Genomic DNA, 70761 nt, shown 5'->3' with positions numbered 1-70761 from the left:
ACCATCAGATATACAACATTCATATATTGTTAGTTTCGACAGTTACAAAAAGCAACCGTACTACAAAAAAAAGATTGAACACTATAGAATCGTGTGGTTATTTACACAAACACACAAATTAAGCATTTGTGGGCGGACTAGAAGACTTCTGTTAAGATAATGTATTAAATCAAGCTTGACGTACGCAATTAATAAGATAAAGTGTATAAAGAGATAAATTTCAAAAAAGCTGACCTAATAAGTTTCATAACGTTTAGGGTTCGTTAATTTTCAAAGGAAAGAAGCAACGATCCATGACCTAATTGCCAAGGTAATGCATTCATAAATAACTACGTATCGTAAATTATACTCTTGCAACTATGTCCTTCCGCAACCAACTCGCTGCCCCTGTGGGCAAACATATCATGAATAGTTATCATAAATATGTACTTTACATTTGTATAATGAATTGAATCTATGGAGTTGGTTATAATTCTCTTTGATATGTAAAAAAAGTAGTACTAATACTAAAACTAATTTCATTATTGCCAATTCCTATATACCAATCTAATTAAAAAAACTAGTTATAACAAGATAAGAACTGCATAAAGGAACAAATACAAAAATCATTTATAAAGAAAACTATAGTTTGGCATATATTTATTCAAGTATGGAGCAAAAGTCAGAAACTGCCTTTACATTCCTGTTCCTTGTAAATCTTCACCATGTCATCATTTCCATACCAAATTGAGCCGTAAAGAACGTGAAACCCAACCATCCCACATCTATATAAATAGACAACAATCTACACATTATTTTATCACAACATCCATACCTCTCTCATAACTGAAAAATCTAATCTACAAACCGATATTTGCTCTTCTCTAAAGCTACAAGAAAATGGGAGTTCAAAAGTATATCTATCTATGCATATTGATAGCTTTTTCTTTGAACTTGACCTCCACCTCCGGCCTCAGCAATGGCGGCCATTTGCCTAGTAATGCCTACCTCCAGCAAGAATCCGGTTATGATTTGCGCGCCTTTCCTTCGTATTCTGGCCTCCACTCTGAGAACGATTCGTACAAGACTTTCATGAAGATTAGGAGATCACTTTCTGCAGCATCGGTTCAAACTGTTGTTAATGTGCTTGATTTTGGGGCTAAAGGTGATGGAGCTACTGATGATACCAAGGTAAATTAAATGTGTTATTTAATTATAGTAATTGAATAATAGTAGATATTATTACATGATTGAGATTTGTTGATTTACTTGAAAATTTAAAATGAATTCTCAGGCATTTGAGACAGCATGGGCTAAAGCATGTTCATCTTCAGCAGAAGTCAATTTTGTTGTGCCAAAAAACAGAAATTTTCTTGTGAAACAAATTAAGTTTTCAGGGCCTTGCAAATCTGGCATAGCAATGCAGGTAAAAAGGCCATGAATCAATAATCAAGTTTCATAATTTTATTATTTATTGGAAAAGAAATTGAACTTAATTACTTGATGTTGTGCAGATTGGTGGAGCTATAATAGCATCCGATGATCGTTCAGACTACAGCAAAGATAGGAGGCATTGGATTGTTTTCCATGGTGTAGAAAATCTAGTGGTTTCAGGTGGTGGAGTAGTAAATGGAAATGGCAAAATCTGGTGGCAAAATTCTTGCAAAACAAATAAAGCTAATGTAATTAAACAAAATTAGTAGTAACTTGTTTCTTGATTTCTTGTATCACTCACCACTAACAAGATTTTTTTTTTTTTTTGCAGCCATGCACCGTTGCTCCAACGGTATGTTGATTTCTATAATTCATTTACATGGTATGTATATATAAATGAAATACTAGTTCTTAATTAATTAAATAATTCCATGCATGCAGGCCTTGACCTTCTACCAGTGCACAAATTTGGGAGTGAATAACCTAAAAATAGAAAATCCCCAACAAATTCATTTGTCATTTGAGAAGTGTAAGAATGTTCAAGTTTCCAATCTTGTGGTGACGGCTCCCGGAAACAGCCCCAACACCGATGGAATCCATGTCACCGACACCCAAAACATCAAAATCTCTTCCACCACCATCGCCACAGGTATCTAATTAAATAATTTAACCTATGAAATTATGAGTGATTGTGAATTATTACTAAAGTTGTTGCATGATGAATTAGGTGATGACTGCATCTCGATTGTGAGTGGATCACAGAAGGTTTTAGCGACCGGTATAACTTGTGGACCTGGCCATGGAATCAGGTTAATTTAACGTACATTCAGAATATATAATTCTAAATTTGATTAATTGATGTGTTTTGTGTGGAAATTAATTAGTCATGTTTGGTTCACTACTCAGTATTGGAAGCTTAGGTGCTGGAAATTCAGAAGCTGACGTATCCGACATTGTGATCAATGGAGCTAAGCTTTCTGGAACAACTAATGGGGTCAGGATCAAGACATGGCAGGTACATATACATATATATATATATATATATATATATATATATATATATATATCAATATAGTATATGTTTGCAACCTCTGTCCCTCCCATTGATGCAAATTGTATGTAATGTTGATTGAAAAATATGCACAGGGTGGATCTGGTAGAGCAAGCAACATCAAATTTCAGAACATAGAGATGGAAAATGTGGAGAATCCAATAATTATAGACCAACACTATTGTGATCAAGACAAACCTTGTAAAGAAGAGGTGAGTTAATAATTAATACCATAATTCACGAAATTTATTAAAAAAAAAAAAAGTCCTCATGCTCATCATGGAATCTTATTTCAGAGCTCAGCAGTGCAAGTGGAGAACATTCTGTATCAGAACATCAAAGGGACAAGTGCCTCCAAGGTGGCGATCGCGTTTGACTGCAGCAAGAGCCATCCGTGCGAGGGAATCGTTATGCAGAATGTCAAGTTGGAAGGTGGGAGCACCACAAATTCCAAGGCTGTTTGCAACAATGTCAAGTTCTTGAATCCACCAACAATTTCACCCAATTGCGCTAATTAACTCTTCACTTAATTGCTTCATTTTAGTAGTATTTCACTACATTTTATACATGCTAGCTGTGACTAAATGTGTGTTTTAGATGACAAAGAATTCATGTACTTTGTATAAAGAATTTGTGTGCTTTGTATAGAGATATATACTTCATCAATAAAGTCATAAAGATCAATGTTAAAATCTTTATATAATTGCTTTAAAAAAAATTATTTGCACCAGTATTAATGTTTCTAATTGACCTGATCGAAGGTAGGACAATATATTACATGGGTACTTAATTATACTATTTGCAAGAGAAATTGAATATACTTCTCCAAATAAAGTGAAGGTGAAATTAAAACACATTCTTTCTAAATCGTGCCAAAGCAAAATGGTTACTACTATTATTATGAATATATCCGTAATGGTTAGTTGTTAGTACTTGTTAATGACGTACTAGTATGAATTTATTCCTGTATCAGTATCACGTCATAATATGAAATGTAGTACATGATATACGGAGAATATCCGTTTAATCATTCGAGGTTTCAAAAAGAAGTTGTTCGAACATTTCATATATAATATATTAATGTTACCTTCATCACATTAACTCGAGGCATCTAAATTCGAATGTACATTATGCAACACTGATAGCATCCAAATCATGACATCGTAGTGATCCAATAAATTTAATAATAGTAGTGGTATAAGTGGCTTCCTTTTTATTTGAAGTCCAAAATAAGCTTTGCCGAATAAGGTTTAATGTCTCCCATAATCCGCTCCAGACAAATATACATTGGCCGGTAAACATACGTGAATATACACACAAATTATTCTGTATAATACATTTAAGAGACGTGTCTGTTATTTTTCTTAATAGACAATGGTGGGATGCAAGAATTGAATTGAAGTTCATAATTTGGCATATTTTTTGAGACCATCAGCAGCATCTTTAGCTGATTCTGGGACAGGCATGTTACACAGAAGAGTAACTCTTGAAGATGAAATCAATGTCTTCATCTCTGCGTTTGAAGCATCACGTTTCCAAAGACGCACCTCCCACACCTATCAGAGAATCACTACACCATCATTCAACTTCTACACATTGTAGTTTGAAAACTGAGATTTGTCATAACAAATACTCCTAATATTGAAGGTGATATTTACAACACACTTAAACACAACGAGCTCAGTTATTGCTATCACCTTAAGACATAGTAATTGTGAAAATGTTGAAAGGTCATGTATCGGTTCGTAATTTATCAAACATTGCGACATCACTATAGAAAAACGACCAAAGATCGAGATAGGAACTGATATTTTCCATCGTGTAGCGTAATGTGTTCACCTATAACATGACCAGTTCTGTTTCACAAGGTGAAGAGTGGGGTTATTTTGTTCAACATTTGCTCATATTGCATATTCACCATCATTAAACACAAGTTTCTCAGCTAAGGTGTGCACATTCTCCAACAGTTTATTTTCTGAAAAATGGTGCTATAGAATGCACCTGAATAGTTCTTCCAACGCTGAATGGTGTAGCTTCGGCAACTACAAAGTCGCCCAACTTAGCACTCTTGAGGTGATTGATGCTCAGGTGTATCCCAGCCACCCTCTGCAGTCCCGATGCCAGATGAGCGCCCATGCTTGCTAACGACTCTGCAATCAGCGCTGAAACTCCTCCATGTAGCACTTTGAAGGGCTGCCATTCCATGCTCAATTAAACCTCTCAAATTCCCGATAAATGACAAACAGAGATGGGAGAAGGAAAGTTACCTGGCAGCATTTTGTCGTAACAACAATGTGGCCAGAAATTTTGGTAGGTGAGACATCATCAATCTCAAATCCCAGAGCGTGGAGTGGAAAATCCAACTCCTTCGTCTTTGATGCTGCTGTCAAGGGAGACGGCCCTTTCGCAGATGGTGGTTGGTTCATTATCCAAGCCCTCTAGACCGATCCAATGATATCTTAAGGGATATATCGTTTAGTGACCAATCTTCCTAAACAACTGAACCACAAAGCAGACAACCTAACACCTACTGCAATCAAGAAAAGAAAAGGGCATTGATTAGAAGATAATTTTTGTATTAAGTAAAAACTAAGAAAATACAGAAACAAATTGCTAGTGAAAGAGAAGGACAAGTAGCCAAAGCACATCTATCAAACTACTAGCACGTGCACGCACACAGCAAAGGAGACTTGTATGGTTTCTTATGATCAAGATAGACTCTCAAAACCACATATGAATTCTAACAACAACTCTCCACATATGAGATGCTGATGCAGAGATGTTGAACCATCAAAAGCACCCCATTTTCCCCCTGCAGACAGATCTTGCAAGCATTGTTTAAGGTTGCTTTTTGTTAGAATACGAAATTGCCCTCATAATGAAAATTCTGCAATCTGCTTCCTACCAAACTTACTTCGACTTTGGGTAACAATATTCTATCTATAAAGTTGAATTAAGGTAACACTTAACAGGGACCCTTTTGTCTTGAATATAAAGAATTTTAGTTGAGTAGGATGCACGGTTTCACCTAATTGATATCTTTTAGTTGTAGCAGGAACAATCGGAGCAAGAGAAAACAGAGGAAGACATGAATTTTTTCTGTTCTTTAAGTTAAGCATACCAAACGACATCAAGATGAGCTAGAATAAATTTCAAGCATTCAAGCATCATCACTAATTAGCCTGAACAAAGTCCGAATCCCTAGAATCAGTAGAAATCCTTGAAATCTATCATGCAAAAGCAAACAGTGCAAATGGGAAAGAAGATAAATTAGGAACATAAAATCTTGAAATAAAAGCAGGAGAAAACAAAAACACAGTACTAATATGCAATTGATACCGTAATTTCAAAAGGCGTATTGAGATCTTGAAAATTACAGGATATGCAAAAAGAAAAGAGGCATAAAAAGCGAAAGGAAGGCAAAGATTCCGCCTTTTGTGTTTCCCAGAAGTGGATGATGAATTTCAACAAACAGAAAGAGCTGACTTGGCAACTATCTCTAACAAAATCATGGCATGCAATTGATCAAATACATAGAGAGCAAAAGGTTTGAGGCCAAAATCATAAAGACCGATTACCAATTTTGACATGGTAGAGAGAGTAACCAGCTTATCTAGGTGTAAAGTGTGGAGAGCAGAAGTCATGATGGCATTTGTAGAAAGGATATATGCATATTATAGAGACAAAAAAGAGGAGCCACATATAGTAGGAGTAATTGCTTTCTGGACCTCCACATCCGAGATTGGAAGAGAACAAAGGGAAATTAGTGAATACAGTAGAAAACAAGAAATTGAGGGGCAGGGGCCAGCCAACCTTTTTTGTTTTGTAGCAGCGGTCATTGTAAACCTCACCGGAAAGATAAGTCGTGCGCACCACCGTTAATAACATATTAAAAAATGTGGTTTTATAATTTATATGCATTTGTATTAATTTATGTTGATATTATAATGCATATTTTTTATTTTTGATAAAAAATAATTAATAAATTAGTTTTATTTTTCAGAATTATTTTTTCTATTTCTCTTATTTTATTAATTGTATACTAATTTTTGTGCCGTCTAAAATGTCTATGTTTTTAAGAAATACTAGAAGAAGTACTAGTTTGTTTAATTTTTTAAGCCTTTTTATGTTTATATTTTCAAAACTATTTCCATAACCCTTGTCGTAATTTATAAATTTAATACTCATGTAATGGAAGATAAAATAACTAACGATATTTTAAATGTGTGGTTGCAATTTCACATTATTAATTACTAGTAGTAGTAGATAGACGACCAATTAAAATGATCTTTAAACTTGGCATTTGTATATATACGATCCCTGAATTTTAAAAATATTATGTGATCCATCGACTTTGATATTTGTACGTTTTTTTCTTCCTTTAACACTTTTTTATAACTAAAATGCTTCCAAATCATAAAGCATATTTTTATGGAGTACTTTCTTTTCTATGTTCCAGTTAAATTGAGTGAAATTATATTGAAAGTAGGAGAGAAGAATAAAATAAAAATAAAAATAAAAAAGAATAAAGTAGAGGATGGAATAAAATATGAATAATTGAATATTTTATTTTTTATAAAAAATATCTTAACATAGTTGAAACATCTAAAAAATAGTATTATCTCAGTTTAGTTTGAACAGAAAGAGTACCTTTTTATTAACTAATTTATGACACTTTAATTTATCTCTCTTCTTCTTGATTACAGAATTAGGAAATTGAGATAACCCCCTTTCAAAATTATTTAAACATAAAAATAATAAAGTTTGAATGCGTTTGGTGAGTTCGTATGTATCTTCAAAATAATACTCCCTCCGTTTCAGAATAAATGACATACTTGGTGAATAACATGGGATTTTAAGAGATGCTATTTTATTTGTTAGGTAGAGAAAATAGTACTACTATATTTATATTAATATGAGATAGGACTTTTTCTATAAAAGAAAATGTGACATCTTTTGTTAGACAAAATAAAAATAAAAATATGACATCTATTATGAGACGGACGGAGTACTATTTATTCTTGATTTATTTATTTATTATGAGAAAAAGTTAATGTTAATTATTAGAACGTCTGCATAGTTTCTAGTTTTTGGTTTCACTACTAAAATTATTTTTCGTTATTCAATGTATATAAAACGGTTTTCTATAAGAAATTAAAAATATGTTAATGTCAGAACATTTAGTGTGACGTGAATGGTGATCAAAGTTTTTGATGATTAAAAAAATAATTACGTGGCATTAATCACAACGATCAAGGTCAAGGTGGATGCCGGTAGGTGAAATTATAGCGGGATTAATTTTTCACCAAATAATGTATTAGTACTACTAACTCACGAGTTCGGTAGGTCACATTATGTCGTCATTTCGTTCAATAATACTAATCCCTCCGTCCCGCACTACTCGCACTTATTTCCTTTTTGGGCGTCCCAAGTTACTTGCACTCTTTCCATTTTTAGTAAAAAATTTCACCTACAGCCGTCATTTTTTACTTTCCTATACACTCATTCCTTAATCTCCGAGCCGAAAAGGAAATGAGCGAGTAGCCCGGAACAGAGGGAGTATATCGGTATTGTCGTATTAAAAAGAGAACTATAAATTTTTGTCTTTGGACATTGTATTAGTATTATTCGTTATCTTTATTTTTTTTAAATATCATTCTTCTATTAGAAGAATGTATTCGAATTCATAAGTTAAATAGTGTTCAAAATTAAAATATTTGTAGTCTATTGGATCTTGTAATCTAATGGTCAGATTAATGACATGTGTCATCTAATAATGTAATTTAGCTAATAATATACTATTTTAGTATAATAATGTAGCTTGACTTATAATATAACATCCTAGTCTAATAATGTTACTTATCATAACCATCCAATCTAATGATTCAAGAGCTGAGTTTTGCTTTGATTTTTTATTTACAAATTTCACTTATTGACAATAATGCGCCCCTATCATTAGATGTCTATAGATATAATTAAAATATCATTGAAAGAATTTTTATATTTTTTTAAACCTAAAAAATACCCTCTAGACTGTAATTTATTATGATTATTGTTTTTTGTCTTTTTTGACGACCTCTCTTGGGGGAATACAACGGATATAAATGAACCAAGTGTAGTCGAAGTGGCGCATCTATCTCTTTTTAACTAAATAGCTATTATAGCATGCGACAACGATATTGTAGTCCAAAAAAAAGTCTTCAAGAGTGTAAAAGTTTTTTTAATAATATTATATCAATATTCAAAACTATTAGATAAAATATTTAAAAATAAAACCATATCCATCACTTTATTTAGAATATCTATAAACTAAAAATGAATTCTACTATCTTTTTAAGCTGAGCTTTATAAATAACTAAATTTAGGGCGAAAACCACAACTACCGCTCTATATTTTTAAAGAGCAAATAATGTGACGTCGCGTTCCGTTTATAGTGATGAGTCCAATTTTGTATCTTGACACGTCAAATAAATTTGGTAAAGGAAAATATTTGTATAAACAAATCAATGAAACTGGCCTTTTCTCCATTAGCATGGATATTGTACCATGTATTTTATACGCATGGGACCACATTTACTCTGTTAGACTTGTCCGTATTGGTTCTAAATTTTAATGAATAAATTAAGTTATCTGTGATTATTAAATCATTCAAATTAATACTGTACCGTGTATTTTGTAGTATATGTATGATTCATCGTTTGTTATGCCTTAACAAATAATATAGGAGTATGTAATATTTTAATTTCTAAAATAACGTACTTACAAAACTATTGACGCAGATATAATTAATTCTTTATATGATAATTAATTAATACTTCATAAATAGACAAATATGTTATACTCCCTATATATCAAGGTGTTAACTTTATAAAGAGCAACGTATTAAAAGATAGACTACATGCATGAAAAATAACTTTAGCAATAGACAGAATGACATTTAATACAAATTTAATTAAAAAAGAGAGACTACATGCATGAAAAATAACTTTAGCAATAGACAGAATGACATTTAATACAAATTTAATTAAAAAAGAGCAGTAGAAAGGAAAAATAGCTAAAGTTGTTGTCAATAAAAAATAGATAAAAACTAATTATATTATTTTCCATTAATAGATGCTCCTAAGATAGTTAAAATACATTTCTATTAATAAACTTTTGAAGATTCTCAATATCATTTCACATGGCCTTTTTTTAATAGAGCCAACTACATTAATAGTACATGATCTTTCACTTTTGTATAAAAATGGTATTTTTGTAATATCGTTTTTATTTGGTGGCTCGTGACAAAAGTAACTATATATATTAAACATGTGATTTTTGTGTCACAGAGGATATCTTTGTAAATTTCAATATATATCAAAGAGTGATGCTAAACAACCACATTATGGACAATCACACGAGGGTATAAAAATAAATTTGAGAGTTAATTATATATTAAAATATTAATTGCAGTTAGTGGATAAATTAAAAAGACATTTTACCCTTCAGTCTATTTTCGTTTTTTTTGAATTTCAAATTTGAATTAAAGTTACATGCATTTATATATTACATTTTATAGTTCCAACGAAAAAGTAAAAATCAATACACAAATCTTTGCAGCAAAAAATCAATACACAAATCTTTGCAGCAAAAAATCAATACACAAATCTTGAATATAAGTATTGTAGAAACAACCGTACGACAAATCTTTAATTTACAATATTCTGAAATAATTTTGCTATTACACTCCCATAGCAACCACCATATAACAATTTGGAAAAGTTGTCATAACAGCGGCAGAAAATATTAATATATACGTACTACTACTAGAAGTTAAAAATATTCATATACTAGAGAATTTCCATAAAGTTTAGCAGATATTTTTGGAGAAAATATTCATATACTAATCATAATTTTTATAACTCATTTCATCACAAAAATATGAAATAAGATGCCGATAATTTCCATAACTCATTTCATCACAGAAATTAATCATAATTTTTATAACTCATTTCATCACAAAAATATGAAATAAGATGCCGATAATTTTTATAACTCATTTCATCACAAAAATAATTTCCACAACTCAAACCAGTAATTTCTTGATTCTTGACTTTTACAATGTTACAATCAAACCTTAATGTAAAAAATAATCACATGATTTTAACTTATTTATATAATATTTTAAAAATATATTAAATAATATTTTCTTGGTAAATATTAGAGTTTTTAATCGATTCACTTTAACATGCAACAATATATTATCAAATCGTTATTAAAGTTATAAATTGCTAAATTAACCATATATACGTAATTAATATTAGTATCTTCCACTTAATTTAAGTGGATTGATCCGTAGTCTCTGACTCTTAGATAGCGGACCGCTGCACTTATTTAAGCAATCGCTGGCAATCATCCCGTAGCTTCTGGATCACTTGTAGTGGTCGCTGCGCACACCCCAGCGGTTGTTGGGTTCTTCCTTTCATGTACAACTTTCCCGGAGCGGGCCGCTACTGGCTTAGCGGTCTGTGGGTGCCAGCGTTCGCTGGCTGTGTTGCAGCGGACCGCTAGATGTCTTGAACAGTTCCAAATTTCCAACTTTGCGTTTTGACTCTCTTTTTGGGCTCAAATATGCACATTTCTCACAAAACACGTAAAAATACCATAATAGACAAAACATACGAAATATAGACATGAATTGTGATTTTGACATTAAAAACAGACCAAATATATGCCTTAAAACCATGCAAAATCCGAGTGTATCAGTCACGAACTGGCCTCTATAAGCGGTCGGACAGTTCTTCCATTGCCAATACATGCAGTCTATGCTGCCCAACATTCCAGGAAAGCCGTGAACCCTCACGAGCAAATCAAGCAGGTACTGGCAGTCGACATGGGTCGGTGACCGCAGATATGTGGTGCCAAAAGTCTCGATTACAACATACAAAAATACTTCAGACAGTCACACCCAGTCGTGTTAGCGACGTGAAGATACTCGTCGAACATGTTGGACGCTCCTCCGTAAGCCAGCTACCTTTCGTGCACTTTTGTAGCAACGATAGTCCAGGCCTGCCACTGGCATCGGCACGCTGCTGGAAGTACCTGTAATGCACCAACAATGTGTTAACAATGTGCAACAAAAGTTCTCGATGCATTCTAAAACACCGACCGTAAACCGCCATCCCCCATCGTGGCACCGACAACGTGTAAATTGTTGTTCGGCAACTCTGCTTGCGCGCGTCATTGCAGTTTGCGCATTGTCTCGTCCCATAAGGCTTGCGAAATGACCTCGTCAAATGGGCCCTCATCACTGGATGCCATTTTTTTACAAAAATTGGGTGTGGAAAAGAGAAGAGCGAAAATTGAGTATGAAAAATGAAATATGAGAAGGGTATTTTATGGGAGAAAAAAATGGGATAGGCGGTTGATTGGCGTGCAATAGGTGTCGATCTTGCGGCGATCATGGTTCAGCAACGCTCGGGGCGGCAGCACCTGTCGTTCGCTACCGCTCGGCTCCCCCTAATAGCCGCTGATCGCGCGGCAGCTAATCGGCGCCTCTATTGTAATTGCTCTAAAGACATTAGAATAGAGATATCCAATATGTAATATGTTTTTTTTGTTAAATTTCAATCCATATCTTATTTCCAACAAAATATAAGTAGTACAATGATCTTGAATATTTAAGACGATCAAATGTGATCCATTCTCCTATTTAGATGCGGAGTAGGGCAATGTATTTAAGACGATCAAATGTGATCCATTCTCCTATTTAGATGCGGAGTAGGGCAGTGTATTCGCCTAATACATTTTTATGCTAAATCCAAGGAGAATTTCAAGCTTGACAAATACGTCTTTCACGGCTGTTAGAAAAGCCAATCTTCCTTAGAGCACCCACAATGGGGCGCCCGATGGCACGCATCAGGCTTGCCATCGTCCTCGGGCGCGCCCGATGGCTTCATTGTGGGTGCCCGCCGATGGCACGCTCTAAGCTTCGGGAGCGGAAGAAGCGCGGACGATGGGCCATCGTCCGCGCCATCGGACACCATTGTGGGCTCCGCGGACGATGACACGCGTTTTTTTATTTTTTTTTAAATGCTAAATTCAAAAAATTTGTATAAATACCCCCTACCTCCAGGGGTTGATCGATGAGCTGCGCCGGGAGTTGAGAATTGCGTAGATTAACCAACTTGAATCGTGTAACTTTTGTTAATCAATGCAGTCTTCACCGGTTTTTAGCTACTCGTTGTGTTTTTAAATTAGTTTGCATTATATATTTGAAAACATTTAAATTAATTAACTAAATAATAGTAAAACATATAGGGCGCGCCTTAGGGCGTCCCTAGGGCGCCCCACCCAGGTGTGAGGGTAGGAGGATAAAAATGATGACGTGACGGTGCACAGGGGCGCCCAACTACTCTTTCTCCAACTACTCTTTCTCTCGGAGTAGGATCCTCTGCGGTGGGGGAAATGCACAGCATGGTGCTGTGGCATAAAACGACGCCGCATTGCCTTTTGTTTACTTGGCTGATTACTAAAACTTACTTTAGTTAATAGATGTTGCTTCATTATCATACGAAGGAATTAATTATTAATTTACAATTTTGGTTTCTTTAGCTAATTATTAACACTGTATTTTTTTATTCCCTTGTTTTATTTTCCCACTCTTAATAAATTATGAGAATCACACAGTAACTATTTTTGTTAAATATTTAATTTATTTTTTCATTATACTTTAGCCAACAATCAAGTTTGTCAAATGTTTAATAGGTTTCTAAGAGTAAATTAAAAACACACTAATATTGTTCTTTTAATTTATTAATTTTTAATTCAATATCTACTTTGTGAAATCTTTCAAATAAAAAACTCTTTTGAGATTTTATGACATACTCCCTTCGTTCCAACTAAATTTAGTCAAATTTTTTTGGTACAAAGATTAAAAAATTGTATTCAAAAGTAGGAGATAAATAAAGTAGGAAAGATAAAGAGAGAGTAAAGTAGGTGACGGAATAAAGTAAGAGTGACTGAATGTTTGTTTTTGACAAAAAAGAAAATGACTCAACTTAGTTGAAACATTTTAAAAAGGAATACGACTCAAATTAGTTGAGACGGGTGTATATATGTAATTATTAAATTTCATTTCAATTTTCAGTTTATTATTTTATTTTGCATACATTATTAAGCTTCCACTTTTCTATTACAAAAAAATATTGTAAAATGAATAATTGATTACCAAGTACTAGGACTACCTAAAGTACTCCTTCCGTCCGCGAATAGGAGTACCGTTTTTCTATTTTAGTCCGTCTGCGAATAGGAGTCTAGGTTCATCTTTACCATAAATGGTAATAGGGTCTCACATTCCACTAACTCATTCAACTCACATTTCATTTAAAACCCATATATATAAGTGGGACTCATGTTCCACTAACTTTTTTCCATCCACTTTTCTCATCATTTCTTAAAATCTGTGCCGTCAAGAAATGAGACTCTTAATGGCGGATGGAGGGAGTAAGTGTTAGTAATCACCAATCAGACAAGGAAACAAAACGCAATGCGGCGTCGTTTTTATGCTGTGTATTTGACCAACTTGATTGTTGGTTAAAGTATAATGGAAAAAATAAATTAAATGTTTAACAAAAATAGTTACTGTATGATTCTCATAATTTATTAAGAGTGGGAAAATAAAACAAGGAAATAAAAAAAAGATTCTCATAATTTATTAAGAGTGGGAAAATAAAACAAGGAAATAAAAAAAAATCCAGTGTTAATAATTAGCCAAAGAAACCAAAGTTGTAAAATTTATAATTAATTTCTCTGTATGATAATGAAGCAGCATCTATTAGAGCATCCACAATTGCGCCTAGCGCACCGCCTAGCCGAGCGCCGGCGCTAGGCGGTCGCTAGGCGAACCATTGCAGGAGCCGAAAACCGCCGAGCGGTTTTTCGGAAATGAATTTCGCCTAGCGCTAGGCGGTCAAAAACCGCTGGGCTATGCGCTGGGCGATCCGCTCGGCGCCATTGCAGCGCCTGGATCGCCCAGCGCATAGCCCAGCGGTTTTTTTTTTATTTTCGAAACACTATATATACGCGATTTGCACTTCATTTTCATTCGCACCACTTGTATTAACGAGTACTCTCTCTATCTTAATTTCTGTACAAGATCAACACCGAGAAATGAGTAACGCGGGTGGTAGTAGTGGAGGTAGTGGGGGGGACGCTGAGGAGTACGAACGTCGAATGGCCGAAGCGCTTGAGGCATATACCAACCGCGGGATAGACCAATGGATGCAAAGCGCCTTGCAGCCGGCGGTACCTCAACCTCGGCCAGTTGTCCATCGCCGACAAGCGATTGATCGTGATCACGTAGTTGCACATCAGCGCCTATACGAAGACTACTTCGCAGAGGAGCCGCGGTTCAACGCCAACCTTTTCAGGCGACGTTTTAGGATGAGCATAGCCCTTTATGCGTATTGTTAACGCCTTGGAGCAGCGATATATGTATTTCCGCTTCAGGCACGATGCGGCTGGCAGATCCGGCCACACACCTATTCAAAAGTGCACTGCGGCAATCCGGCAGTTGGCCTACGGAGGCGCGGCAGACATGTGGGACGAGTACCTCCACATCGGTGAGACGACTTCCCTAGAATGTATGAAGTATTTCTGTGAGGGCGTGATTGAAATATTTAGTGATCAGTACCTTCGAAGCCCTACCCCCCAAGACTGTCAGGATCTGATGCAGATGCACGGGGAGAAGCATGGGTTCCCGGGAATGTTAGGCAGCATAGATTGTATGCATTGGGAGTGGAAGAACTGTCCCACTTCCTGGAAGGGGTTCTACACGACCGGCTATAAGGGAAAGAATCCCACGATGATCCTCGAGGCCGTAGTTGATTACCGGCTGTGGATTTGGCATGCGTATTTTGGGATAGCCGGGTCGAACAACGACCTCAACGTCCTCAACTCATCGCCCCTTTTCAACGAGCAGTGCCAGGGCGTCGGGCCGGCCATCAGTTTTGTCGCCAACGGCAACCGGCATGATATGGGCTACTACTTGGCCGATGGGATATACCCTAGGTGGCCGTGTTTGTGAAGACGATCCGATGCGCATCAGATGAGAGGAAGGCCTACTTTGCGGCACGGCAGGAGTCGGCGCGCAAGGACGCGGAGCGCGCATTTGGTGTGCTCCAGTCTCGATGGGCGGCGGTTAGGGGTCCAACGCGTTTGTGGCATGTCGACTGCATTGTTGATATAATGTACGCTTGTATTATCATGCACAACATGATTGTCGAAGATGAAGGTGTACAACTGACTGATTGAGCCAACGACGATAATGAAGCCGGTCCAAGCCACGGCGTCGCCACCGCCAACGTACGAGGTGGAGTACCTCACGATGAAGAAGCCCTCCTTCAAGCACATGTCGACATGCGTCAGACGGATGCTCATATTCGACTCCAAAAGGATTTAATTGAAGAGTTGTGGGCGCGGAGGATTGCAAGACGTTAGTTTTTATTTAAATTTATGTAATTTTTTAAAATGTAATTTATTTAAAATTTAAATAAAATTGTTGCATTTTCCCGTATCTGTGACGTAAATTTAATTCCGTATTTTGTGTGATTGTTCATTATTTGTTTTATATAATTTTGAATGATGTGGCTGGGCTATTTGCTTGTTTTGATGATGTGACAGGAGGATTTTTAGTGCTGATGATGTGGCAGGAGGAATTTGTGGCTAGGCTATGGCTGGGCGAAAACCATTGTGGATGCTCTTAACTAAAGTAAGTTTTAGTAATCAGCCAAGTAAACAAAAGGCAATGCGGCGTCGTTTTATGCCACAACACCATGCTGTGCATTTCCTCCACTGCAGAGGATGGCACGCTCGATGGCTTCATTGTGGGTGCCCGCCGATGGCACGCTCTAAGCTTTGGGCGCGGAAGAAGCGCAGACGATGGCCCATCGTCCGCGCCATCGGACACCATTGTGGGCTCCGCGGACGATGACACGCGTTTTTTTTATTTTTTTTTTAAATGCTAAATTCAAAAAATTTGTATAAATACCCCCTACCTCCAGGGGTTGATCGATGAGCTGCGCCGGGAGTTGAGAATTGCGTAGATTAACCAACTTGAATCGGGTAACTTTTGTTAATCAATGCAGTCTTCACCGGTTTTTAGCTACTCGTTGTGTTTTTTAATTAGTTTGCATTATATATTTGAAAACATTTAAATTAATTAACTAAATAATAGTAAAACATATAGGGCGCGCCTTAGGGCATCCCTAGGGCGCCCCACCCAGGTGGGAGGATAAAAATGATGACGTGACGGTGCATAGGGGCGGCCAAGTACTCTTTCTCCAACTATTCTTTCTCTCTTCACCTTCTCTTTCTTTAAAGGAGAAATAGTAAGTCTTTTTTGTGAGGCTTGTTATTCTCCTTCGATGGCCCGAAATGGTAAGAGGCGTCTGAGTTTGAGAATGGAACAGATCTGTGACTCGCGGCCGACTCACTGAGTTTGTCGTGTAGAGATTCTTTCCCAATTTTTGCATCTTTTTTCTCTTTCTTAGCTACTTGTAAAGGAGAATATTTTCCTAAGCCCTTTGCCGAAATATTTATAATCTCTCATTTTATGCTTTAACAAGTTATAAAAACATGGAATATTTTGTTTATGTTCTTCACCTTACTTTTGTAGTTTTGTGTTTGCCACACGATGTTAGAACATGATTTTTTAGTTTACTAGATAACTCTTCAAAAATCTTCTCTAAGATTGTTGCAATTTTGTTCTAGTATGCTCATATTCCATTTTTCTAATTCTAGGGTTTTTGAAATCCGATTTTTCCCCGAAATCCTTCCTTTCTTTATTTCGTGCTTTGTTCTGATTTGTTTTGTGAGATTAAAAAATTTGTCTTGTCCTATCAACCTTATTTTGGGTTGCTACCTACATGTTAGAATTACTTTCTTTATTTAGTACAAGGGTAATTACGATGTGTTGATATTAGTGCAATTTAGTTCTTAGTTTTATTGAGTGCTAAAGTTCTTGAAATTTTTGTTTCAAGGGTATGAATAAGGCGTCTATAGTTGTTTCTGATTTTCACTTGTTGAATTCTTACTGCAAGTTTGCTCTATGTTTTTGTCTTACATACATTGGATATCTATGTTTTCGCCTGTTTCTTAAAATTGATTTAGATTATTTTGGGTGCAGGTCTGTTGATAGTTGATAAGTTAATGAGAGTTCACCCTTGTGTAGTTAAATGTAGTTGATTGCTCTTCGTATTGAATTTGAGGTTGGTGAACAGAGTCTTCAATCATGATTTCTAGACAATAAGTTATAGAGTGAACATCTTTTTTGGTCCTTCTACTATGGATTGGTATCGATAAGTTCTAGAGTGAACATTTTTTTGATAAATTCTTACTTTTTTCTTCTCACATTAATGATAGGGCAAGGACATTACAGGTTTACTGGTACCTTGTTAGAGAGATGTTCTTGATATGAGTTCATTTTATATGTCTTGACACAAAGCAAGTTCTCGTAGTTATAAGTGTACTACTTTTGTCTTGTGCCCCTCATGTAAAAAAAGTTTCTTTAACAATTAGCTAGCATAGGTGATAAGTGTGTGAGGCTTGGGGAGTAGCAACGCAGACATCCTTTTGCAGGCTGAAGAAATAAGCTACTTCCACGGTAATTGTTTCTTTGATCTTAATATGCTGGCTGGAGTGTGGACAATCTCAAGTGTTAGATTGTGTTGGAATCTTCTTATGGGAATTAGCTCTCATAGTGGCACTGTCTAGTTTCTACACTTGCTCTTGTTTAATGCTAGTGTTAGTAACTGACTGTAGATGTGATCTGAGGACTGTAATGCAACAGAATTCTCAAATTATCCCACTATCTCAGTTTTTGAGTGAGTTAGATTCTGGTTGCATGCAGCTATTCAGGATATCATAAGATATTCTCTGAATTAGCTGCAATGACCTCTAATCTGGGATACAAATATGTGCTCCACATGGCAGAAGCCACATCTCATTAAACTTGGTTTTATACCTCTATGTATGTTATGTGGAGCTTCATTTGTACACACAATAGTTGTAGTTTATAAATTTGAGTTCAATTGCAATTTGAAAGGGGCCATGTGATTTTTGCCTGTCCAAGTATTGTTGTGTCAAGTGCTAAGTGCTTTTTGATAGGTTATTTGAATTATAAGGGGAGTCGTGGCCCCCGATTGAGCGGTGAGTCGAGTGCCTGCGTTCCTCCACTTCCATCGCCGGAGGCCGTCCCACTAATGGTCGCAGTGGTTTATTTTTCCATCTTTGGGCCGGAAAACTCCCCTACTTACATTCCATAAGTTCACAAAATTTACAGATATTTTGTCAGGGCAGGAGCGAGTTTCTTAAAACAATGAGCGAAAAGCACATATAGTCAATATGTACAGTTACTTATAAACGTTGTTTTCTTTTTCAAGTGTTGGGATATTTTGTGAATCAATCTACTCCATAAAATTACCAAATTGAATCCATTGAATATGGAAAAATGATCCTCGCCCTCTATTTTTATTCCTAAGCCCCCTACACTTAAGATGTACTCCATCCGTCCCCGAATAAGAGTCGCTAATTTCCATTTTGGACCGTCTCCCATTAAGAGTCACTCTTCATTTTTACCATAAATGGTAGTAGGTTCCACATTCCACTAACTCACTCTACTCACATTTTATTATAAAATCAATATAAAAATGTGGGTCCCACATTCCACTTACTTTTTCAACCAACTTTTCTCTACATTTCTTAAAACTCGTGCCCGGTCAAAGAGCGACTCCTATTAGGGGACAGAGGGAGTATACACTATTCAAAAATAGCATCATACAGTCTCTATACTTCAGACTTTGATCAGTTTATGCAATACTATTGTTGAAAGGACTTTTTCACTATTTCATGACTTTTTATCCATTTTTACTTTTTTTCCCCCTCAAATGCATTTGTGTACATTTACTACTATATGTTAATTGGCTATTCAAGGGATACATGAAACAATATTAAATCTAATGTATTAAAGCTCTAAATCTCAATCTTCATTTTATGATGCAAATTGCATATAATTTTTAAGTAATAAAAGAACAAAAAAATGCAAATAGAAAGAAAAAGAAAGAGAAAGAAAAAAAAATCTAAATTAAAATTATAGTATAAAAAATACTAAATGATTATCGTTTCATATATCCTTTGTATGGAGCAAATTACAAAATAATGTACAAAAGCTCCTCTTTGAGGTATAAAGGTGAAAAGGCAAAAAACATGAAATGGTGAATAATCCTAATTACTAATACATCAAAATTAAGAAGTACTGGAATTGTGTTTAAAAGATGAGGGCCGCAATACGCAATTAGGAAACTATAGGGACTACAAATGTAATTCTATAAAAGATTAATACGAATAGAAAATGGGTAATTACACCATACATATAAAATGTTTCACAATTGTTTCAATTTAATACAAGAATTATTAAGTTCACATATTTCATACAAAATATTTAATTGATGTTCCAAATTAATACATTCCATCCAAATTCAAGTAACACCGTTACTTTTCTTATTTTTTCCATCCTATTCTTTCCAAAAGTATCATTTTCTTTTATTAGAGCTAATTGAGAAGATTATGCAAGTAGCCAAACACTCGACAGAAGATATCTTTCATGCAAAGCCATTCCTTAATCTCCACAAACATCAAAATGTTGGTTTCTGGTGATTACAAGAGATAACAAAACCGGGCGTAATACAACCCAAAAGAAAGAAAAGGAGAAACTGAACTAAATGAAATTACAACGTAAGAATTCGAAACAAAGAACCGTGAACTAAGTTTAGCCGAGTCGAGGAGGCCTCTTCCCGCAAGACGAGATACGCCCCGGTAGTGCTCTTCGGTTTGGCGTGTCGTCCCCAAAGGTAAAACGGCTACGTCTCTATTGATGCAGCACCGCAATCACTAGAGCTCCGGCGAACTGGATGGAGGAGAGAGCAAAGCTTCGACAGAAAGACAATGCAGAGAGAGGGAGAGAGCTTATGCAGAGAATGCTTGTATGTGTTGTGTCCTAATGCAGTGGTATGGCTAGCCTATTTATAGGCCAAGCCACCATGCAGGGTCAACCAGCCATTGAAGGCTCATCATGGCCAATTCGTAACCGACGTCGGTTACAGGCGTGTGGCAGGAGTGTGCCATCCGTGTGTGGAGCGTGTGGATTTCTCACGTGGCACCCGTGGCTGTGCCTCGCTTGACGACGTGTCAAGCCGATTGCTGACTCGGCGGTGGTCCAAAAAGAATAGTTTGGGCCAAGCCCCAAGCCCCAAGCCCACCCAAAGACCAATTGCCAAGATCCAAGTCCAAGATCGAGATTGGGCCCAAGGCCCGCGCCCACGAGCACGAGCACGCGCACGGGCTCGGGCTCGGGCGGCGGCGGCGGCGCGCGCGTGTGCGCGCGTGTGGGCTTTTTCACCCATCTTAATCCACTATAATTATTAAGTAACATAAAGTCACTTTATTTAAACACATTAAAAGATGTGTTACTTCTCCAATGTGGGATAATTAACACTTAGTTAATTATTCCCTAAGCTCACACTTAAAGCTTTAATTAAAAGCTAATTATGCCCAACTTTAATCCACTATTTCTCACTCACCGGAAATCGGATTAGAGAAAGTGAATATACTACATTTATCTACGTAAAATGTAGAACGACGCTATATCATTTAATTTCACAAAATTAAATGTCTCGTCACATTTATTCTTTGGTCAAAACCATTGACCGGACATATTTAATCCATGATTTTTACACAAAAGTCACACAGACACACACACCTTAATATACAGAGAAAATGACGTTCAAACATACCAATCATGTCTACGGCTCGTCACCATCGGCCCGACGTAGTAGTGAACGGCGTTCAAAGATCAAACGGTGAAATATAAAAAGAATCAAAAGAGAATACCAAAACCGGACACAATCCAAACATACACACCCCTCCTCCATCATCCCAGCTCCCCGCGCCAATTTGAAGAAATGCGACGCGAGGGGCTGCGCCATGTGGACGACGAAAACCCATGTCTGCATCTCCCTCAGCTCTTTGAATTTTTCAAGAATCCCCTCTTTATCAGCAGAAGGGGAGATTGCAGTCATGTTTGTGACAAAGGCGCCGCTTTCCGACAAATACTGAGTGAAGAATGGTAATAATCCTATCTTATGAATGGTGTCTTCGTGGACTAGCACGAAGCGGCCAGCTCTTCTCCGCCATGGTCGTCCGCAAGCCCGCCCACCGCTTCCTTGACGAGCTCAACATCGCCTACGACGAGCAAGACGATGATACAGACCAAACAGGAGAACTCATCCCAAAAGACTAGCCGGTTAGGAGAGAGAGTCCATTTAGTCTATATACCCCACATCAGTTGTTCTCACAACCGATGTGGGAATTGAGCCCGTAACATTCGACCCTCCTTTAAGGGCCAACGTCCTCGTTGGTCACGGCCATGTTGGTCAAGGCTGGTTCTTTGCCAGACCACCACTCCGAGTTCTCGTTGGTCACGGCCACGTTGGTCAAGGCTGGTTCTTTGCCAGGCCACCACTCCGTGGGCCACCACTCCGAGTTCTCGTTGGTCACGGCCACGTTGGTCACGGCGGATTCTTTGCCCGGCCACCACTCCGTGGGTCACCACTCCGAGCGGTCCCAAACGCACTCGTTGGTCACGGCGAGTTCGTTGCCCGACCACCACTCCGAGCCGTTTGGGCTCTCAATGAAAGCACCAATTGATACAGACTAAACAGGAGAACTCATCCCAAAAGACTAGCCTGTTAGGAGAGAGAGCTCATTTAGTCTATATACCCCACATCAGTTGTTCTCACAACCGATGTGGGAATTGAGTCCGTAACAGACGACTACGTCGTCATCAAACACGCCGCCCTCTTCACCTCCGCCATCATGAGCAAGCTCCTCGCCCGCCCCAACGTCAAGCTCTTCAACGCCGTCGCCGCTTTCTGATCTCATCGTCAAAGGCGCCAGAGTCGCCGGAGTTGTCACAAACTGTGCCCTCGTGTTGATGAACCACCGGCCCGGTTTGATTCTTTTCATATCTTCTTTTGATCAAACGGTCGGTTTGCAAGGAGGATTTTGAGATGGGAGAGAAGATGATGAAAAAATAAGATAAGTAACGGTGATAGAGAGATTTGGATGGAATATATTAATATTGAACACTAATTAAATATTTTGTATGAAATATATGAACTTCATACTTTTGTACTATATTGAAACAACGGTAAAATATTTTGTGCTTATGATGCAATTACCCCTATAAAAAACAAGGAGGAATGAGTCGATTAAATTCTTCCTCGTTGAAAATTTGGGAAGCTTCGCGTTGTCGTTGTCTCGTTTTCCGTCTCAAACGCGGAATTGGGGAGAGAAAATAAAGCTGAAAATTCGACCCCAAATTCCTAATCCGCCGACGCAAATCTAGGGATTCCTCGCCTCTTGCCGGAATCTCTGCCGCCGGAGTTTTTTTTTTTTTCCAAAATTTCCGATTTTATTTGTTCTTCACTGTGAATCCCGAATTCGAGGATTCGTATTTTTGATTCGTAACAAAGAGATAAAGGAATGGGGACTCCGGCAATCCCAAATCTCGGGAAACACTGCAGCGTCGATGATTGCCGCCAGATTGATTTCCTGCCCTTCACCTGCGATTGCTGCCAAAAGGTCTGATTATGATTGTGATTATGATTCTGCTTCTGTTTCTGAATCTATACGCGTTGTTCAGTTTGTGTTTGGTTTGAGTTTTGGTTCTTGATTGGAATGGGTTGAAGCTGGAATTATTCCGATGGATACCAGTTTGTTTGTTTTCCTTATCTGCATAAAGACCGAATGGTGTTAATGTTTGCAGAACTTTTTTGGTGATTAGGGTTTGAGTTTGCCTTGACATTTTGCTGACCACAAAAAGTATGTTTCATCGGTTTTCCATATAGTGCTATATGTTGTTTGTGTTCTTGAATTAGAAAGATCTGATACATTGGCGTTTTGGTTGTGATTTGGTTAATGTTTGTAGCATTTGCTTCTGCTTGAGTGTAAGTATAAGTTAGCACTTCTTATACGCTTAGATCTAGTTTCTATCGCTAGGATGATTTGTTTCTGCATTGCACTAGGACTTTTGAATATTAAGCTTCTTTGATAAGTTTTTTTGAGGGGTTGAATGAGACATTGTAATTGCTTTAGCTTTTAATTAGCATTGGTTCCTGTTGGAGATAGTCTATGACTTTATGTGGCAAATGTGACTCATTTTTATATTTCCTTTTTCCTATCATCAAGTGATTTCTTTTGTCTTCTTCAATGTGTGAAATTGGTGTCCAGGCTTAGATCTCAGTGTTTTCTTCAGAGTTTGACTCAGCGACATGGTTGTGTTGTGTTGATCCAGTAACATGATTGTCATTGTCCTTGATGTTTGTTTTAGTTTCCCCATCATTCCTTTGTTTCTCAGACATGCTCCTAATATTTATTGACTTTCTTTGTATAGGTGTTTTGTCTTGATCACCGGAGCTACAGCAGGCATCAATGTCCGAAAGCTGGCAAGAATGATGTCACTGTCGTCGTCTGCCCCCTTTGTGCTAAAGGAGTTCGCTTGATTCCTGAGGAAGATCCAAATATTACATGGGAATCACATATTAACATTGATTGTGATCCATCAAATTATGAACAAGCCACAAAGAAAAGGAAATGCCCCGTGCCTCGATGCAAAGAGTTGCTCACATTCTCAAACACAATCAAGTGTCGGGACTGTAATAACGACCACTGCTTGAAGCACCGGTTCGGACCTGACCACAGCTGCCCGGGACCCAGAAAATCCGAACCATCATTTCAGTTTATGGGGTTTCTGAACAAAAGCAGAAAAGATGAACCCAAGCAAGCTGCAGCCTCATCTTCATCGAAGTGGACTTCAGGTTTCCTCAATTTAGCCTCGTCTGTCCGTGCTTCAGCTGAGGCGGGGATGACAAAATTGAGCAATGAATTCAATCAAGCCTTAAGTACAAATGGAGGGGCACAGAACAGTAGCAGCATGAGCACAAGTACCAGCCATCATGTGGAGGTGTGTCCACAGTGCAAGTTGAGATTCTCTAGCGTTGGAGCTCTCGTGGACCACGTGGAGAAGGTCCACGAGAAGCATGGGGTTATGAAGGCCACACTTGATGTCTGCCCCAAATGTAGTAAAGGATTCCGTGACCCTGTTAAGCTCGTAGAGCATGTGGAGAGAGACCATGGAGGTGCGTCAAAAGCCTAACCAAGAAAGATCAGCTGATTCCCGGTATTCTGCATATAGTTTACCCATTCTTTTTCCTATATCATAAGAATTCTCGAGGTGTGACTGAAAGCGCTTTAGATTTTGTAACAAGGATTCATATCAAGATGTAGGGTCTTATTGAAAATCTAAGATTCAAATTTCATTGTAAAACATCTCATACTTATCTATGGGCTTGTCATTCTGTTACACTCAACCTATCAGAATTTTTTTTTGTTCCTTTAGTTTTTTATTTTAACCAATCCACTTGATCGATTTTTGCTTCAAGCTGATTGAAGTTTTTTTGCTGGTTACTAGAACACAATCATGTGCACAAATTTACAGACAAAAGAATAGTGTGAGGCAAATTGAAAAGTAATTTTTTTTCATGTTTGCAATCATTTTCTTGAGTGCATTTTAAGGGAGAATTGAGTGAAAGTGGAGATGAAAGTGCATACTTTATCGTGGAGGCATGTTTGTAAAGAAATAAAGAATGTTTGAAGTGAAGAAGTATTAGACAGAAAGTTGACGGTTTGTAAAGCGGCCCTAATTTACAATTTCTGCTGTTTACTTAGACAATGAAGGTGGACACCATCATTTGTTTTGACCATATCTACTTACGTTTTTTAATCATAAAAGCATCTTCTCATTTTCCATACCTTAAGATACTCGATTACTACACTTATTAGTCTACTCTTACATAACGCCTCGAGATTTATTTCCTTCAAATTTTTGTATGAGCATGATAGCATTTTTTCCCTAAAATTGTAGAACAAAGTTAAGTCTCTTGCTAAGTGGTTTCTTGTCTTTAATTTGCTTTATTTATTTTGTTACTGATACGATATTAGCTGTACAACTTGACAAAGAAAATGGCAAATATAAAATATTTCCAGCACGTTACAATTATATGTTATCTTACGAATTTGTCCTATGGAAAGCTACTTACAAGTTAAAGAATATTACTATAAGCAAATAGAAATCTTTTGAATGTATTTGAGAATGAATGGTCCTCAAAGAAGAAAGAACGATCAGTCATTATATTTAAAAAAGCTAGCTACTCTTTAATTAATAATTGGGCCTCAATAAATATTCCATTTATGAACCTTAATACGATATGATTGCCTTAATCCGTGACAACTATTCCAACTACTCTAATTAAAATTAGCCGGCCACCCACATTTCATAAGTTCGTTACATGTTGCGAGTGATGAAAATTTGATACAATATCATTTCAATAATCATTAATGTCAGCTCAGCTGATTTTTCAATAATTTTTTAATAAAAATAAATAAATTGTGACGGTACAATTTATGATAGTCAAAAAATGCGCGTGAAGCTGCTATAGAAGCGGTGCATTGTTAGAAATCAAAATCTTTTTTGATGAGTTATCAGACTTCTGGTCTGCTCTCTACAGGCATTGGTCTGAAGGTAAAATTTACGACAGCCTTATTCCTTTTATGATCAAGAAATAATTTTTAGAAATGTCCAAGAAATGATTTTTAGAAATGTCCCACAACACACTGATTCTTTATGTGTATGGAGATTGTTTCTGTGATTGATCAAGATTGTGGAGACAATTTAGTTTGAATATTTGTGTTTTTGTATTGAGCATTGGCATAATCTGTTCATGATGAAGAATCTTTTGAGCCCAGAAAAGAAAAATGATATCTTGATTGGTTTTATTTTGAATTTTGATTATTTCTGAAACGGGTTTGATTGAATCATTGACAGATTGCATTTTGAATGAATGTGATGGATGTTTGTGTAGGGTGGTACAGGCATTCCAGAAGTGGTTGGTTGATCTTGCCGGCTTTCCTTTCCCTTCTTCTCCTAACCGACTTTTGATATTACAGAGAAGGGAAAGAAAAGCATTTCAAATTTCGAAAGAGGTTTATTTTGCAGAAGACAAGAAAAGATTTTTTTGGATTTTGTTAATTCATAAATATGGGTGTTGTTTCGGGTGTAGTCTCGAGGCAAGTCTTGCCGGCATGTGGCAATCTATGTTTCCTTTGCCCTGCAATGCGTGCGAGGTCTAGACAGCCTGTGAAGAGGTACAAGAAGTTGATATCAGACATTTTTCCCAAGTCACAGGTTTGTTTTTCATTTCATCATGTTGTCTAACATTTTGTGTGTTAATCCATTGCTGCTAGTCATGTTTCATGACTTAAATCATTCTTGAGAAAGACTTGCTGTGAGAAACTTTTCATGGTACTGATGGGATCTTAGGATATTTCGCAACACGTGTGAAATGAGAGCGAGGCGTGGCAAATATAGATTCATGTAGAGGGAGTTCGTTTGTGGCGTTATTAAGTTTTGCTGATGGCCTTATGCATTGGTTTTTATGGACTTGGAACTCGAGAACATTTTATTTGGTGTTGATTGGCAGGACGAAGAGCCTAATGACAGGAAGATTGGGAAACTATGTGAATACGCTGTCAGAAACCCTTTTCGAATACCAAAGGTATTTTTGTTTAGTGTTTAAATTGAGAACTTACCAAATTGCTTTGACATTTTTTGCATTTTACAGCTGCATTGTACCTATTGCTTATTGTATTTTTCTCTTTGGTCTTCTTTGACAATACAGATTACAAGCTCCCTAGAGCAAAAACTCTATAGGGAATTGAGGAATGAAAATTTTCACGCTGTGAAAGTCGTTATGTGTATTTACAGGAAATTGATATCATCTTGCCGGGAGCAAATGTATGTCCATTTTCTTTCATTGGATTTATTTGGTATGTTGCAATTCCTATGAATGAGATTATCTAGTCCTAACACATATAACTTAATTGTATTCCAGGCCTTTGTTCGCAAATAGTTTAATGACTATTGTTCAAACCTTGCTAGATCAACCAAACAACGAAGAAATTTTACTTATTGGATGCCAATCGCTCTTTGTTTTCGTTAATAACCAGGTCGCGTGCTGCTAGTTTTGATACTTGTTTCTTCAGATGCCCTTTACTAGCTTAGGGTCCTCTGTTTCCCGTGTGGAAGCATTAGACTGATTCAGCTCGTTTTCCCGACTATGCAGAATGATGGAACTTACATGTTTACCTTAGATGGATTTATTCCAAGGCTCTGCGAGCTTGCCCAAGAAGTTGGAGAAGATGAGAAGGTGCGACATTTAAGGGCAGCTGGGCTGCAAACTCTATCTGCTATGGTATCGTGCTTTCCCTCATCATCTATGGATTTGATAAAGTATCTTCGAATTTGATAATTGAAACAAAAGTTTTGGCAATAAGCACTTGTATAGCTTATGATTGTGTATAACCATCCTTACACATATTTATCTTACACGTATGCTTTATCTTTCGTGCAGGTTTGGTTCATGGGCGAAAACTCACATATTTCAGCTGAATTTGATAATGTAGGAATTGTGTGTTATCTCTTTCTTCTGACAGTCTCTATGTCGCATTTGTTTTGACTTCTTTATTTTTAATTGCTCAGATCGTTACGGTAGTCTTAGAAAATTACGGAGATGAAAGTAGGGACTCGAATTCCAACCAAACAAATTGGGGGGAAGAAGTTGGTAAAACTGAGGGCAGCGTCTTTGCATCACCGAATGTTGTAAGGAAGGTTTCCTCTTGGAAAATGGTTGTGAACGATAAAGGAAATCTCAACGTGGAAGAGTAATTTCTTGGCTCGATTTTTCACTTCCTTTAGCATGCGATTTTATAGTGATTGCATGTATAAAATGTGTTGGTTTGCTTCCAGGGAGGACTCCAAGAACCCATGGTTCTGGTCCCGGGTATGCCTGCACAACATGGCGAGCCTCGGGAAAGAGGCGACAACCTTGCGTCGGGTTATGGAATCCATCTTCCGTTATTTTGATAGTGGAAATATGTGGCCAGTCAAAGACGGGATTGCTTTACCTGTACTCAAAGATGTGCAATTTTTTATGGATGATACTGGTCTGTTTGCATCCTTGGTTTCTTTCTATAAATTTCTTTCTAGCTCGTTGATTCAAACCGATGATGTTCTTACCATTGATTATGCAGGGCAAAATACACACTTTTTGCTGTCAATTCTAGTCAAGCATCTCGATCACAAAAACGTCCTTAAGCAACCTGAGATGCAGCTCGACATTGTTCATGTCACCACAGTCCTTGCTCGAATGTCAAAGATCCAGTCTTCAGTTGCTATAGTTAGTGCCGTGAGCGATATCATGAAGCATTTGCGTAAGAGCATACATAATAAGCTCGATGACGCAAATCTTAGCAAAGATTTGGTTAAATGGAACATGAAATTCCATGAAGCAGTGGATGAATGTCTTATCGAGCTATCATCGAAGGTTCATTTATAGTTGATACCCTGCAATTAGTATTCGATTATCTTTTCATTTGAACTTGCATTTTATAATATCGGTTTCGTTTTCTATGAGCAGGTCGGAGATGCTGGTCTGATCCTTGATGTAATGGCTAGTATGTTGGAGAACATACTGAGCATCAACATTATCGCAAGAACAACTATCTCAGCCGTCTATCGCACAGCTCAAATAATTGCTTCTTTGCCTAATTTATCTTATCAAAACAAGGCAAGACTTTGTTTAGGATGATGATCTCTGCATCTCTCTCTCTCTCTGATAAGTTTTCTAAGTGAAGGATTTCATTTTCTTTTGTTAGGCATTCCCGGATGCGTTGTTTCACCAGCTACTTCCAGCCATGCTCCATCCAGATCACGACACGCGCATTGGTGCTCACCAGATCTTCTCGGTTGTCCTTGTGCCATCTTCAATCGCCCCACAATCAGATCATGATGTGTCTGACTCGAAGAAGAACGTCCTCTACCCAAGGACGCTCTCGAGAACTGTTTCAGTGTTTTCTTCATCAGCTGCGCTGTTCGATAAGATGAAGCATCAGAGGGCTCAGCATGCATCTGAGCCAAACAAAAGCAAGCCTTCAGGTGATGTGGGACAGGGAAACAACACCGGTGGTGTATTAAACAGAATCAAGTCGGGTTACAACCGAGTACAGAGCTTCAGAGCACCGGTCACTGACGCTGATTCCACAACCAAATCCGTCAAACAAATGGTCCGCCTCAAAGCTGTTTCTCCCTCTTGCATTACTCAACAGTCATATTAATGTGCCCCGTTCATTTTCCAGGATGTCGTTCCACTTAGACTCAGCAGCCACCAAATAAGCCTGCTGCTTTCATCTATTTGGGCACAATCTGTTGCTCCTGAAAACTTGCCTGAGGATTATGTAGCTTTAGCTCACACTTACAGCTTGATGCTGTTGTTTTCTCGAGCCAAGGTAATTTTTGGTTAAGTAATTTACTATGAAGTACCTAGCCGATCTCGATAATAAGTTTGATTCTGTCTAACCATTCTGAATGATATTATGAGTTACAAGTCGTGAATTTCTTTCTTCATTTGGTGCAGACCTCCTATCGTGATGCACTTGTTCGAAGTTTCCAGATGGCGTTTTCATTGAGGGATGTTTCTCTTGCTGCAGAAGGTATCTTTGAGCATATCAAATTACTCACAAAATGATAGTGAAGTCATATGTATGGCAGTTTAATAGGCCATGATTCGAATCCGAAGATGCAACAAAATTACATACTAATTGCCGTTCGATATGAGCTTGAATCGCAATACGTGAAACACAAGAATTTATTTTAGGATGATTGTTTCTGACTCTTTAGCATGTTTGGTTCAAAAGTTATATCGATCTTATTATGAACTTCTCCCATGACATCTGCAATGTTGTTTTCAGGAGTACTTCCGCCTTCACGTCGCAGGTCCCTCTTCGTGCTGGCAAACTCGATGATATTCTTTGCATCGAAGGCTTACGACATTATTCCTGTAGCTGCACGTGTCAAAAGTATGCTCACTAGTAAAGTGGTATGTTTCTCATCTCTCACTACTCTGTTAATGACAAGTTGTGTATCTCAAAACTACGTGTTTCTCTTTCCCTTGCATTTCAGATCGATCCATTCTTGTCTTTGGTAGACGACTCGAAGCTGCAGACTAGTGAAAGCGGAAAGATCGCATATGGATCCCAAGAAGATGACAGTTCAGCTCTGAAATTTATTTCTGGAACAAAAATCTACGACGAACAGACAACCGCATCTCTGACTTCCCTAATTGTTAAGAGTTTGGATAACTTACCAGAAGTAAGTCTGTGTTTCGTCGTTTTTAGATATAGTATGCTCAATATGGATACCGTTTCTCATAGTTACTGTCCAAATGCTAATCCGTTCAGTCGGAGGTTTCCTCAATGAGGGAGCAACTGCTCAAAGAATTCGTGCCTGAAGACTTGGGCTCCCTTAGAGGCTCGTGGCTTGGTGATTGCTCAGAAGGAAGGCACATGCATAAAAAGTCATGCTTGTGTGGCAATAAATCCTTGGACAAGGTATATTTAGTTTAGTCGACGCTACAATAGTTCATTTATCGAGATCTTATGTTACGTCTTCACCACTTTGTAGGCGGCCTCAATATTCGCTGATGATGATGCTTTCCCAGAGTCGGTTGGAGCCGGTAAACAGAACACACAGTTGGCTGTTCAAAACCCGAATCTTATCAGCGTTGATCAGCTTCTGCTATCTGTGAGTATCCTGGAAACAGAATCATCTCGGATTTTACGATTCTTTCGCTTAAAGTGGAAGTTGATTGCGATTGCCAGGTTTCGGAGACGGCATCAAATGTAGGCAGAATGTCCATGTGCACGGCAGACGACGCCTCATACAAGGAAACGGCCAACCACTGTGAGACTCTTTTGATGGGAAAGCAAAAGAAGATGTCCAATCTGATCAGCGCGCATCACAAACCCGGGCCTCTGATGGCGATAGCCGCTCAAGAAGAGAGCAAGACGACGGGGTCACATGTTGGCAATCAGCACAAGGTACTTATGTTAAACTGTCAGATAGTGGCATATTTGTAACATAATAATTGGTGTTTGGACAGTCGAACACAAGACTCTTCCTAACAACTTTTCTTCCTTCTCTGTGTGGTGAAAAAACAGCAGGCTGGAAACCTGTTCTTGGATGACAATGATCTCGGGCTTCCAGTCTTGTCAAGAGCAGAGCCATGCGCAACTGAAGCTCAGAACGAGTTTAGGCTGCCGTCAGCAAGTCCGTTCGATAACTTTTTGAAGGCGGCTGGATGCTGATAGGATAAGCTCGACAGTATAGTATGATCGTCCACATTGAGCCTAGCAGTAGAAACAGCAGCATTGGTCTCCCTCCTATGCTTCAAACCCAGATTCTTTTTTATTTTTTCTCCTCTTTTTGTTCTTGTTCGTTCAAGCAAAAAATCGGGTAGTACTGAACTGGGGGGTTCGTGTTGTTCTCCTGCCGGAAGTGCGAGCGATTTTTGTAGAGCTAGTGTAGAAGAAGATCGATGTTGGTATCCAAAATGTCAGATCGTTTTTGTATTGATTGTATGAGGAATGTGTATGTTAGTGTTCCACTTTTATGTGGGGTGGAAATGCCTGTAAAAGAGTGTTTGTGGCAATAGAAGATAATCCTGATTTTTTTCATTCTTAGTGTTTCGTGAATTGTGAATTCAGACAAGCGAATCATACTTATCTTCAAATTTAAAAAACACACGCTTATTCAGATCAGACCATCACAAGGCACAAAAGTAGAGTGCCTAAACACTCATTCTTTGCAACGTTTACCATTCATATACAGTTTTACTCCAACCATTTTTCTCCTAAAGAGGTTACACCTTCTGTCATCTCTACCTTGAACACGACGAAGCACCACTGTTTTCAAACTGGTGACTGTCGTCTCTTCCGAGCAGTGAAATATGGCTTGTCTCAGTTCTGTGTGATTTCCTGCAGCATCTCCACCACCTTTTTCATCTTGGGCCGTTTGGCCGGGGTGCTGTCGGTGCAAAGCAATGCCACTCTGAGAGTGGCCAGCATCTCGCGCCTCCAACCAAACGACACCGTGCTCAGCTCAGCATCGAGAATTTGCTCAGGGGTCTCTCCTCTTGCAGGCGCAGCATGCACCCACTTCACCAGATCAACGCCCTCCCCAAACCCCTCGTCTACAGGGAGTCGAGTAGTGAGAAGCTCGAGCAAAATGACCCCGTAGCTATACACGTTTCCAGGTGCTGTAACTTGCATTGTGTATGCGTACTCTGTTACACACAAGTCCAAACAAAACATGTGTGTGTGAGTGAGGGGGAGAGTGAATGATGAAATAGCTTTCACAAAATGAAGTGTGTATACATACATACCTGGAGGTATATAACCAAAGGAACCAGCAACAGCACTGATGCTTGCTGTCCCTCTAGAAGGATCCAGAAGCTTTGAGATCTCAACTTCGCCCACAAGAGGGGTGAGGTTGGAGTCTAGAAACACGTTCCCTGAAGATATGTCGAGGTGGATGATGGCCACACTGTGGAGGAAGGCGAGCCCTTCAGCCACCCCGATGGCAACAGAGAGCCTCGTAGGCCAGCTAGGTTTGTGATCATTTCCATTCTCAGAGTCATGAAGGAACTGAGCCAATGTGCCTTTGGGAAAATGCTGCTGCAGCAAGAGCAAGGCATCATCAAACACAACGAACCCGATTGGCCTAATCAAGTTGTCATGGTGGAGCTTGCTCAGCTTCTCAACTTCTCTGATCATCTTGTTTCTGTAATGGATCATGGTTTTGTCCATTGATTTGAGCTTTCTAACTGACAGCACCATCCCGGAAGGCATCTCTGCTCTGTAGATGGTGCTGAACGTGCCTATGCTGAGCTTGTTTGAATCCTTCGTTGTGGCTCTGGCCACGGCCTCAAAGTCTATGGCCTGCCGGAGATTCTCCACAAACACATCCCCAGCTGCTATGACCGGCTTGCTGCTGCTGCTGTTGATCTCCTCCTCCGTGGCTCCCCCATCCTTGGCAGCTTTCTCAACCCTCTCCCTCATTATGAACAGCAACACGACAGCAGTCACAGAGGCGAAAACCACCAAACCAGAGCCAATAACAGCTAGTATGACCCTGTAGGAAACCTTATGATGGTAAGGATCTTGATCAGAATCATCCAAACCTACACACGAAACGCTCAAGGGATCCCCACACAGCCCCTTGTTTCCAACAAAGCTCGAATTCAAGCTCTTTTGGAACGGTGTGAAGGCTGGTATAGGGCCACTGAATTGGTTATCAGAGAAATTGACCTCAATCAAGCTCATCATCCCTTTCAAAGCAGCAGGGATGCTCCCACTGAGCTGATTGCTAGACACATCTAAAGAAACAAGCTTGTCAAGGCGCCCAAGCTCTACAGGGAGCTGCCCGTGAAGATGATTAGAGCTCAGATTCAGTGCAATCTGCAAGTTCTTGATATGACCAATCTCAGCAGGAATGCTTCCGGTCAGATAGTTACTACCTAACTGCAACTCAAGCAATTTCCCACATTCCCCAATCTCACGCGGTATCTCCCCCCCAATTGAGTTCTGCCCCAACAGCAAGAACTGCAGCCTTGATGCACCACATATGCCTTTAGGTATGGTGCCATTGAACCTATTACTGCTCAAGTCAAGTTTGTTCAGATTCTTGCCTCCAAGAATCGATGTGGGAATCTCTCCAAATAGATTGTTACCTGAAACAATCAACTCCTGCAGATTACCAAGCAAGCCAAACTCAGCAGGAATGGTTCCTGTGAATCCATTTGAGGCCAGATTCAGAAGAGTGAGATTAAAACATCTTGAGAAATCTGGCACAATCTCACCAGAGAGATTGTTGTTGTCAGCTTCAAAATAAGTAAGTCCACTCACATTACCTATCTCTCTAGGAATCCCACCTATCAACATGTTATTACCAATTCTGATACTAGAAAGCCCTCTGCATTTAGCAACTGATGCAGGCACACTCCCACTAAGTCTGTTCTGCGTGAGAACCAGAGTTTCAAGCTTCCCCATAGCGAAAATGGCCTCGGGTATTGAACCCCCCAACAGGTTTGAATGAAGGTTTAGCAGCTTAAGCGGAGCAACAGAGCCTAGCATAGGAGGAATCACACCACTCAACTCATTCTCATAAGCAGTGAAAACTCTCAAATTGGTCAAATTCCCCAACCACAACGGAATTGAACCATTCAATCTATTTGTGTACATCTGCAAATCTTGCAACTTAAGCAATGTATTAAGATCATCAGGAATCACCCCCACCAACATATTATTTGAAAGATTCAACGCTCTAAGATTCGTAAGACTGCCCAGATAAGGAGGAATCAATCCAACAAAGTTATTGAACGACAAATCAAGATACTCGAGCTCGACTAGGTTTCCAAGAACAGGTGGAATGGTACCATGGAAATTGTTGCGTGAGAGATCGAGCCATTTGAGTGATTTGAGGTCAGAGATTAGAGAGATGTTGTTACCTTGCAGCCCATGATTAGAAAGATCAAGCTTCTCCACAAATGGTTTTTTTGAGCTGCAAGAAATGAAGGGCCAAGTGCAGAAATCTGTAGCATTTCCATCCCATTCAGACAATCTGAGCTCCTTCCCAATTGCTAACAATGTCAGCTTGTCATTTTGAAGGTGCTGGGCAATGAGAAGCTGAGATTTTGAGAGCAGCCCAAGAAGCAAAACACTCAACAAAGTCCATATTTGCATATTTTTTTGAGAGCTTGTATGAGAATCTACAAATCTTGGTAATAAAATAAGACGTTATAGTTGTTCAAAGTCTTCAGACAACATCAAAAGTTGAGGCAAGAGGCTGAACTCGGAAAACCCCACACCTTTTCCAAAAGTTGTTGGAAAATGAAGAAAAACAAATTCTTGGCCCAAAATATGAGGAGCGACACAAGAACAGCAAATCTTTTGTGGGGGGGGATAGAAAAAGTTGGGAGGTTTTGGTTAGGAGGAAGTCCAAGTGTTGTTGATTGAAACAAGGCACAAAACATAGGTGAGATTTTAGTTTTTCAGAAGTAGAAGAACATAGCATAAAAAAAGTGGAGTAGCAAACTTTGCTGAAAAGAGGGGAGAATTTTTAAAGCGTTTTAAGAGGGAGTTGGATTGCAATGGTCAGCAGAAGACGGGTGAGGGAATTGTACAATGTTTGGGTAATTACTTTCACGGGTTTGGTGTTTTGTTCTGTCACTGTGTGTGAGAGAGAGAGAGAGAGAGGTGCAGTTTTGAATATTTGATGTTGCAAATACGAGTATAGAATCACGAGAAATGAGCAGTCTACAGTTAATGAGACTATAGCCTTCTAATTATAATGTACTACTATTGAATATTATAGGAGTACTTTTTATCCATTTTTTTTTTGAAGTTAGATTTTTCCGCTCTTAATTTTCATCTAGAATAAGATCATTTTTTGGCAAATGAAAAAAAGTCGATATAAAAGAAAGTATACTACTTGTAGGTGCTAATGAATCCATAATACTAGTATAGTTAAAATTTTAGAACCATTAGTGTTTGTATTTTTAAGTCACTGAACTCTCGAAAAAGTATCATCATAAAATTCCGGAAAATTCATTAATCAAGTCGTAGGTCTTCTCGATTTTTTCCTTCCAACTATGCCCCTGAAATTGACTTAAATTGATTTACATTTTTGAATTTAAATATATTTACATGTATAATTTTTAAAAAATATTAGACTAACACTTATCATTTGTTGATGTATATACATCATGTTTAATAATAGTAGTAATAATTATTTTTATTGTTATTTTTATTATTATTATTATATCACTAAATATTACTTCCGTAGTTGAGACATTTCTTTTGAACACTAAATTTAAGAAATTGATGCTAAAGGTGAAATAGAGAGTAAAATTGGTGAGTAAGTTAAGTACTTAGAAAAGAGAACCAATTTTTTTTTTCAAATAAGGAATAACTCAGCTAATTTGGGACGGCAAAAAATGTATATAGTAATAATTTTTTAATTACCTAAGAATAGATAAATGTACATAGTAATAATTTTTTAAAATAATGAAAGATGTACTTTTCGCTTATTATCTATATACACGTTATATGTATTTTAAAATCATACACATCTTATTTTAAAATACATATAATGTCTCAAACAAGTGCAAAAGAACAAAAAATGTGTTATTCCATTGTCCAGATGATGATAATAAAATTTACTTAGATACCATAAAAGTGCTAATGCAATGTCCAGATATCATTTTTATGTAATTTATTCTTTAAATGTTAAGTTCAAATACGGAACATACTAATTATTTTATGTTAATTATGTCTGTAATGAATTTAGAGTAAAATGGAAAAGAAAAGTTTGAGAAAGACTGAAAAGTTTGACATCAAATTATCTTCCAGGCCATGTTTGTTAATCAGGATTCTGTCTGAAAAAGTAATTTGATTCCTTAAATTTTAAATTATTGTGTTTGTTTTGATTTTTAATCAAAATTAAAAAGTAATCAAAATCCCGAGAACAAGGAAAGTTAATACAATTTTCCAGGATTCTGAATTCTAACTTTTCTTATGTATTATTTTTTCTAATTTTAAGATTCGTACATATTTAATGCAATAATGCAATATAGTATAGTTTATTATTATTATTACAATCTTTTCAAAATAATTTAAAATTACAAAATCATATTAATTTCAGTATAGTAAATAACTATAATTAAAATTATCATAATTATAACTATATTATTATAATATTTATATATAAATGTTATTATTATTATTATAATTAATAATTTATTATATGATTATATAATATAAATCATATAATAATTATTTTATAAATTAATAATTAATCAATAAAGACGTAGTGAAATTTGGAATTATAAAATTTATTCAATTGTAATATTTTTAAATATAATAATAATAATTATTATTATTATTATTATATATTATGATGAATAATTCATATTTAAACTATATATCGTAATAATAAATATAGTAACGTTATAATTATTATTATTTGTAATTAATAATTTATTAAAAAATTGATATTATTATTCTTTTATTTATTAGTATATTTTTAGTTTGATGTTTAAATCAAATATAAAATTTAAAATCTTGATATTTTTTAAACATAGGAAAGTAAAGTTATTAGAAATCATATTTCCAGGATTCATTTTCTTAGAAATTATTTTTCTTGCCAAGTTTACCTTCTCATCAACTAAATATGACATTAAAGTATAATTATTTCAAACCCTAGGATTCCAGGTTGGGCTATTTCTAATATTTTATGCTATGCTATGCTCTGCAGTTACGAATCTAGGGATGCCATTATCAATGCACCTTGTTTTAATTATCCACGTCAAGTAGTGTATGTATATTGTATTAAAATAATAATATTTCATATGTTCGGAAAATATCTCTTTTATTATTTTTATTTCTCTATTAATTCATTTTAATTTTAATTTTTATTATATTTAATTATAAAATCAATATATAATTTATTTAATTTTTTTTACATTTCTTAAAATATGTGAATATAATTAAATATAACTTTTATTTTTGGATGAAGCCAAGTGATATCTTGGACTTTGTAGAACTGACTGAGATTGTTGAATACACTCCCCGTCTGCAAATAGAAGTCTCGTTTTTTCATTTTAGTCAGTCCATAAATAGGAGTTCCGATTTAATTTTATCATAAATGATAATAAGATTCCACATTTCACTAACTCATTTCACTCAGGTTCTACTAATTATTTTTACAAATTTTTTTAAATAATTTTTAAAACTCGTACCGCTAATTCTTAATGACGAATGGAGCAAGTACACTTTTTTATCAACGTAATCATGACTCCTTCATACGTCGTCTTTAACTTTTCAATCTTCTCTTTGTTAACTATGTTCATTAATTACTACTACTTACAATGGCTTTTACCATTGCACTTGGTGGTAAAAAGTACCGGATTCGACTTTGTTGGATGTAAAGTAATCATGGCTCCTTGATATGTCGTTCTTGAAATTTTCAACCTTTGCTTTGTAAGAGCATTCACAATCGTGCTCTTGCCAGCGACACGATTATGGGCCCGGGCCTACTTTTTCTGCTTACTCTATGGCAAGAGCACAACACCCACAGCTGTGCTCTTCCGCAAGGACGAGCACAATTAATTTAAAATTCAATTAAACAAAAACATTTCCATAATACTAAAATTCATTAAAAAACCTAAATAATATTACAAATGACAAATAAAATAAAAAACGACATAATTAAAATCCTAAAAATTAAATAATTAAAATACTTAAAATTAAAAAAACCACTACTCGTTGCCGAATTTCGCCCACATGTGTTTGATTAGGTCTTCTTGTAGCTGAATGTGGGTTCGGGTATCGCGCATTGTATGCCTTGTCTCGATCCTCTGGCCAACCGTCGTATGCTCACCTCGGCGTGGGGGAGACCTCGCTGTTGAGCTTCCGGCTTCATCCTCGTCGTAGAAGCTAGCCGCCCTCGGCCCTTCGTCGGCTATAATCATGTTGTGTAACATAATACACGTGAACATGATGTCGGCTATATTATTCACGTACCATAGCCGAGCCGGGGCCTTCACAATGTTGAATCGGGCTTAAAGGACCCCGAAGGCTCTTTCGACGTCTTTCCGCGCGGACTCTTGGCTCTGCGCAAAAAGAACCCGTCTCGGGTCGTGCGGGTTGCTGAGCGTCTTCACGAAAGTCGACCACCTTGGGTAGATACCATCGGCGAGATAGTAACCCATGTGGTATGTAGTTCCGTTGACGGTGAAGTCGATCGCCGGTGCTACACCATTCATCACATCATTGAAAAGGGGTGACGAATAGAGCACGTTCAAGTCGTTGTTGGATCCGGCAACGCCGAAATATCCATGCCAAATCCATAGGCGGTAGTCGGCGACCGCCTCAAGGATAAGTGTTGGGCCGCCGTCTTTGTGACCGCTTAAGTGTTGCCCCCTCCAAGCAGTCGGGCAATTCTTCCACCTCCAATGCATGCAGTCAATGCTGCCATGCATTCCGGGAAAGCCATGGACTGATTCATGAAGATGAAGCAACCGTTGGCAATCATCAGTGGTGGGTACCCGAAGGAATTCATCCCCGAAAGCTGAACGAACGCCCTCGCAAAAATTCTTTAGACAAAGGATTCCAGTGGACTCAGCGATTTGCAAATACTCGTCGAAGATGTCAGCCGTTTTCCCAGTAGCGAGTTGTCGGATGGTACACGTACACTTCTGCAACGGCGTGATACTTTGCCGGCCGGCTGCATCTGGACCTGTTTGGAAGAATTCAACACGTGCGGACAATGTGTTGACAATTTGCATAAACAAGCGCTTTGACATGCGAAAACGGCGCATGAAGTAATCTGCCAGAAACCGTGGCTGGTCGGCAAAGTAGTCGGCAACGAGCCTTTCGTGGGCTCCCTCCCGGTCACGACGGATGTAGCGGCGAGTTGATCTAGTTCGTTGAGGAGGAGGAGCTGGGGTATTCGCCGCGACATATGCTTCGCAAGCGGCACGATGTTGTTCGTAGTATTCTTGTTCTTTGCTCTCCGCTTCCGCCATAAGATGTGTGAAATCCATTTGAGGTTTTGAGTGAGGGATGAATGTGTTGATAGTTTGTATGAGAATTATGAATGAGAGATGAATGAGAGATGATTTGATGTGATAAATGGATGATGAATATGTGTATTTATAGATGATTTTGAGGGAAAAAATAAAAAATAAATAAAAAAATCAGAAAAACGGGCAAAAAAACGGCCATATTTTTGGGATTTGGAAAATAATTTTTTTTAATTTTTTATCATTATTTAAAATTAAATAACGAATTTTAAATAAAAAAATATTCAAAGGCAACGGCTATGCCGTTGCCCAATCGCGTGCCGCCACGTCGCCTGCTCGCTAGCACGGCGCTACTCGATGCGCGAGCGCAGCAGCGGCGAGCCTCGTCCTTGCCGTTGGCATGGACGGACGCGGGGCCGGCGTCCATCGTTGTGCATGCTCTAAAGGGCATTACATCAATTAATTAATTACGGAGTACTTATAATTACTTGTACATTTCTTTTCGTGGTAAAAAGTTATTAATATATCAAATTCAAATTTGTTGGATGTACCATGACGTGGTCATTAGTATTTATATTAAACTACGGAGTACAAAACTATTGAGTTTGATATATACTAAAACGGTTTGAAATATTTTTGAGCCAAATAAATGACTTGGAAGAAAATAAAAAGAAGTTAGTTGAATTTGATATATATAGAGAGAGTATTTAATTTACATGGCACGGATGAGATGAAACGAAAATTAAGATAAAATTGGTATACTAGGAGAGATGATGAGAATTGCATGCTAAAGTAAGAGAGATGAGAATATTGATAGTTAAAGTAGAGTTAGTGTGACCTACATTATTAAATTGATATAACTTTCTAAAAATGGAATGCACATATTTTTGTGGGATGGATGAAAATGGAAAATGCACATATTTTTATAGGACAGAGAGAGTATTATTTATTGTTATTGTACTTTTTTTAGGCCATTCAGTTTCCAACTTAAAGAAATACTATCTGACAAATTAAATTCAGTTTCCAACTTAAAGAAATATCTGACAAATTAAATTGTTTGTCATCCTTATTTTTCAGAAGTATTATAAATTACTTACTATACTACTATGTATCTAAAGCATTTTATTTATTTTCTTAGTTATTTATATTCTCTCACTGCAAAAAAAAATTCGTTAACAATATTTTTATATATAATTAAGGACGTCAATTTATGTTTTCAAATATATCACTAACACTTCGTAAAGTATCCTTATTATTGGTGTCCCAACTAAAATTAGAGAATAGAAGCGTTTTAAAAAAAATAAAAGATTAAGTTATTTTATCCTTAATTTATGAACGTTTTCTTTTACGTTCTAAGTTATACTCCCTCCGTCCAGCAATGGGAGTCCCGTTTTTCTGTTTTGGGACGTCCGGGAATAGGAGTCCCGATTCTACTTACCATATTTGGACAATTTAATTACCCTCCCCCTTCTCACTAATTTACACAATTGCCATAAAAAAAACACCCCCCACCCTACTTTAATTTCACTCTCTCACCCTCACTCTCGGTCACCCTCCTCCTCCTCTCCCAATCGCCCCCCTCCTCCTCTCCCGATCGCCCCCCTCCTCCTCTCCCGATCGCCGCCCTCCTCCTCCTCTCCCAATCGCCGCTCTCTCAATTACACTCACCCCAACCCCAATTTTTCTCGCCACTCTCTCAATTACACCCACCCCAATGTGTTAGAGCTCCCCTTTCACTCCGACGCCGACGTCTCGATCGAGGACACGCCGCTGTCGATCCGATTCACCGCAGCCACCGACGACACCAGCGGCGACGTGTCCGCCGCCTACGAGGACCACCACTTCTCTCTCTCAACTCTCGCTAGGATTTACAGATTTCGATTTTGTTGGTTCCACTTTTGGAGTTTTTGTTTTCAGATGTTTTCTTCTTCTGTTTCTATTTGTTTGGTTTGTTGGTTTTGGAGTTGAAATTGAAGAAGTTTTGGGTTCAATTTACAGATAAATTTGATGAGTCATTTTCGAAAGTTCTGGGTTCAATTTAATGAGTTGAAATTGAAGGAGCGGAGGGGGATGCAGTGTTGCGAAATTAGGGAGAAATAGGTGTTGGCGTGATCGTCAATCATGGCGGTGGCGAGAGGCGGTGGGCGGCGGAGGAGCGCTGAGTGCGCTTGGCGGGGATGAGGCGGCCGCGGAAGACGCCGTGGAGGGGAAGAGGGGGGAGAAGGGGTCGGCATGGATGTAAATGTTGTAGAGGGAGGAGGGGGCAGGGGAGAAGAATCGCTCCCAGAGGGGGGCGAAGTGGAGGGGGAGTTGGTGAGGAAGAGGAATGCCATGGCAATGGCCTTGTGGAAAAGGGAGAAGTCGTGGAGCTCGTCGTCGGGAGGGATGGGGATTTGGCGAGGGGGAGAGGAAGCGAGGGGCGAGGAAGAAGTAGAGGAGGGGGAGAGAGAGGAGGAGGGGGAGGGCAGAGGCCATGGCTGAGGCGGAGCCCGTTGAGTGTTCTTTTAAATTCAGTTTTCCATATATTATGCCCATTTTTAATTTTGGCAGCCTAAAATTAACTTTGTCATTCCATGAAATGATATGGAAACGTGCTGCATTGTTGTACGCAAACCAACAAAAAAATTTGGCTTCTTGTTGTATGCAAGCTAAAGAAAAAGGTTTAAAACAATTTAGGTGGGACCCAAATTCCACTATCACACACCATTTATTACACATTCCAAAACTTTCTTAAAACCCATGCCCTGGAGAAATGGGACTCCTATTGCTGGACGGAGGGAGTAGTTATTTTTAAAAAAAATCCAATACAAGTAATTGTGCTTGATTTTTATGTACTAAAAAATTAAGTTTTTTTAGTGTCTAGTATTTATATTGAGCTCAAAACTCAAACTTATTGAGGAAGATGGGAAAATAATGTTGGCAGGAAAGACAAGTTTTCAAATTTTTATTGTTTTTAATGATGCGGCATCCATCTCATAGTAGTATGATTTACCATGTCAACTTTTTAAAGAAAATGTTAAGTCAACCGTACACCTTATAAAACAATGCTAGCTTATTTACCATTTCATTTTTGATAAGTCAGAATTTGTTATCAATGGAAAATTAACAGCAAGACCTAAAGTATTACATATACTTCATATGTCTTAGACATCAAACTTTTCATATTGAGCTGTCCAAACTCAAATGATTGTCTTTTCTTTTGAGTAAAAAAATTATAATTTCTTCTACTTTATTTTCTCTTGTATTTTATTGTCACTTTTATTTTAACGATATCTATTTATCTCTTTTACTTTAGTCCTATACTTTATTTTCTTTCCACTTAATTCAATAAACATCATTTTTTTCTTGAATCTCATGCCGAAAAGAAGTTGATCACTTGCAACGAAATGGAGGGAGTATCAAATTAAAAATTCATGAAAAACTAATATATTGAATAATTTGGTGATAATAATACAATATTATAGAAGCATGTTTCATTAATTTTAAGACTAATAGAAATTTGTAGCATATGGCTCGTTGGATAAAATTGATAGAAAGTTAGTAATAGATCAACGACCCGATATATATAGATATGTTCGTTTCTTTTTCTTTTTGTTAGAAATGATTGTATTTTCGTTTCTTAAATTTCATACCACCACATTGCTTTTTATACCGGTCGCTTTTAAAATAATCATAAGTTTAGATGATGGTTAAGTAGCATTAATAAGTGATTAAGGATTAAATTATCCAAGAGTTAAGATATTAGCTACGAAACCCATGATGATATGATGCCCATCACTTTTTTATTATTAAATTTGAATTGCAAAAAATTCGCATATAACGATAAATTAAAGTAGTCCAGAATTTATATGGAGCATGTAATTGTGTAAATAACTACTGCACTATTTGCTTCTACAAGAAATTGACCAAAGATCATTTCGTTTTATAGCCGCCATTACTCCACCTAGACAGTGTTTGATTTTCTAGAAAAATTATTATCAAAATATAATTTAAGATTGAGTTAAAAATCTCTTATTAATAATTTAAATCATCTAAAATATACTACTACTTTTAGATAAACTTTTTCAAAATATAGTCCATACTAATTGTTTTTTCTGTGTCCGTCCATAAATTTTATAAAGACTTAGGAAGTTTACATATTGAATGTGGTATATAATAGAAGAGAATTAAAAAGTTTAATATGTGAATGTTTTGTTGCTAAAATTGTACTACCTCTATTCTAATGAAGATGATTCTTTTTTTCTTTGATTTATCCTAACTAAGATAGTTCATTACTCAAAATCAAAATATATTTATCTTAAATTTATTCTCTTCATTCAAAGCATGAAATTATACTACATAAAATTTTATATCATCCATGGAGGATTTGTGTGTATTTGTTACAGACTCAATTCTCATATCGGTTATGATAACAACTGATGTGGGGTATATAGACTAAATGAATTTTCTCTCCTAATAAGCTAGTCTTTTGAGATGAGTTCTCATATTTGGTCTATTTCTCCTATGCCATACCAAGGTCATGTGCATGGCAAATTGTGTAATGATGTGGGCTTCCACTTGGCTTTTGTAATATTGGTGGTGGCCCTATAATGATAGTCAATAAATAAAGGTACTTAAAGGAAATAAAAGAAAAAACATAAAAGGGGTAAAAATTTATTTTGAGTAGTGATTGAGATCGAGTGCACCACTTTATTGGACATGCATCATGCCATGGCATCATGCACTGTCTATTTTCTTCATGGCATTCTGATTCTAGGGTCCCCCACACTATCCACACCATTTCATGGATTATACTATATTTATCATACTATAAAAACATTGAAATACGTAATTGATGTCTTTGTAATTGATCCATTGCACAACATTTTATTGCATAAGTATAAGATCTTAGCCTCAATATAGAAGTCTAATTCACAAATTGTTATAGTATAAAATAATAAGATTTTTCATATTAAATAATTTTATCCACAGCACAAAAATAGTACTCCTACTAATATTTTATTTTTTCGAAAGAGAAAATACTATGGTCTTTCTTCTCAAACTCTTTTTTGAAGCCATTGAGCCCAAACAACCACATACCAATCTTTACATATATATATCTGGGCCGATGGCCCAACATCGTAATCAAACTTGTCCTCCACTTTTTTATGTTCAATCATAAATCGAGTTAGGACATGAGAGCATCCACAACCGTGCTCTTGCCAGCGGCACGGTTGTGGGTCCGACCCCACTTTTTCTGCCTGCTCTCTAGCAAGAGCACAACACCCACAGCTGTGCTCTTCCGCAAGGACGAGCACAATTAATTTAAAATTCAATTACACAAAAACATTTTCATAATACTAAAATTCATTAAAAAACCACAATAAATATTACAAATTACAAATAAAATAAAAAAGACATAATTAAAATCCTAAAAATTAAAAATTACATAATTAAAATACTAAAAATTAAAAATTACATAATTAAAATCCTAAAAATTAAAAATTACACAATTATTGGCTAATATTACCCGAGAAAGACTACGCATCCGGCGGCACCAACCCCAATTGTTTTTGGAGACCCAATATCATGGTCTCGTGCGTTTGAAGTTGCGTGGGGGTCATAGATGACCTATCGGCCATATTGAGTTGGGCCAAAAGGGCCCACAACGAGTTGTTCGGGGGTGGAGGTGGAACATAGGGTGCGGGTTCGGGAGCGGGGGCAGATGGAGTCGCGGCGCGATGGCGTTCGGCCGCCGCCTTCTTCCTTCCTTGCGGTCGGCGTCGGGAACCGCTTGGTCCGGCGTCGGGGCTACCCAAGTTAGCTTCGGCGAGTTGGCTAGCCACTTCTTCGCCGGCGTCGGATAGGGATGCCGACCGTGACCGTTTGGAGGAGCCGCTAGAGGAGGATGTTACGCCTCCCAGATACTTTGGGTGCGTCCTCGTTTCCTGCCAAACATTTAGGTACTTGAACGACTTACCGTTCATGGATTGGTTGGTGCTCAGCACCGCAGTGATGATGTCGACCTCGCTCCGGCCGCTCCCGGCATTCCGCGACTCCTGGAGGAAATAGCCATTGAACTTGCCAATTTCGTCGTTGGCTCGGCCGATGCAGTTGCGCACCATACTCTCGTTGCGCTCGATCGTTCCCGGCGGTCGGTTTGCATTGTACCGCCGAGAGACGCGCCACCAAAAGTGATCGCCGGATTGGTTCGTGCCAACCACCGCATCTTCGGATATTTCCAAGTACGTCTTGAACAATCTATCCATCTCCGCCGGTGAGTACGGTGTGCGGACACCGGCGCGAGATGGAGGAGTCGGAGTTTGGGAAGGGACGGGAGGCCTAGGCTCCGGTGTCCACCCGTATCGTCCATCGGAGCCACCTTGGTCGTCGACCGGGTATGGCCGGTAGTCACCCGGAACGCCCGAATCTTGGGTGAGAGGAGGGGCCGAATAGTCCGTTTCCGGACTAGGCAACCGTTGTGAACCGAACCATTCGGGGTTCCAACCGTGGGAGCCGCTTGGGTTATCGTCGTGACCGGACATAGTGGTGTTGTAGGGTGTGAGAGAATGAAGATGAAAATGGATATGAGAGATTGAAGATGAGAATGGAGATGAGAGAATGATGATGTGAATTGTGTAGTTTGATGTGAATTTTTGGGAGTGAAATTGAGGGTATTTATAGATGAAAGTGTGTATTTTTGGGGTCCCAAGCAAGTGTGGTTGAGCATATTGAGAGAAAGCGGTCCCAACATTCCTGGTGAGGTATGAGAGACCGAGTGAATCTAGTGTTTGGCCGAGAATTTGGGCGATCTTGACAAGCGGATATACTGACCAGGAAGGAATGGGGGGTGGCAGAAGTTCAAGGCTGTCTAAGGCCGGATTGCACCAGATCCCGAGGTAAGGGATGTTTGAAAATATAGCCCAATCTTTGTGTTTTTATGTTTGTGTATTTGTGTGTTTTTCTGTGTTTGACCAAGTGTTTTTCTTTGCGTCGTTGTAGTATAGAGTCTAGTTTAGGTAGAGTCGGTCAGGGGAGTAACCAGGCTAGAATTCGACTTATTCCTTTTTGTTTGTTCTTCACGCTTGAGGACAAGCATGTGGTAAGTGTGAGCAGTTTGATAAGTCGTACTCTAGGCCTAGGTTACGGGTCAGTATGATGTGCATAATTGAATTATATCTGCAAAACTAGCTGCTTAAGCGTGCAGGGTAAGCGTTCTAACCAGTAGGCAGAGTTTCAGACACTTCAAGTGAAAAGGGCGTCAGGACGATTACGTACTGACCAGTATACATGCAAAAATGGCTCGAGATGGAGAAAGAGGATAGCTGGGACTGCTCAATCACAATTAAGGGCAAAGAAGTCATTTCACCGCAAGGTCTTACCCTAAAAATTAAGGGTAAGCCTCCCTATAAAAGGAAGCCACTTGGAGAGAAAGAGGGATCGTTCATCATCATCACTTTTAGGAGAGTTCTCTCGGAGTTTAGTCTTTCAGCCCAGTCCAGAATCTCGTTCCTCGCCACTGCCATGGTCACTTGAAGATCTAGATGTTCCCGGAGTTCCAAATCGTCCGTTCCAGCCAGCAAGACAGTAGCTTAGAGATTTCATCGCCCGGAGTGGCAAAACACTTTTATTCGCTTTCGTAGTTTAATTTACTTGCTTTCTTTACGTTGGAATTCTTGCTTGCTTTTGGATATTTTCTGCTTTTGAAGTACTTGTTGAAGATCTGAACGTGTTTATGCTATGAAGTTGATTTCCGTTTCGGTTATTGTGTTGATTTATTTTCCTTCCTATTCCGCCTAGTTAGCTTAGATCTAAGGTTCCTTGGTGTTTTAAGTGCTGAATCTTTTCTTTCCTTGTTTCCGTCGCAATTTCCTTAGTTAAACGTGGAACTGTTCGATCGTGAGTGAATCGCTGCATGTGAAGTTTAGTTTGAGTGCGTTTCGCTTCCTGTTGACCAGTACGCGGAGTTGCAGTTTCTGTGTTTTGATTTCAGATTTGGTGTTCTTATTTGTGGATCTGTGTTCGCGAATTGATAAACTGTGTTTCTGTGTTGAATCTGGAATTATTTTCTGATTTTAGTTTGTGTTGTTGAAGAAGATGATGTCCTAGTCTAATGTTGGGGACCACCTTGCTTTTTAGATGTTTTTTTGCTTTTTGTCCTTTACTTTTTAGTTATAACCTGCAGATCTGTCAGCCTAGTCACCATGACTACCACTACCCTCTGAATATTCTGTCTAGCCCAAAATAGAATCCCGTACCTTCCAAATATTTTCTGTTACAAAAATGTCTCCCCATTTCCACGTACACAGCTGCACCTCTACACTACTTTCCCTATTCTAGTCAGTAGGAAATTACCTTTAAGTTCTTGCCTAGGTAGAAACTCAACCCGAGCGTGGTAGCTAACCAAACCATCCAGAATATCACCACAATAGTTTTAACGCACCATCTCTGTGGGATTCGACCCTTACCACCACTATACTGATCAGTAGGAGTGGGTTGAGGAATTTTTGAAACCAGGGTCTAGGCTTAGTTAGGATCTCTATCCTGACCAGTAGGATATATCCTTGCTTGAACGACACCTAAGCGCCCTGAGCGTACCAACCGTTTCATTATCGGACAACCATATAGCTTTAAGATTATACTTATATCGAAAATTGTAGACGAGATAAGTGACAAAAACAATAGACACCAACATCATAACCTAATCCCAAGATTTGACCACGAATCAACAACCACCACAATGACAATGACACGACCACGAATCAACAACCACCACAATGACACTGCTTTAGCCAACATAAACAAGGACTGACAATTTTTGACCCAACACGAATCTGCACGAAAATAATGAATTTGGGTAAAGCCTTATTGGGTTGACCCGTTAAAAACCCGAAAATTTTGGGTTGGATGCGGGTTGGATACAGATAACCCATTAAGAAAGAATATTATTATTTTCATTATTTATAAAAAATAATGCTTTACAAATTTCTTGTAAATCAAGATTAAATCATGGAAAATGACTTTTTATCATATAAATTAAGTTTAAAATTAGTTTTAATCATGTAATATCAGGTTTTAATCGTGTAATATCGGGTTCAGGTCGTTATCGTGTTGTGTCAACCCATATTATATCATGCCGTTAACGGGTTCGTGTCGGGTTCGGATCGTGTTCGGGTTTGAGGGTACCAGGTCGGGTTTGGGTTCGGGTTCGGATTGACAGTTTCCTTAACAGGTCGGGTTTGAGTTAGGCCTTATTGGATTGGGTTGTTATCAGGTTGACCCGATAACGACCCAATCCGCACGATTTGCCACCCCTAATAAACACAACTCAATCAATTAAAAAATCTCATATCTTACATAAGTTTTTATTCCTTTGGCTTGTCAAACCAAAACTCAATGACATTCACTGTCAATATGCTCGGATAAAGAATCAAAAAGGTTATCACCACCAAGAGTCTTTTTCTCATTGCTCACAAAGAGCTAAAGAAAAAAGGAGAAAGAAGAACAAAGATGAAAACTCACGAAGAGTGAGAAAACCATGAAAAAGATGAGAGAAAAACAAAATGGACCAATTGAATTCGTGAATGATGGGACGAGTCTCCTTAAGAGACTCCTCGATACCATTCTCTCACAAAGGAAAAGATGTGGATCTTAAGGCGAGCCAGAACGGCACTCGGGGCGGCTTAGTACGTGTATAAAGAGTATTAATGATGGGCCAAAATATATCACATTTTCATCCTTTGTTGTTAATATTAGTGTATCGGCCATGACTAATATTGTCACACGAATTAATTATTCTTGAAAATTTTCTTTGCCCTTCTCTTTCTAACAATTAGATAATGATAATCTTTACAACCTCTTATTTGTCAATTGCCAGCTCTGAATTTTTAAAATACTACGAATCGTAATCATCCATGTAGCATGGAACGGAACATTCTTATTCTTGTTTTTTCAGTTATGATTGAATTAGTCAAATTGAGTAAGTAGTTTCATTAGATTTTGTGTATCCCAACTAACATTTTCTTTTTTTACTTTTCATGAGTGTTTATCTTGTTTTAGAATGGGAGACCAAGAATTAGCACTTTATACGACTAAAAGTTGCAATATTTTGTGATATTCTGAATTTTTTATTATTAATGGAATCCATCAAGAAATAGTTTTATGACCATGGCATAAGCACTAAGTTGCCATCAATCTCGCGAATTAATCTTTATAGTTTACTTATAAGATGTTAAATATAACTATGAATGTTAATCGGATCAGTCTACCAACATTTGGGTCAATTCTACTCAGTGGGCTAATTGGACATTGGCTAGGTAGAATGTAATTTTATCAGATTAGCTTTTTTAATCATAATCTTTAATGTTCGGAATTCAGGTTAGTAAGCTAATTGATCAACTAACAATATAATTAACATGTAATTTATTCAGTAGATATTAATGAAAATTACTCGTATTTATAGAATGACAATTGGACTATGCGAAGATAAAGTTCTCTAATTACTTTGATCGATCCAATGAGTTGAGCTTAGAAAAACACGATGGACAAATTTTATCACTCCATCTATTCTTTAAAATAAAAATTATTTTCATTTTAGCTCGTCACTTAAAATTATTCAGCTTCTATTTCAGAATATTTTTTTCTCCATATTAAGGTAGAATTCACTCATTCGCTTATAATATTTCAATTATAACTATTTTTTAATTTAATCAATTATATATTAGTAAAACAATGTCCATTCAAAATATACTTAACTTTTTTAAGAGGAGAGGGAGTATAAAATCCAAATGAGCCATGTTTGCGAACACGTGGAAGTATCTAAGAGTCGAGTACCATTGTCATCATAGCAAAACATGAGTCATATGAACCCCAACCAATTATTTTTACAAGTTTCGTCCATTCAATTAAAACATTTCTATTTTTTTCGTCAAATTTTTTTAAAAATGATGTATCTGCAATTAGCTTTCCTGATAAAAAAAAATTAAACAATGACCCTATACACTACAAGAAATATTAGCAAATCTGAAAATTAAAATAAATACCAATTCATGAAAATTTTTAAATGTATTTTATTAATTTCCATTTCCAAGTAAAGTTAGGAAAGAAACAAAAAATGCGAAAAGGAAAACAAAAAGGGAAAAAGAACAGAAAGAGAGGCCAAGCCGACATAGTCCTCAAATTCAAGGTTTCTTGAACCGAATTGCAACACTCTCTCTCTCTCACGCGCACACAAGTACACACGCACACGGGAGTAAACTCTATATATAAAAACGAGGGCTTGCAATGTGGGAGAAACTTCTCTCTCATTGCGGCTGCTAGCTCTCCTTGTTCAAGATTTCTGACTCGTTCAATACTAAAACTTCAATCTTGTTTCAAGAATCTCCCCTTTTCACGATTGTTTCCAATCCCATTACACCTAATTTCCCTGATTCAGGAGGATAAATAGCGCATCCCCGCACGAAACGGACGTGAAGCCAAGCTCCCTTCTGCCAATTTGCAGTAATTCATATATATATTCTTCACTGTTTCTCACCAATTTATTTATCTGATCCACTTTTTTTTAGGTGGGAGCTGGGTTCCGTGTGTTTTTCATTTTTCGCGGAACATTTCTGCTTTTTTTTAGGGGTGCGATTGTATGATTTGAGATGATTATGGGGGTTTTTCCGTTTCGAAATCTGTAAAGTATTGTATGCCTTGCATTTTGTTCCCACCCAGCATTCTCATTTACGTTTTCGGTTGATGTGTTGTTTATTTCATCGTATATGTATTGATTTGTTAAGGGCCAGATGGATAGCTATGTGCTTTTTTTTATTGATTTGGAATAGTTTGTTGGGATTTTGGTCTCATTCATTTCCTATGTCATTTAACAGAGCCAGTCAGTGTTGAATCGCTTGAATTTATGGTGAGTTTATATCAATTATCTTGTTGTTTTTTTGTTCATATGGAATGAACAATGTTTTTTTTTTTCTTAGAATGCAATAGAATAGCATCTTTATCTGATTTTCCAATGCTTTGCTGTGTTGATTGTGCGACGATTAGGGGGAAGCTCCAGCTTTTCTTGTAGAGGATCTCAAGAGTAAATTAACCAACGGTTTTCACTTGAAGTCGAAGGTGTGTGAAACTGCTGTTGATATTGGTTGTAATAGAACGGTATGGTTAGCCATATTTTCTTGAAAAATATTTATGTTTATGAAAATCTGCACCCTGATCGGGTTGAAGAATGCCTGGTTATAACTGTTTTTTGGATTGTCATTTGAACAACAGTATGTCATTGGTGACCCTAAGAGCGAATCTTTGGCTGTTCGTGTTTTTGATAAGTTGACTAATGAATGGTGAGGCATTGAGCACGTCTGTTCGTTTTGCTCCATAATAGTTTTGCTTAGCTGAGAGGTGAGCTAATCAATAGGTTTGTTATCTTTGTAGGGTGTTCCCCATTGTGTTGGGAACAAAACCTAAGGCGTCAAAGGGCCACTCAGCTGTCGTCTTAGATCAGGATCGAGTTCTGGTCATTAGGGGGGATACGTCTTCTGACGATGGCTTTTGGTTTCTGGAGGTTAGTGTTTGAGAATACTGTTGCTCTCAGTTTTTCGTTTTGAATCTACATTGTTCTCACTGCTTATCATCCCGCCCGTTTTCTCGATTTACAGGTGAATACTTTGTTTGTGAGAGAACAGAAGGCGAGATTGGGGACTGAGGTGGTTGCATGGAGTAAAGGAGTGATTGGTGAAGCTGAAAAACCTATTGTCATCAGCGGGCCTTCTGGTGTTGGCAAGGGTACGCTCATTGCCAAACTGATGGAAGAATTTCCATTGATGTTTGGGTTCTCAGTAAGCCACACCACTCGTGCTCCAAGGAATAATGAGAAGAATGGTGTCCACTACCATTTCAGTGAGCGTGGCGCCATGGAGAAAGACATAGATGGTGGGAAATTCCTCGAGTTTGCAGCTGTCCATGGGAACCTATATGGAACCAGTGTAGAAGCTGTTGATGTTGTTGCTGAGAAAGGAAAGGTATATAGCTCCTTCCTTTGCTGAGTTAAAATTGGCTGGGCACTTGCATTTTCGTGCTGTGGTTCATCTTGGGTATTAACATGGAACATGTGATGTGAAACTCTGAACATATGTTATTTTTGATTGATGATCTTAATCAGGAATATTGAGTAAAGATTGTATAAAATCAAAATGCTTGTTTATGTTGTAAGCCTAAGGATGGCTTGTGTGATTTTCGTGTAGAGATGCATCCTTGACATTGATGTTCAAGGGGCAAGATCCGTGAGGGCTAGCTCTCTGGAAGCCATTTTTATCTTTATCTGTCCTCCCTCGTTTGAGGAGCTAGAGAAACGCCTTCGTGCAAGGTTTGCTAGGCTTAAGAAAATTTCCCCTTCTCACCTGACAATCAGCTTTCATGCTCCTTTATCTAGTAAAGATGCTCTACTCCTGTTTGCAGGGGGACTGAGGTTGAGGAACAGATCCAAAAACGACTCAGGAATGCTAAGGCAGAACTTGAGCAGGGAGCATCACCTGGCCTCTTTGATCATATATTGGTTAATGATGATCTTGAGAATTGCTATGACAAGCTTAAGGTGAGTCTGCCTCGGTAATCATGTCATTTATATAATCATATGAGGAGAAAATCTAAGCTCGTAAGTTTGCATTGTTTAGGTGCTCTTAGGCCTCACAGATGCTGTCAAGACCACCCCAAAATCAGGTCAGTGTGTTACCCTAATTTCATTAGCTACCTTTATTTTATCAGCTCGTATTGATTGTTTGTTTTGTGTGTGTGATCCGATATTAGAGTTGGTCCATGTTCCTTTAGAACACACAGGTTTGAAAATTGGGGAGAAGATAGTGATGAAGTGCAGTGCAGCAGAGCAGGAAAGGTAATTCGAGTTACTTGCAGCTGCGATGGTGGTTTCAGTGTTGCGATTTTTCTGACTCCATGGCTCGGTTGTTGTAGGTTTGTGCTGGATTTGGGTTCGATGAGGGGCGGAGCGCCTGGGAGGACAAGGGGCCTAAGGATTTGTGCAGCAGAAGAGCTCTCTGACTCTGAGCTAGGGTTTCTTGGCTAACAATTGTTGTTTATCTTTTTCAGCACATTTGTTTTAGTGAAAGCTGAATTGGGATTCTGAAGCATAGAATTTTGAAGTTTGGTCTGAATGAGAGAGAGCATGTTGTGGCACTACGGCTAATTGTTAAGCTTGTGAGCACATTCTAAAGTTATGATTTATGAATATGGTGTTGCTTACTTTAGTCTCTAGCTTCTCTTTAGTGAGGCATTGCCCTATCTAGGATGTTTGCATCAACATTTCTCCTATTTAACCATGTGAATTTATTTTCAACAAAACTCAACTCACCTCACTCATCCAATGTCTCTTGGAAAAGATTCATTATCACAAATTTGTGACATCTAAAAATTCCCATTTGGTGATAGCCCGAACAAGCAATTCATGCCATGTGTATATTCCACAACACCCAACATATAATAGGGTCTCTTTTTTTTCTTTTTCTCTTTACGATCAAAATCACAAAAATATAGAGAATAAATAGGGAAATAAGAAAAAGAGGAAGATGCTAGACTAGATAATGCACTTAGTTTGGCTTTTGGAACACAACTTTTCGTATTTATACTCGTATTGTACCATACAAAATGCATATACGTTAATTAATTTTTACAATTTAAAACATTCAGTCCTGTTCTATATTACTTCGAACTACAATTTCTAATATTAGCTCCAATGGAAAATATTTTAATTTAATTTATTTTTATGTTAGTATTGATACACTTTGTAGTTGAACGAAATGTTATCAACGATGCCGTTCCAAAACGGGTACGTAAATGAATAATTATTAATACTATTCACTAATACTCCATGTAAGACTTGCATTTTATCAAGGCCACTGATTCTAATTTTATATGATTGAATGAAATTAATTAGGTGGAACTAGAATGATAGTAATAAAACTAAAAAACTTTTATATGACTGTTGTGTTGGCAACATATATTAGGGCTGATAATTTTTGACCCGGCACGTTAATCCGATATGAACCCACACGAAAATAATGGGTTTGGATAAAGCTTTATTGGGTTCGTGTCGTTATTAGGTTGACTCGTTAAGGACCTGAAAATTCGGGTTGGGTTCGGGTTGGATACAGATAACCCATTAAGAAATATTATTATTATTATTTTCATTATTTTTATTATTTATTAAAAAAATAATGCTTTACAAATTTCTTGTAAATCAAGATTAAATCGTGGAAATGGCTTTTTTCATATAAATCAAGTTTAAAATTAGTTTTAATCGTATAGTATCATATTTTAATCGTGTAAAATAGGGTTTAGGTTGACCCGATAACGACCCAATCCGCACGATTTGCCACCCCTATATACTATATTAGTAGTAGGATTATTTAGTCTTAGGAGATTGATGAACGTGCTCTATTTAGACTAACAAATTAGGATTAGTTGATAAGCTTATGATATCTAAAAATGATTCAAGATGTATAAATATATGTGACCCTATATAAATGGTAAGATTAGGTCATTCATGGAAACTAGTTATTAATTTCATTACATTTGAACATTGAAAATATATTTGAAAATGGTAAAATTGCGCAAAATTACCCCATGTATTTGTCCAAATGTACAAACTCTAATAAAGGAAAATCTTACTAGAGCTTAATTGAGAATTGAGATGCATTTTCAGTCACTCATCCACAACATTTTCAAAATGTCAACTGCAAGTAGATTATGTCAACTCGGAGGTATTATCGTCAATAGCCTGCACATCGAATGTCAACAACTACTTATAGTTGACATTATATGTGCATAGTTGACATGAATTGTATATGTAGTTGACATGAATTGTATATGTAGTTGACATTATATGTGTGTCGTTGACAAAATTAATAATAATAATAATAATAATAATAATAATAATAATAATAAGAGTGAACTACATAAAATGTCCCTGACGTTTCTATTTGTTTCACTCCAGACCCTTGACTTTTAAAAATATAGCCACAAGTCTCTGGCCTTTAACATAATCACGTATCGTATATTTGTAGCCATTTTTCGGACTATAATACCCTTATGCCTTGCAGGGCATTTTAGACAAATTACCAACCCTTGCCAGCCTACTCTGCACTTTTGCAGACATTTAGCAGGCATATTCTGCACTTTTGTCAGATCAATAGTCTGTTATGTAATAATTGATATTCATTATTAAATATTGTTGGAATTTGTTCTCCTAATTAGAGACTCTAGCTGTTTGGTGGGATTTAGTAAATGTCAGAACTCCAATGGAAAAAGGACCCGATGAGAAAATATCGCATGGCATTTCTTCAATTTTATTAGAATTTTAAAAACAACACCAAACTTTTGAATTCTTATTTCACATATTTTAATCCCAAAAGTAAATTATTGTTTGCCATAAGGAAATTTAGTACAGCTAAAAAAACTACATGATCTCTGTTATGTTTTAGATTTTATCAAATTAATAGTAGCTCGATTTCCATTTTATTATTTTTCCAATAATTATACAGCTACCATTTTTAGACAGTGAAGAAAATACATTTAACCATTAAAATATGTGTTAATTCATCACGAGCTATAGGCGGCCTATCCATCAATTGATAATTCAAATTGCAAAGCTTAATTTAATTTCAACTCCACCTAAAAAGAATAATTCTCTCTTTTTTTTCATTAATTAAAATATACTACTTGCTTATTTTTTTTTCAATTTTACTAAATTTACGTTAAAATTTGTGATGAGTCAGTAAGTGTATCATAATTCAACAGGAAACAGTAAATCAATAATTTTAGGGAGACAAACAGCAAACAGTATTTGGCCTTGGAAGTGATGTGGCCAATAGTTTTAGGGAGAATTGGTATGTTGCGGGCAACAGTAAATCATGCTCAGATAATTTATCCACACGGCCACACCTAAATACTTTGAATATAAAATAATTCCATTAATTTTTCATTATTATTATTGTTATCATTCAATTGTACAAAATTACAAATTTACGGTTTATATTTTCAAACAGCTTTTATCCCATATTATCTTGTTGATTATAGGTGACTAAGCACTTTATTAATTAAATGGGATAAAGAAAATAAAAAAGGCAAACGATATTAAAAATCACTAGAAATGGATTGTTACGTACCTGGACTATAAATACCATATTAATTAGTATAAATACCATACCCATGTCCTTTTTTAAATATTGAAGAATATATCCAAATTAATTGGTGATATTAAAACTACCCCATACTTCAAAAACTACATTGGATGATTCTTATATGTATTGACCATATTTTCTAGGAGTATGTTGTTTTAATTATAAACCTATTTATTTTAATTAATTAAAATACAATGTTATAAATAAAAAAGAAGATAGGACACGACTGCAAAGTGAAATTTTTGAAATGTATTTGTTAAATCACAAATGGAGTCTCGTATAGGTGGCAGCCGCTGACGCACAGTCATCATGACTGACGGCTGACGCACAACCGTCAAATCGCCACTGCAGAATCAATGTGGTATGGCCATAATGCCCTTTTAGGGCTGAAAGGTCTTTTAGTCCGAAAAAACCTGATACGTGATTATGTTAAAGGCCAGAGACTTGTGGCGATATTTTTAAAAGTCAGGGGTCTGGAGTGAAACAAATGAAAACGTCAGGGTCATTTTATGTAGTTCTCTAATAATAATAATAATAATAATAATAAATTTTAAAAAAAGTTAAAAAATTTTAAAATTTAAAATTTTAAAAAATTATTTATTGAATAAAATGTACCATGAAATTACCATTCTACCCTTTCATAATTAATTAATCTAAAAATATTTTCCATGTGACAAATTCTGGATCAATCATTTAATAAAAATGAGTGACTAATAATGCATCTTAATTTCTCAATTAGGCTAAAAAATCCCAATTGATCACAACCCCTCTAATATATCCTTTTTTTGTAGTTAACTATTTTTCTTTATACCTTCACTCGTTTGCCAATATAATCTTTTTGTAGTTAACTATTTTTCTTTATACCTTCACTCAAAGTGTGTTTAAATGAATCGTTTGCCAATATAATCGAAATGTACCACACATCCTTATTTTAACTTTCCTAATTAGTAGCCCAACTTTATTTATTCAATTTTTATCCAACTATCATTTTCGAATAGCCCAACTTTATTTATTCAATTTCTATCCAGCACATAATATATATCCTTTTCGAATATTATCGATAACTTGTTCATATATTTGTTGTTTTAGCAAAATCATAAACCATTTTAGTTCATTCCTCTCACCATTTGCTATTTATCCGAAAGGAGATATTAACAATGGCGGATCCACGATTAAAATGCCGTGGGGTCGAAATAAATAATAAAATATACTAATATATATATATATAAAGATACATTATAAATGAAATATATCTATTTTATATGTACTTCTACGATATTATGAAACTGTCAAAATTAAGTGCGAAAATATCTTCTAGTTGCTGTTGTTTTTGTTCGCCATTAGCATTAGAAGAGTTGATGGAAACTCGAGATTTTTTAAAAAATGAATACTCTATCCATCCCATAATATGAGTCACATTTGATGTAGACATGAGTTTTAAGAAATGTAAATAATAGTGGGTAGGAAAAGTGAGTGGAACATGAGGCCCACTTTTTTATATTGATTTTTTATAATAAAATGTGAGTGAAGTGAGTTAGTGGAATGTGAGACCTATTTACCATTTATGATAAAAGTGAAATGTGACTCTTATTGTAGGACGGACCGAAATGACAAAATATGACTTTTATTGTGGGACGAATTGAGTATCTATTAATCTAAAATAGAAGGTAACTAAAATCAATAACTAAAAGTAAAAGATAGATATTACTCCATCCGTCCCATAAAAATAAATACATTTTCATTTTGGAATGTCACATAAAATTATCTCCTTTTATAGTATTTCGTAACTTCCGTTTCTAGTAGATGAGCCACATTCTCCACTAACAATACTATAATTACTTTTTCTTTCCGTTTCTCTCTTATTTTAACAATTGTACATTAATTTCCGTTTCATTAATATTCATATTTTTATCGGACGGAAAGAATATCTATTAAAATTAGGTTAAAATTTATCGGTTACTACGATAATAAAATAAATTAATTAATAAAACATGACTACAAGATGTTCAATAAACTATACTCCTATAATATAATGCACCGAATCTTTTTTTGCACAGTTTGAATTAAAATTAATTTAGATACCGAACAATCTTAGTTGTAATTTGTAAAGAAAGTATTAACCATTATAATAGAGATAAATTATTTATGAAGAAAGTATTCCCTGCATGTTTTAATTAAAATAAATGAAAAGGTCCAAACCTAAACCCATGCATAAAAGATTTAGCAGTAGAGGAAATAACAACAAAGGTGCAAAAGCTGCGCGCAGCTTGAAGATGAATCATGGGGCAGAGTTCCGAACGCCGTGGGGTCGGGGGCCGTTGGGAGGAGTATTCCGGCAGTTCACCAGGGATGGCGGTGGGGTCGGCCGACCCCACTCGACCCCACCTCCATCCGCCGCTGGATATTAATAAACATATTTCAAATGCTGTCCAGGTTTAATTTTGTCCATCTTTTATTACTTACTCCTCATAATTTGAGGGTTTAACTATATCGCAACTAAGAGCACTTTTGGTTTTTCTTATTTCCATATAGGCATATATGATACGATTGAACTCGTATAGGAGAAGAAGGTGGTTCTGCCACCGAGATGAAGTATTCCTTCGCGGAGGATTGCTATGTCGAAGTTACGATATTCGCACGCCAACGGTTTGGCGGTGGAAGAAACTTGCGGAAAAATAAAGAAAAGATAAAAGATAAATTGATTTGATATATCTTGAATGAATAATATGAGACACTCCACACATATTTATAATATGCGGGGATACAATAATATCTTACCAAAATATAGTAAATCAAATATAATAATATCATAACCAAAAGATAAGGTAAATCAATACTAAATCAATAATACGATATGGAGGATATTCCCGAAGATATGCTCGTATCAACTCTCCCACGGCTTCGAAACCCGGCTATCAAGAAACACATCACAAAACTCCTTATGCTCATCCATCTTCATTCTCTGACCACGACCAATTAAAATCACATCTCCAAATGCATATTTCGTGTGCTCGATTTTCTCATTTAGACAACTCATCAACCCCTTAACCACTCCCAAAGTGGCAACATATGTAGGGAAATTAGTTACAGAATTGCCATTAATAGAAAGAAGAAACTCATGTGGGGCAATACCCATTTGAAGCAACTTCAAACCATTGTACTCCAAGTTAGCTCCAGAGGCAACAACATCAGTAAACGAGTTGTAAAGATTGGCACTCGCATAATCTTGACGACTATGGAAAAAGGGCCCAGATATAGGAGCTTGAAATTCTGGATTTTTCCGACTATGATCCAATTCATAAAGAGAGTTTGCAACCACATGCACATGCCCCATGCTCCTGACCACCGCACAAAGTAGTCCAATCGCAATGGAAACCTCCCCACTCCAAAACATCAAGTCAACAACTTCATTGAGATGGCCATTTATGCAATACCGTCGGTCACCATAATCGTATAATTTCATGTGATACCCAAAATAACCATGATTACACAAAATCGGTTTATAGCCCTAGATCGTTACCTTCACGACATCTCTCACTGAAATATGTGTGTAACTGAGTGAATGCAATAGATCATGAACCTTCTTGTTACCCTCGCCACTCAAAATAGCCGCCTGGACTGCAGCACCACAGACAACAGCTTCATCCCGGTTGATGCTCTTACAAAGCTCCTGTCCATCGGGGTCGAAGATCAACACCTTCTTCTCCCCAATGCTACTTGCCTTCTTCGCAAGTCCGTAGGCAATTGCGGCAGAAACAGGCTCGTTGATGATACGCGTCACCTTGAGGCGATCAATGACTCCCTCATCCATGGTGCCTTTATGCTGGGAGTCGTTCGCGGCTGGTGGTGGGGCAGCATCCGGCAGCGGTGCTGCTGAACGGTGATGGTGCAGTGTATCCCTGCAGGAGGGTGAGCGCCGCAGTGGTGCTTGCTGGTCGCAAGATGAAAATTTGAGTTGAATGCACTGTCCGGGCAGATTGTGCAGCGGCTGAGAGGCACCAGGGAGTGAAATTGAAGTCTTCCATTGTGGAGGGCCTAGAAGGTGGATTATAGGCTGATGTATCGACTGACTTCCAAGAGGCAACGACTGAACAACCGGAGGCGGTTCCGGCTCAGGCAAATCAGGCGGACGGAGGCTGTCCAGGTGATGATCGGTGATGGCAAGACGAGACTCCATCTCGGCAAACACCCCCATCCTTCGGTCAGGCTCTTGCAGCGAAGGCGCAGCTGCATCAGAGGCTGTGTAACCGAAATCTGGAAGGTCCGTGGTTGCCCAAGTGTCGCTGGACCAGCAAATTGGGGCAAGGACGTGCGATCCATCAATTGCAATGGGTGAGAAACTGGTTGTGGCTGTCGCATACTGTCTGCAATGTTGGAATTGCTCGAATATCATTCTCCATTGTACACCGGAGGATATAGCTCTTCCGACGGCTGAAAGTGGGAATACGGATCATCCGGCTGCGGCGTTAGCGAGGGAATGGACATCTCCTGATCTGTGTAGTGTTGCTGTTCGAGCGGTAGTGTTTCTCGTGACCCAAACAGCAGCAGCTCATAAAGCGGGGCTGGTTCAGGCGGTGGAACTGTTGGCAATTGAAAGTAAAAATATAACATATAACTGTCCCACATCGGTGTCAAGAGAAAACTGAAACTAGTATATAAGTCTCATGGGCCCCTCCTCCTATTACCAATTGGTTTTAGGATGGAACCCATGGATTTCTATCATGGTATCAGAGTGGGTCACCGACTGTGGATCAAATTTAACTGACCCAGCAGTATATCTGGACTTAAAAATTTGGGCCAAGTGGTCCAACCGATCGAAAAAAATTGGGCCGATTGTCCAATCGATTAGAAAAAAGTCCAACCCCTCCAAGGTTCACCTTGAAGGGTTTGAGGGAGGGTGTTGGCAATTGAAAGTAAAATATAACATATAACTGTCTCACATCGGTGTCAAGAGAAAACTGAAACTAGTATATAAGTCTCATGGGCCCCTCCTCCTATTACCAATTGGTTTTATGATGGAACCCATGGATTTCTATCAGGAACGTGATGGAGAACGGCTGGGGCGGCGGTGGTCGGTTGGGGTAGGTGACACGATACTGGGGTGGGTGGAGGTCGCGTCGCGGAATGTGGATCGCTTAGGCAATATTCTTTTGCATCCATCCGGGACACCAATTGCTCGATATCAGTGGCAGAAGGTGGTTCTGCCACTGAGATGAAGTATTCCGTCGCGGAGGATTGCTCCGTCGAAGTTAGTTTGGTGGTGGAAGAAACTTGCGGAAAAATAAAGCTGCGCCTTCGCTGATGTCCACAATAGTGCGGCTGATTATATGAGGGGTCCGGATCAGGTTGCGGCCGTGCCGGAGGTCGAAGTACTTGGGGCTCGGCATGGGCAGTGGCAAGGAGAACTGTCTGTCGAATTGGTGATGGTAGTAGTCGGTGTAGGTGAATGACATGATGGCGGAAATACGGAGGAAGAGATCTGATGAAAGCACCAGTTGATACGAGTGAACTCGTATCGGAGAAGAAGGTGGTTCTGCCACTGAGATGAAGTATTCCGTCGCGGAGGATTGCTCCGTCGAAGTTAGTTTGGTGGTTTGGTGGTGGAAGAAACTTGCGGAAAAATAAAGCTGCTACTTCGCTGATGTCCACAATAAGGAAGACTCATATTGCTCCGTCAAATTTATGCATACTTGATCGTTATTGTAGACATTATTTCCTTATTTCTTATCTATACTTTACTTTGTACAATATGAGTCTTCCTCTTAATTTACTCGTAATAAAAAAATGGGGATGATCAATCAGTTAGATGGTTATCTGATAATTAAGCCGAATATGATCGATTATCGAAGAATCAATAATAAAAAAATTACAGTATCTGTAGTGGTTAAGAAAAAGTTTGGTTATCAATTATAACTGATACAAATAATAAATAGATAAAATATTGTAGTAATTTTTATACTAAACGCATTCTAACCACAAACTCATTGGTGTGAATATGACCTCTTTGAATTTTTATACACACATTCACCTATTTCTTCACCTTTGCTATTTATCCCATATCAACTATAGAGAGTAAGATGAGAGAAATGTGTATAAACGAATCAAAGATAAATCCTCATTATTTCCTCACACTCTGCAATGATAACACGTTACTTGCAGAGAGTACAATGGTGGCAAAAAAAAATCAATCAAAGCGATTAAACTTAATGTTACTAGGTTTGGTGAGACGAGTCTTTTGGATTTTGTAACCGAAAGTTCCCCAAGCAAAATAAGTGGGTTAGTATTTAACTATAGTCAAAATAAGTTTAAATTGCTTTATTTCGATTAACCGAATAACCGATCCGTTAGTGGACTAACCAAAAGCCAATCAATCTCGGTTATAGTTTCGCATTCGGGTGCCTTATGGGACCGGTTAATCGCCATGTCGGTTCGATTATTAACCAGACCAACTGTATAAGCAAACATAAATAATCTATCATGTTTTTTTAAATACGTGCCACAACCTAGTGTACATTATTTTGCATGATGGAGTAGGTAATAACAATAACGAATACTGAAAACGTCGACTACATGTATTACTGAATTTACATACACAATTTTCTATTAAATCAAACATTATTTCATATCATGTATGTGAGATTAGGTTTCAAGATTGTTAGAGAATGACTTTTAGGGGATTGTACACATAAAATATCCAATTTAATTATAATAATATAACATTACAATAAACTTGTAGGACACAAAATTAGAGACACATTTGAAAAATACCAAAATTTATGATGCAAAGAAAAACGTCCTTAAGTTAAGGGCACCATTGTCCATTACATCCTTAATCTGTTGCATTTTAGAGATACTTTCATTGTATTCCTTAATTTTAATTGAGACACCAAGAATGAAGGAAGAACAAATTAACATCCTTAATTAATTTTAGTTGAAACACCAAGAATAAAGAAAACACAAATTAACATCCTCAATTGACTAAAAAAATATCATTAACTATTTCTTTTAAATGTAAGGTGTCTACTATAAGTATTCATTTGAATTATAGGGTAATGGTGACCATAACTTAGGAATAATTAAGTTTGAGAGTTGTACTATAGGCATTCTAGAGATGCATGATGATATGCATTTATCATGTACTAAATTGCAGCGAGTGATAACATAGTACATATCAGCTTTGGCTTCTTGGCTAACAACAATAAATATATCAAGTAGTACTATTAGTAATATATTCTATCAAAGGAAGAAGACAACTGCATTCTGCACACTGTGAAAAAACACAAAATGAAATAGACAAATAACAAAGAAAAAGAAAAGGAAATTGTAAAGTAAAGGAATAATTAATTGATCTGAACACTTCAAGATCATCTCTCTTTTAGGAAAACTTCAATATGATTTTAAATTTTCTATAGGCAAGTGATTTTTAAGTGAGCTAGTATTTGTTAATTGATTTGAGTGAAATTATCAAAATATTCCGATATATCCTAACTATGGTTATCAATATACATCCAAAAATATAAGTCCGGTATGTCTTTTCACGTAGTTATATATATACCCATGGGGTGCATTATGTTGCTAACTATAACTCTTCAACGCAGTATATTGATAATGTCAACATGATGACATTAAAATATCAACATATAATGTCAACACAGTATATTGAAATGTCAACAAAATTATGTGTTGATATTTTAATGTCTTGGTGTTGACATTTTTAATACACTGCGGTGGTGTTTGGTTTCCAAGATATAATTTAGGATTCAGTTGTGAGATTATTTTAGTCATAAGGGGTTAGCTATGACTAATTATCTCATGATTATCCATCCACGATTGAATTGTGAAATTAAATCTCATGAACCAAACAGACTACAAATTTAATCCTGGATATAATCTTGTAAATCAAATATCCCTGCATTGATAAGTTAACAGAATTAGTAACTAGAAAATTAGCAATAAATCACGTCTCTATAGTCCATATAATTAATTTCCCGTAGCATAACAGTGATACTACTTGAAACCTTCGCTAAATTGATCTTATTCAACAAACTTACATCAAACGTCAACGTCAACGTCAACATCAACGTCAACGTCAACGTCAACGTCAACATGTGTGCTTACTATTAAAACTTGGAAGAAAAGGTTACGATAGCAAGCCCCTCTCTCTCTTTTTACAGCCTCGTGGACGGACGAAAGAAGGGAAGTTACAGAACGGGGCAAATCCTTTCCTTATTCAAGAACTTCTGCACCACCTTCTTAGTAAGACAACCTTACTAATAGAAAGGGGATGCGCTCAAGCACAACGGAGGAGCCGCCCCCACCAGGCAGGCCTCTCTTATTACTTTTTTGTATTCCCCTGTTCTTCCTATATCTAGGACCAGTGTGGAGCCAGTATGCTTCGACTTATAGCATCTTCCCTTGTTTTTGGCAGGACGCGGAGATCAGAGTAAAAAATAATATAAATGTTGTACGCAAATATTGCAAATTCATTTGAATTTAACTGGCATCTGCATGTTGCTGAAATTTCATTATATTCCACCAAACGGTAAATTAAAGACTAAAGGTTCATTTTGGTCCTTAACATGTTGCGATTTTACTATTTTGGTCCAACACATTATCTTTTGAATTATTCGGTCCATCATAAATAAAAATGGGTCACATTTGATCCGAATTTGACGGAACTGTTAAAATTTAACAGTCAACAAATTTTAATTACATTTTGACCAGATTAAGTTAATAAATATGTTATATTAATGTCTAATATCTAATTAACCCAAACCTAACTCACCACCTCCGCCATGACGTCTACCTTCCATCATCCCTCAGCCTCATCTTCCGTCCTCACCATCTCATCCCTCAGCCTCACCCCCTCCTTACATCATCTCCCTCACCACCTCCGACACGTCGTCCACCTTACTCGCATCGCTCAACTCAGCAATCAATCCCTCGTAGCTGTCGCAATCGGGGACGCATCCCGCCCTCCCCATATCCCTTTCAACACCTCCACCGCTTCCCCAAATTGACCGATTTTCGAAAGAGTCAGAAATAGGTAATTGCAAGTGCCGCAATCGGGGGTGTATCCGATCGATTTCATCTCCGACAAAATTAGCGACGACGACGCCTTTCGATGTTGCCGCAACCACGATTTGAGAGGAGGAGGTGGAACTACGTGGGGGGGGCAGCCGTAGCGGAGGGTGCCTGGACGACGGCGAGGGAATGGCGAAGGCGATGGGGAGGTGGTCGATGGAGGGGTCGAGGGTGAAGGAGAGGGAGAGGAGGCGAGATGACGACTTGACGGCGAGCAGCAGCGACAGAGCACCGGGAGTCGGAAGCCGGCATGTCTGAGGAGAAATGAGGGTGCCGCGAAATCGATTCTGAGGCAGAGGGGATGACACCGAGAAGACAGTGTTTCAATTTGGAACTTCTAATTGAGAAGAAAAGAGCGAGAGAAGGACATGATAGAGATAGAAAGAGGGAGGAGGAGGAGGACCGAAGGTGATGGTACGGCGGAGCTTGACGGCAGAGATGCTGGGGGGTTTATATTTTTATTTATAATATAAAAGTTTTTTTTATTTATAATAATAATTATTATTATTGAATTAATTAAAAATGATTAATTGGGTCAAAATCAGGTAAATCCACGTTGACTGTTAATATTTAACGGTTCCATCCATTTTGGACTGATTGTGGCCCGAGTTGAAATGTATGGGACCGAATAATTCAAAAGATAATGTTTTGGACCAAAATCGTAAAATCGCAATATGTTAAGGACCAAAATAAGCCTTTAGTCTAAATTAAAATTTAAACCTTTTCGGGTTAAAATCACCTGCTACGCGGCGTACAGTATCCTAGTGATGACTATGAAGTCAACCACTCCCTTAGGAAAAAAAATTACTTTTACTTTTCAATTCATATTCGTAATATTGTTGCGGATGTAAATTATTCAGGGTGAAAATTTTGATTACATAAAACAAAGATTAAGATTTTAAACAAATTATTTTAATTAATTACTTCAAAAATATAGTAGTACTCCATAATTTATTTAAAAAGAGAATTTGCAAGTGTTAAACATAACGACGGACTCCCTCCGTTCGCTAAAAATAGAAAGTTTGAAGACGGCACAAATATAAATATGAAATTGGTAACTATGAGAGAGATATAAAGAAAATAATATATACTATATTAATAGTGGGAAAAGATGTTTGCCTAAGAGAAAAAATTTGTCAAAAATAAAAAAAATTGATTAATTTTGTGAGACAAAGTGGAATTGCAAAAGAAGATTATTGTTTGTGGATAAAAAAAGTATACTCTATTAAATAACTCTCATGTGATGCCCCGCTATCACCCACTCATTATTTTAAATTATTATCAAAAGAACGTCAACCATTTAACAAAATGTTATCGGAGAACCCAAGCCATTTTCAAATGACTAGATTGATTGGAGAGTTTCAAAGTGGCAAAAGATGTGGAGTATCACACGATGCAAAGAAGAATATATATATATATATATATACATAGTTATTGAAATTGTTTGAGATGGAATGTCATGGATTATTACATGGTTACACCAATGAACCGAGGCCTTGGAACTTTTACAAATGAAAGAATGAATATGTCTACATCTACTAAACAAGGAGGTAATAGAATTTAATGTTGTATACATATGGGCATTTCAACTAGCTGCACCTCCTGCAAAAGAAATCAGCTCTCCTCTCACTGAGTTAATACTCTAGTCCTATGTTTTGCAAGTAAGGGGACAGGCAACACTACTTTATCAACAAAAGACCTATGCCTTGCTAAAGGAGCAAAGTCTGCTCCTGCATTACTATATGTATACCTAATACAATCAAACAAAAAGGGAGTTATTAGCCAAGTACTCTACTCCAATTACCACCAAAACAAATTAAGTTCAAAGCAAAGAGGGGATTCGTTGCACAATAGGATCAACCCATTTATTGATTCATGAGTACATCTTATGTACTGCCCCACAAACAGCCAATCAATGGGAACAAAGAGCCAAAGAATGCTGATTTGATTTCTGCCATATCTCAACAAATTGCAGCAACAGCTTATATATATGTTTTCCCCTTCAATATCGGTTTCCCTTCACCACTCACCACTTCAAAATCACATTCTTCCTTCCCCACAAATCACAACCGAGAGTAAGAGAGTGAGTAGAAGTTGCTGTGCCTTTCAAACACCATTTGAAGTGGGAGTTTTTCCCAATCCATCAGCCACAAGGAATCAGGTAGCACATACTCACCCTTATACCTTCTTTTCATCCACTTAAAACATCACAACATGTTCATATGGGGAAATAAACCTCAAGCATGTTTAGGGCACCACCACTTCAAAATCATGGCATAATAGAAATAATGGAAGAACAATAGAACACAGAGCTCAAGCATGCTCTTTTATTCAGTTTTAAAATGAAACAGAAAAATTTTAATCCCTCTCAAGCTTTAGATCCCATAACAGCAACCCCTCTCAAATTCTAAATGATAAAAGGATTTAGGATGAGAGCTTGTCCCTCCTAAAACTCAGATTCGGCCAACTCTAAAACCCAAAATTCTAAAGCAAGTACCATGAGTCAAGAACTGAATTTTAGGATGAGGAACTTAGCTTAGGAAAGAGCCGTCGGGAGGCTCCGAGCTTAGCCGACGGAGGAGCGTATGGCGTCGAGCAGATGCTGTGAGCTGCCCTCGAGGCAGCGGCTGTTCCGGCAGTGAAACGGCAGCCTCGGTGCGACGCTGACGGTAAGTGCACAGAGGCAACAACGGCGAGACCGCTGAAAGCCATATCCTCAATACTTTAATGATTTCGATAATGAAATCTAATTCTAGATTTGAATTAATTCAACCACACATTTATAAGTGGAGATAAAATCACCAACCTCCATCCATGCTTTCTTCATTTGTTGTAGAGGTTGAAATCCACCATTTGATGTTTATCTTCTTTAATTGGATTCTTCAATTGATGTTATCCCCTCTTTAACCCCAAGCCTTTAATAATTCTTTTGATGGATAAAGAATTAAGAAGTTTAATGTATACTATGTATATATACGCATACACGTCCGAGACTCTTTTCTGTGCATGCAACTATTATCTTTTAGTATGTTTATTATGCATGAAAACACACATATATATAGATGCCATACGGCTTTTCCGAAAGTTTGCATCTATTCGCATAATGACTGTAACTATGCATTAACCGAACTCTTCAAGTCAAAAGACGTGTCGGTTGGAATTGTGAGTAACCAATTCACATACAATATTTGTTAATTAGAATTTATCAATACTAATAAACTCCTACATGCACCGTAACCATATCGGTAACCATATGTATATATAAGCATTACCTTTTATATATATTATATATAATATATATTATAATGAAACTTTTCGTACACATACATATGTATATAATATACATATCCTATAATATAATTAGAGGTAAGAGAGGAGGGTTATCAATACACCCGAATTCTAACTCTTTAATCGAAACCAATCCATCACGGGATCGTCTTTTATATTAGAATCCTTATCATTTAATATAAACTTGATCCTTATAATTAAACCGATAGACACATAGGTCATATAAGAATATAAATATTCTTACATTCTCTCACTTGACCTTTGTGTCGTCTTGACAGTTTAATTACCATAATGCGCACTTTATATCAAGTTCATAAATCCTTTAAATACCATATAAAATTAGAATCGATCGAATCATGGCGGTCACACATCATTAAGCGACATGATTCCTTCCATGTATCACAAATCAATTCTAACTTCATATTATCTTTTCATTGATATGATCCTTTATTCTCAATTTATCATATGTTATCCAAAACCATAATGTATACATACTATAATGATAACATATTTAATAAACAGAAACACAACTTTAATTGAATTCCAAGTGTCGTATACCTTATGAGCACAATATAATTGCATAGCAAGACTTTCTCTATAATACCCATATATTTTTCATGGCCAATAAACATTTGGGTGATAATCCTTTATTTAACGGATCCGTTCCAATTATACTTGTCCTAATATGCTCAACGAACACTTTATGTTTCTGTACTTCTTCCTCGGCAGACAAGTACTTAAACTTAATGTGTTTATTACCTTACATGTACTTATCTTTCTTTATAAAGAAGTATCCGCGAAAATAATCCCAGAAATTCTCAGCGCTTGGCTGTAATGTTAACAACCCCAAGCCCGAGATTAAATTTCGCAATCACTTTTCATGAACGTTGGCCTCAAAGCATGCCATATTCAACTTTCATAGTAGAAATAGCAATGACAAACTATTTTCCACTTTTCCATAATATTGCTCCCACGACTTAATGGAACAAATAACCAAACGTCAATTTTCACTATTGACGCATCTGGCATAGTCTGAATCTGAATATCCAATGACTTTTATGTCATCGGATCCCCTTTTCATAAGCATGTGCTCTTTGGTGCCTTGCAAGCACCTGAGGACTTTTATTGCAGCTTT

At 37.3% G+C, this 70761-nt stretch overlaps 6 protein-coding genes and 2 long non-coding RNA genes across 16 annotated transcripts; 5 read left to right on the top strand and 3 right to left on the bottom strand.

Moving 5' to 3' along the window:
* Nucleotides 1-821: 821 nt before the first annotated feature.
* LOC121799440 (polygalacturonase-like) lies at nt 822-3162 on the top strand. Its single transcript, XM_042198805.1, has 9 exons — nt 822-1170; nt 1274-1405; nt 1494-1661; nt 1745-1765; nt 1855-2062; nt 2141-2222; nt 2320-2428; nt 2560-2676; nt 2761-3162. Exons 1-9 carry the CDS (start codon nt 880-882, stop codon nt 2980-2982), a joined length of 1350 nt encoding a protein of 449 aa, XP_042054739.1. The 5' UTR covers nt 822-879; the 3' UTR covers nt 2983-3162.
* A 477-nt stretch (nt 3163-3639) lies between these two features.
* On the bottom strand, nt 3640-6215 carry LOC121801281 (1,4-dihydroxy-2-naphthoyl-CoA thioesterase 1-like). Of its 5 annotated transcripts, none has more exons than XM_042200736.1 (4): nt 6043-6215; nt 4732-4994; nt 4466-4657; nt 3640-4020 (listed from the first exon to the last, which is right to left on the bottom strand). In XM_042200736.1, the coding sequence occupies exons 2-4, from the start codon at nt 4888-4890 to the stop codon at nt 3868-3870; spliced, it is 504 nt and encodes a 167-aa protein (XP_042056670.1). In that variant the 5' UTR covers nt 4891-4994; nt 6043-6215; the 3' UTR covers nt 3640-3867. The 5 variants fall into 5 exon arrangements, with proteins under 5 accessions (XP_042056670.1, XP_042056674.1, XP_042056672.1 ...); XM_042200740.1 differs by having other exon boundaries at nt 4732-4991; XM_042200738.1 differs by lacking the exon at nt 6043-6215 and adding an exon at nt 5804-6036.
* Nucleotides 6216-16784: 10569 nt separating this feature from the next.
* LOC121801200 lies at nt 16785-18908 on the top strand. Its single transcript, XR_006050555.1, has 2 exons — nt 16785-18107; nt 18611-18908. It is a non-coding gene; the product is annotated as an uncharacterized LOC121801200 (long non-coding RNA).
* Nucleotides 18909-22767: 3859 nt separating this feature from the next.
* LOC121801375 (zinc finger AN1 and C2H2 domain-containing stress-associated protein 11-like) lies at nt 22768-24923 on the top strand. The gene is made up of 2 exons (XM_042200854.1): nt 22768-23143; nt 23955-24923. The coding sequence occupies exons 1-2, from the start codon at nt 23045-23047 to the stop codon at nt 24714-24716; spliced, it is 861 nt and encodes a 286-aa protein (XP_042056788.1). The 5' UTR covers nt 22768-23044; the 3' UTR covers nt 24717-24923.
* A 1061-nt stretch (nt 24924-25984) lies between these two features.
* Nucleotides 25985-32188, top strand: LOC121798736 (protein SEMI-ROLLED LEAF 2-like). 2 transcript variants are annotated; one of them, XM_042197880.1, is made up of 20 exons: nt 25985-26141; nt 26482-26804; nt 27100-27174; nt 27298-27413; nt 27511-27625; nt 27742-27870; nt 28030-28077; nt 28158-28339; nt 28425-28621; nt 28709-29001; nt 29095-29244; nt 29333-29740; nt 29813-29962; nt 30091-30166; nt 30425-30552; nt 30636-30824; nt 30914-31063; nt 31137-31256; nt 31334-31552; nt 31676-32188. In XM_042197880.1, the coding sequence occupies exons 2-20, from the start codon at nt 26658-26660 to the stop codon at nt 31817-31819; spliced, it is 3036 nt and encodes a 1011-aa protein (XP_042053814.1). In that variant the 5' UTR covers nt 25985-26141; nt 26482-26657; the 3' UTR covers nt 31820-32188. The 2 variants fall into 2 exon arrangements, with proteins under 2 accessions (XP_042053814.1, XP_042053813.1); XM_042197879.1 differs by having other exon boundaries at nt 31673-32188.
* A 75-nt stretch (nt 32189-32263) lies between these two features.
* Nucleotides 32264-35759, bottom strand: LOC121798737 (leucine-rich repeat receptor-like tyrosine-protein kinase PXC3). The gene is made up of 2 exons (XM_042197881.1): nt 32896-35759; nt 32264-32796 (listed from the first exon to the last, which is right to left on the bottom strand). The coding sequence occupies exons 1-2, from the start codon at nt 35252-35254 to the stop codon at nt 32471-32473; spliced, it is 2685 nt and encodes an 894-aa protein (XP_042053815.1). The 5' UTR covers nt 35255-35759; the 3' UTR covers nt 32264-32470.
* Nucleotides 35760-51267: 15508 nt separating this feature from the next.
* On the top strand, nt 51268-54323 carry LOC121798735 (guanylate kinase 2-like). Of its 4 annotated transcripts, none has more exons than XM_042197878.1 (11): nt 51268-51638; nt 51945-51976; nt 52114-52185; nt 52339-52406; nt 52498-52627; nt 52722-53084; nt 53307-53428; nt 53521-53656; nt 53736-53781; nt 53869-53953; nt 54031-54323. In XM_042197878.1, exons 2-11 carry the CDS (start codon nt 51974-51976, stop codon nt 54140-54142), a joined length of 1137 nt encoding a protein of 378 aa, XP_042053812.1. In that variant the 5' UTR covers nt 51268-51638; nt 51945-51973; the 3' UTR covers nt 54143-54323. The 4 variants fall into 4 exon arrangements, with proteins under 4 accessions (XP_042053812.1, XP_042053811.1, XP_042053808.1 ...); XM_042197877.1 differs by having other exon boundaries at nt 51269-51573; XM_042197874.1 differs by having other exon boundaries at nt 51269-51573; nt 52114-52224.
* Nucleotides 54324-67765: 13442 nt separating this feature from the next.
* Nucleotides 67766-69569, bottom strand: LOC121798734. Its single transcript, XR_006050085.1, has 2 exons — nt 69145-69569; nt 67766-69039 (listed from the first exon to the last, which is right to left on the bottom strand). It is a non-coding gene; the product is annotated as an uncharacterized LOC121798734 (long non-coding RNA).
* Between the last annotated feature and the right edge of the window lie 1192 nt (nt 69570-70761).

This window comes from Salvia splendens, chromosome 4, assembly GCF_004379255.2.
Source record: "Salvia splendens isolate huo1 chromosome 4, SspV2, whole genome shotgun sequence".
Classification (NCBI taxonomy): domain Eukaryota; kingdom Viridiplantae; phylum Streptophyta; class Magnoliopsida; order Lamiales; family Lamiaceae; genus Salvia; species Salvia splendens.
Note: the sequence above shows the minus strand (reverse complement) of the source record. Positions and strands in the feature narration are given on the sequence as shown.

Excerpts from the sequence above, each read along its gene's own strand:
- LOC121799440 (XM_042198805.1), top strand. The coding sequence starts at position 880 with ATGGGAGTTCAAAAGTATATCTATCTATGCATATTGATAGCTTTTTCT. Across the intron at positions 1,171-1,273 it reads GAGCTACTGATGATACCAAG|GCATTTGAGACAGCATGGGC; the intron begins GTAAATTAAATG and ends ATGAATTCTCAG. Across the intron at positions 2,063-2,140 it reads TTCCACCACCATCGCCACAG|GTGATGACTGCATCTCGATT; the intron begins GTATCTAATTAA and ends ATGATGAATTAG.
- LOC121801281 (XM_042200736.1), bottom strand. The coding sequence starts at position 4,890 with ATGAACCAACCACCATCTGCGAAAGGGCCGTCTCCCTTGACAGCAGCA. Across the intron at positions 4,658-4,731 it reads TTACGACAAAATGCTGCCAG|CCCTTCAAAGTGCTACATGG; the intron begins GTAACTTTCCTT and ends ATGGAATGGCAG. Across the intron at positions 4,021-4,465 it reads GCGTTGGAAGAACTATTCAG|GTGTGGGAGGTGCGTCTTTG; the intron begins GTGCATTCTATA and ends ATTCTCTGATAG.
- LOC121798737 (XM_042197881.1), bottom strand. The coding sequence starts at position 35,254 with ATGCAAATATGGACTTTGTTGAGTGTTTTGCTTCTTGGGCTGCTCTCA. Across the intron at positions 32,797-32,895 it reads CTTTGGTTATATACCTCCAG|AGTACGCATACACAATGCAA; the intron begins GTATGTATGTAT and ends TGTGTGTAACAG.
- LOC121798735 (XM_042197874.1), top strand. Across the intron at positions 52,407-52,497 it reads GATAAGTTGACTAATGAATG|GGTGTTCCCCATTGTGTTGG; the intron begins GTGAGGCATTGA and ends TTATCTTTGTAG. Across the intron at positions 53,657-53,735 it reads ATTGCTATGACAAGCTTAAG|GTGCTCTTAGGCCTCACAGA; the intron begins GTGAGTCTGCCT and ends TGCATTGTTTAG.
- LOC121801375 (XM_042200854.1), top strand. The coding sequence starts at position 23,045 with ATGGGGACTCCGGCAATCCCAAATCTCGGGAAACACTGCAGCGTCGAT. Across the intron at positions 23,144-23,954 it reads CCTGCGATTGCTGCCAAAAG|GTGTTTTGTCTTGATCACCG; the intron begins GTCTGATTATGA and ends TTCTTTGTATAG.
- LOC121798736 (XM_042197879.1), top strand. The coding sequence starts at position 26,658 with ATGGGTGTTGTTTCGGGTGTAGTCTCGAGGCAAGTCTTGCCGGCATGT. Across the intron at positions 29,002-29,094 it reads TTATCGAGCTATCATCGAAG|GTCGGAGATGCTGGTCTGAT; the intron begins GTTCATTTATAG and ends TTCTATGAGCAG. Across the intron at positions 31,257-31,333 it reads TTGATCAGCTTCTGCTATCT|GTTTCGGAGACGGCATCAAA; the intron begins GTGAGTATCCTG and ends TGCGATTGCCAG.